Source organism: Vicia villosa, linkage group LG5, assembly GCF_029867415.1.
Source record: "Vicia villosa cultivar HV-30 ecotype Madison, WI linkage group LG5, Vvil1.0, whole genome shotgun sequence".
In the NCBI taxonomy this organism is placed as follows: Eukaryota; Viridiplantae; Streptophyta; class Magnoliopsida; order Fabales; family Fabaceae; genus Vicia; species Vicia villosa.
In genome coordinates, this window is record NC_081184.1 from 112,758,100 (window position 1) to 112,830,188 (window position 72,089).

The 72,089-nt window shown below is 35.6% G+C and overlaps 5 protein-coding genes across 7 annotated transcripts; 3 read left to right on the forward strand and 2 right to left on the reverse strand.

The window, feature by feature from the left end:
* Positions 1-61: 61 nt before the first annotated feature.
* On the reverse strand, positions 62-3,396 carry LOC131602026 (uncharacterized). The gene is made up of 4 exons (XM_058873971.1): positions 2,793-3,396; positions 1,560-1,843; positions 1,242-1,469; positions 62-1,054 (listed from the first exon to the last, which is right to left on the reverse strand). The coding sequence occupies exons 1-4, from the start codon at positions 3,214-3,216 to the stop codon at positions 569-571; spliced, it is 1,422 nt and encodes a 473-aa protein (XP_058729954.1). The 5' UTR covers positions 3,217-3,396; the 3' UTR covers positions 62-568.
* Positions 3,397-21,395: 17,999 nt separating this feature from the next.
* LOC131602029 (histone H3.2) lies at positions 21,396-22,003 on the forward strand. The gene has a single exon (XM_058873973.1). The coding sequence runs from the start codon at positions 21,488-21,490 to the stop codon at positions 21,896-21,898; it is 411 nt and encodes a 136-aa protein (XP_058729956.1). The 5' UTR covers positions 21,396-21,487; the 3' UTR covers positions 21,899-22,003.
* A 91-nt stretch (positions 22,004-22,094) lies between these two features.
* On the forward strand, positions 22,095-35,568 carry LOC131602027 (uncharacterized). Of its 2 annotated transcripts, XM_058873972.1 has the most exons (18): positions 22,095-22,290; positions 22,367-22,463; positions 22,546-22,602; positions 22,682-22,737; positions 24,207-24,240; positions 24,522-24,609; positions 25,125-25,216; positions 25,536-25,610; positions 26,108-26,196; positions 27,454-27,583; positions 28,847-28,936; positions 29,646-29,711; positions 30,087-30,178; positions 33,507-33,572; positions 33,676-33,742; positions 34,157-34,245; positions 34,394-34,520; positions 35,177-35,568. In XM_058873972.1, the coding sequence occupies exons 1-18, from the start codon at positions 22,232-22,234 to the stop codon at positions 35,231-35,233; spliced, it is 1,431 nt and encodes a 476-aa protein (XP_058729955.1). In that variant the 5' UTR covers positions 22,095-22,231; the 3' UTR covers positions 35,234-35,568. The 2 variants fall into 2 exon arrangements, 1 of the variants encoding a protein (XP_058729955.1); XR_009283905.1 differs by lacking the exon at positions 35,177-35,568 and having other exon boundaries at positions 34,157-34,305; positions 34,394-34,521.
* An 8,235-nt stretch (positions 35,569-43,803) lies between these two features.
* On the forward strand, positions 43,804-46,497 carry LOC131602030 (IRK-interacting protein-like). The gene is made up of 2 exons (XM_058873974.1): positions 43,804-44,231; positions 44,930-46,497. The coding sequence occupies exons 1-2, from the start codon at positions 44,001-44,003 to the stop codon at positions 46,424-46,426; spliced, it is 1,728 nt and encodes a 575-aa protein (XP_058729957.1). The 5' UTR covers positions 43,804-44,000; the 3' UTR covers positions 46,427-46,497.
* Positions 46,498-46,949: 452 nt separating this feature from the next.
* Positions 46,950-51,161, reverse strand: LOC131602031 (lysine-specific demethylase JMJ30-like). 2 transcript variants are annotated; one of them, XR_009283906.1, is made up of 7 exons: positions 50,622-51,161; positions 50,027-50,236; positions 48,807-48,941; positions 48,546-48,689; positions 48,153-48,258; positions 47,920-48,012; positions 47,506-47,529 (listed from the first exon to the last, which is right to left on the reverse strand). XR_009283906.1 is itself a non-coding variant. In XM_058873976.1 (6 exons), the coding sequence occupies exons 1-6, from the start codon at positions 51,087-51,089 to the stop codon at positions 47,341-47,343; spliced, it is 1,239 nt and encodes a 412-aa protein (XP_058729959.1). In that variant the 5' UTR covers positions 51,090-51,158; the 3' UTR covers positions 46,950-47,340. The 2 variants fall into 2 exon arrangements, 1 of the variants encoding a protein (XP_058729959.1); XM_058873976.1 differs by lacking the exon at positions 48,153-48,258 and having other exon boundaries at positions 46,950-47,529; positions 50,622-51,158.
* Between the last annotated feature and the right edge of the window lie 20,928 nt (positions 51,162-72,089).

The following is a 72,089-nucleotide window of genomic DNA, read 5'->3' on the forward strand; positions in this document are numbered from 1 at the left end:
ACTAAGTCGCCATCAATTCATAAAGCCATTCAACATAATTTTCAAAATAACTTCAAAACTATTGAGAAGAAGCAGCTGGTAGGCCCAAGTATGGTCATTGACTCAGTAAAGTATTCTTAGCATTCAACATCAACAAGTCTTTCTTTCAGAAACCCACTCTCCTCTATTATAGTAGTAGTATTCTCATATTGCAGGCGCCGACAGACCAGCCATTTTCAAAGTTGAATTTATTGCTTCTTTCAAACCAGTAGTCCCTACTAAGCACAAACTTCCTTGGTAGTATTCAAATAATAGTCACACTCATTCATGTAGTAGTAACACTCTCACTAATTATCCATACTCAAAAATATAATTAAGAAATTCTAAAAGCAATATAGTATATCATCTTCTATGTACAAAAAGGAACTTTTTTTTTTTTTTTTTGACAGTCAAAAAGGAACTTACTTATGTTACAACGTGTATGTTTGAATTGACAGTAAGTTTGGCATAATCAAAGTGTCCCCGTGATTTCGTCAAGCTTACCGTGTATCCAAGCATACACCGTGTTTAATGATGTGTATCATCATGTTCATACCCAGTTGGTGGAAGACAGAGAGAAGTCCTGGAATCTGAATGAGACATCTCCAGCTGTGTCTTTCTCAAGCTGCATAGGCTGAGAACTATCACGGGTACTGATATCACCTGAATCAGAACCTTTGCAGGATTGAACTTCAGATGGTAACGGTAACACGGATGGAGATAGGGGTTTCGATTTTGTACTCTCTACACTTGAAGTAGTCATTGTTCTGTCCCAAAGGAAGACGTGTAGGAGAATAGGAACTTTAGTGTGTCGATGTAAAGAGAGTTTCTGGCTCAATGAAACTGTGTCATAACATCGAATTGCTCCTGTTGATGAAACCATCCATGGGAGGACTCTTTGATTTGAAAGCCTTGAAACTACTAATAGCCTTGAAGTTTCTGTAGCTAGTTTGTATAGTTTGCTTAGACCTGAACGCGTGGCTGGTGAACTTTCTTTACCTTCATCTGTAACTGATGATGAGATGAATACGAAACCCTGTTGATCACAAAATTATCAGATCAAACATTCAATAATTAAAGACTTGTTTAGTATTGGACAATCTTAATCATGTTCAATCGTTCGATTTTCTTAAATTTTATTATCCGCGTCAGTGTTGTGTCTAGTGTTAGTGTCTGTGTATATGTTCCATAGCATGTATGCAAGATCCAAGAGAGGGAGAAACCTCTTCTGTACGACTAATTGAAAAGCCAAGCTTTGAATCATCGTCTCTTAGTTTTATCTCTATTGAGAACTCTCCTCCCATTGGAGCATACCATAGTCGAATTGCTCTAACAACACCAATGTCTACTCCGTGATAATCTTCAAAACCATAAAGGCTTGCATTTGCAATGTTGCATAAGTCGGATAAGGACCCTGTGTTTACAGTGGAAGAAGCAGTCTCTCCGGATATCTGTCATACAAGACAAACTATAGTTATCACAGACAAAGTCTATAAGGACAGTGTTCGAATTATAAAATGGTCAAGGAGTCGATGGTTTACCTTGGTAAGTAAAGACTCGGTTTGAATATTCATAAAGACAATAGGGACCCCTGAACCTTGAGCTGCGTTAAGCCATGCGTTTGCCCTGGCTAGTGTGTCCTCCACGTCATTGTAGCGAGAAGCTACCCTATCTGAAACTTTGGGAAGAAGTAATATGGAAAGAAAGTTGCTAGAATTGGGAACTGATAGCAACTCTTGCATCCTCCTCTCCCATGGATACGAGACAAATCCATCTTGTATTCGGGTTTGTGTTAGCTCATTTACCATCCTAGTGGTCCTTGTAGCTGAAAAGGACAGTTATATCATAAGTCGTAATATGTAACCATTGCTGAACAAATGAACATCTAGCAAACAATGAAACATAGGTACAGTAAATTTATGAAAATAGAAGTGAGTAAACATAATTATACATGTTAGTGTCATATCAGTATCAACATTCAACACTCATGAGCTTTTAATGAACTTTATCCCTACTAATATTAAAAGTAGGAAGATGTGTCCCTCATATTTGTGTGAGATTGAGACAAGTACAAGTACTATGTGGTAAAAAAAAAGGGGGTAACGGTATGGTTTTGGCAAAGGAGAGGGGGACCTGGGATCAATGCTACTTACTAACTAACCAGAACAAGAAAATAACGCAGTACCTTAGATGTAAGATCGCTCTCATCAAAAATCAAATTAAAATTAAAACTATTTCATACATGAATTAATCTTCAACAGCAAGAAAAAATTGTACCAGAGAAGACCAACGGTTGTAACTACCATGTGCCCATTAATTATCCAGCTAAAATCAACAAAATCCTAATAGAAATCTAGACAGTTGTGTCTTTTCTTAACCACTTCGCCCTTAAAGACTTCATGTTTAGGGGATTGTTGACTGTTATTTTGTGACTCAAGCCGGCATACTATCAACAACCTCGTCCCATTTACCTTCACCATGTCTTGCAAAGTTGTTGACAACGCCTCACCCAGAACAGTCTTGAGCATGTGCTAAGTTCTCATAATATCTTTGTCACAGTTAAAACGTGGTGGTTAAATAGAGCTTTTAATTAATATTGTGGTTGTTAAACCATGGTTAACCTACACATGGTCTACAAAAACTTAAGACGGCTACCCTGTGTGGTAGCCCGTCATCCACCACGCTACCTAGTGGAGCAGAATCAGTCGTTCAATCTAAACATGCATCAAGTTTCAAACCAGCAAGAAAGTGAAATTAACTAGTAACAACAGTACCTTGGAGTTGGAAGCACTCAGCTTCAGTTCGATCCAAAAACCCAACAAGATAATCAGGATCCGTAATAGACCTAAGAACATAACACTTCTTACTCCCAGACAAATCATTAGGAACAATACAAGCCTGCAACTCAGCGAACTCATCAATTCCACGCCGAACTCGAACAAGAATAGAACTCTCTTTTTTCTTATACGCTTCCTGAAGGATCTTATTAACACCACTCTTACCGTTCTTAAAAGGCGACTTAAACCGAATCAGTGAGTTCGCTGAGCCTCCCAGTCGAAGCTCTTCAACTATATCGCCGGTCTGTAGCACGTCGCCGGATTTGGAACTTCCTCTGAAACATTCGATGGATAGTACTTTTGAGGATCGTGATGGTGAGTCCGGTGAACTTCCCTGTGACGATGTTCGGTCCATGGTCATGTTTTTGTTTTTGTTGTTGTTGTTTGTTTACCTTTGAAGTCGGTGAATTCGGTGGTGTTATTAAATGTTAGTTATGGTTGGTTGAGGGTGTTTTAGAGAGAGAAAGAGAAAAGAAATTTACACAAACGGTTGAATGGTGTTTTTGTTTTCTTTAATTAATTGTGTTAATGTTGAAATGAGTGAGGTTTAGTTGGCCTGAGGGATGTGACTGTTTTTGTATGGAGTTGTAGAAAATGTAAAAATAATGCTGGTGTATAATTTAAGATAAGAAGTCAAAAAGTCAACGGGATTAGATGAGGTCAGTAGTGTGAATCCAAAAGAAAATATGTGGTTTACTGGTTTTTAACGAAGGGGTAATCCATGTAATTTGACGGATTTGGATCCTCTCCAATTTTTTAACACCTTCTGCCCATTCTGCTTTGATTTCAGCCATTCAATTAATCTAGTGAAGGAAAGGTAAGAAAATGTATTGAATAATTGAGAAGATCAAACCTTTAATTTTTAAATCAATGGATAGAAACTGCACAGAAGAGAGAGCAGCAGGGAAACAACATGAGGGGATCTGTTTCCGTAATTTGACAGGTTGTGATTTTGATTCCAATATGTAGAAGTGTTCATATTTGGTGTTCACATTTTCCAAACAATTTTTGAATGAAATGGTCTAGGATATATCAACAATGATTCCTAAAAAATATATATAATACTTTTTGAGTTGTTTATTAAAAGACAATTTATTTTCTTATTTATTGAATAAATAATATATTTAATTTAAATATTTTAGTTATTCAATGAATTTGAAAAATATATATAATAAAGAAAAAATAATAATTAATAAGAATTCAATTCATATTCGAAATGATGAATTTTAATCCTTATACTAATATGATAACATATTCGGAGTGGGTTTGAAGACGATGGATGAAATAGATGAAACACAATAGAGAACAATGATTGTTCACCGAAGACATTGTATACACGTGATTACTTTAACGCTTAAATCAATTAAAAAATTAGGAGTCTAGAGGTTAAACTGAATGGAAAAATGTATCTTTCACCATAAGTTTACCTTTTTATATATATGGTGTGAATATGACTCTCGATCCTAAAAACGGTTATCTTGTTACAAGGTATCTAGTGAAAATCCTAAGATGTCACATGATTGTTATTAGAGTCGTGATTTGGCCACGAGAGTGCTTCCCTGAATCATGGGTTGCATTGTGATTGCATAGTTGTTGTGTAATTTTTCTGAATTGAATCATGTTTGCCAATTAGATTAGGCATTAGATCAGTCCAAAACAATCCCCCCCCCCCTCGCCCCCAAGTCACTGACTCTAGAATTAGGTGGTGATTTGTACAACAAAAGAGATATGTATATCAAGGCAGGTCAAATAAGTGAGACAATGTTCAAAATTGTGTTTGCCTTTTTCAATGATTTCTTGTATAGTGCGGTTGCTTATCCGAATGTAAAAATGAGGCGTGAGAGGTCTCATTAAAGGCCACATGGAGCACTTGAAAGGATACGAGGTTTCTGAAAATGTGTGAATAATAATTTGTGTCGTTAGTGAATATTTTTTTACATTTTTCTTTATATTGTGTGGGATCCATGTCATTACACGTCTAATTTAGGCAATACATTTGAATTAGTACCTTGAGTATGTTGAATTGAAAAGGGATGTTACTGGCACCTCTTTGACTTCAAGTTATCTTAACAATAATGCAGAGGGCTCAAAGGTTTACACATTTCCGCTTCTACGTTATTTCTCCAAAATTTGAGTTTTTTTAAAGTGGTTATCTCTTATCAGTATAATTTTTGTCAAGTGTTTTGCTAGTGGACGACATCCTTAAGCCTGTCTCCGGCAAAAGTCCCTGTTTCAGCCAGGGCAAATTCCTGGGTATTCTAGTGTTCAATCCTCTTCTACCTTCAGATTCTGACTGGTATACCAACCACTCTACATCTTCAGGTTTAAGAAAATTGAACAGGGGCAGCTGTCATACCCTAAAATTTGCCCATACTATTTCTCTTATTCAAATTCAAATCAAGGCACAAATGTTCAAAGACATCCCTCATAAACAAAAGTCTCAAGAAACTAGGGTTTTGTTGTTCTAAGAAAAATCGAGGGATCTAAAGGCTCCAAGGTATTTCATGTGGTCTATGATATTCCAAACTACCTCCATGACAAAATTCAGGGCCCAAGTCAAAAGATTGATCACTCAATTGCTCAGAGAGTCAACAGTCGACTAGTTTGACCTAAAAGTCAACTGTGGTCAAAGTACAGTCAAAACTCCTGATTTTTTGTCAAACATCCTTATATTGAAGTATCATTCACCATTTGATTAAGAATTGATCATGGTTCATCAAGGAAAGATCAGAAATCGACAATTCCAAAAGTTTCTAAATTAGGATTTTCATAGGAGAAAGTCAACTGAACTTTGACCGACCATAACTTTCACATGGAACATCATAAATTTTCCATCCAAAGCTCAATTTGAAGGAAATTGAATTCTCTACAAATTTGTCTCTCACATACCAAGTCTAAAAATGCTTCATTTGAGAGATATGGATCAAAAGATTATAGGTCCTTTTTGAAAGTCAACCAAAAGCAGTTTTTTGTCAAAACCCATATCATCAAGATAAAATCTTCAAATGAAAAAAAGCTTCCAAAGTGGATTTTAAAGGACCTCTTTAGGTTTCCAAAAAGTCCTATAACTCTTCCATATCTTAAAAAATGAGAAAGATATGCCTTGTTGAAGTTGGTCGATTTTAAGAAGAAAATATGAAGAAAAGGCTTCAAAACGAATCTTTTTGCAAAGGGACCCAACCTTTCTTGGCCCAATATTCATCCTTATGATATCCAATACCACAAATATTATTGCCATGAATTTATTTGGGTTATTTGATTTATTATGATTTTTTATTCAATTAAAAAAAGGATTAAAATCAAATAAATCAAGAGAAATTCAAATATTTAACTCAAAGGCATAAGAGGATCATATCTAATCTACATTCATGACATATTATCAATCCAAATTCGTACTCATGATAATTGGTATAGGTTGAGGCCAATTGGATCAAAATTAGAAAGATTTGAACATCATATCTTCCAAAATATTCAATCAAAGATACATTGAGATTTTATCCAAAATAAGTGACCTAATTCGCTCCAATATAAGAGCATAACCCTTGCAGACCTAAAGGGGGGGATTCACAGGTTTTCTGCAGACAAGAGAACCCTTGTCAAACTCAAAAAATCCGCAGCCTTCAAGAGACTTGAAGGTCAAGAATTCGATCGATCCAGACCCTTCTGAAGTTACCAAACGATTTCCCAAGGCCTTCTGAAGCTAATTGCACCACCTCCGTTGATCAATGCACTCCGAATCAATACATTAAGGACCACGGTTTGCCTCTTTCTTTTTTCTTTCGATTTCGATTATATGCATATTATAAACATGTTTAAATGATGCATTCATGATCGTGAGAACACAGGTGAGGTTTCTGGATGATCTAATTGAATTTTAGATGCAGAATGAAGTAGATGCCATTGTTAGGTTTTTTTTAACCTTGATTTGGGGTTTCGTTAAATAGGTAAAATTAGGTGTAGAAATTGATGCCATTGAATTCTGAGGATGAATTACCATCCATACATGGTTTCACATTTGATTTCTATTGTGTATTGTGAGTTTTGTGAGTTGCATGACCTATTGCTACAGTATGTGTCCGTGGGTAAAAGATGGTGCCTAAAGCGACAGGCTGATGGGGAAGACGATGCAGTGTCAACATTTCATTGGTTCAATTTAAAATTGCCGAGCCTGCGCGCGCGTTCCCATGAGTGCTTTTTTCGTTTTATTTTATCATGTTTTGTTGGTATTAGTTTGACAAGTAGCATCAATGGCACAGATGATCATTCGTCTCCTTGGCAATAGGAAGGGCGCCTGTTTGAACCTTCCGTATCACAGATAATTTTGTGGATTTAGTTCTTTTCAGATCCAATATGCGCTGCGTGATGAAGATTATGGTGTGACATCAGATCTCCACCACAGGATTAATCCAAGGATACAAGAAGCACAGGCCTATGATACACCCTCAAAAGCTCGCAACACCAGATCCAAGCTAAGTTTCTTTCAATTTGTTTTTATTTTTAATTATACAAAATGTTTTATTTTATTTATATATATATATATATATATATATATATATATATATATATATATATATATATATTTACATTCTAATAAAACCATTTTATTCAAAATTATATTTTTGTTTTACAAATAACAAAAATTATTTATATTATTTACACTATTTATTTTATATTAATTATATTTATTTATTTTTCTTAAAAGTAGTTTATTTATTTAAGTACCTTCATAAAATCATATTTGTCTTATTTTAAGTCATAAAAATTAGAAAAATACTTTTTGTCTGATTAACTTTCTTTTCCTCGATTTAATTAATTAGGTTGCGAAACCAATAATTAATTAAATCGATCTTGTTATTTAATTCAATTTTCACTCGATTTAATATTTACAAGAATTTGCCATACACTAAAAATGTTATTTTTCCGTGTCCTTTTCAGGGTTAGCAACGAGGCTACCTCCGACTACGTGCCACGCCCATTACGAAGCTAAATCCCGATCTAATCTTTATCTTAATATTTTTATTTGTTTATTTATTTTAGGGTTTGCCTTTAATACAATGAACTCTGCCTACATTCACGTCTTGTTCTGTCTGCCTTTGTTCTGCCCATTTTTCAGGGTTAACCCCAAGGCTACCTCCGACTGCCAACCATATCAGATCAAATCAAAAGCTAAGTGTTATTTTTATCTTAAGTATTTGTTTTATTTTATTTTATTTTATTTTATTTGTATAATTAGGGGTAACCCTAATTGTCGTTTGAATTGATAATGCACTCACTGCCCTTTGGTTTCTATTTTTCCCACATTTTCAGGGTTTTCCTACCGCCAAAGCTCAAATAGTCGGTAACCATAAACTCTAATCTCTTTTAATCTTTCTGTTTTTAATTATTACTTATGTCAAACCCGCTGGCTTCATTTTCCCTTTCCCCCGCTGGTTTCTTTTTCCCCTTCCCCATATTGCTTTAATTATATTGTTTATACTATTGCATGGTTAGTAACCCTAGGGAGTGATAACCCTGAAATTGAATTTAGAATCATTTAATTTTACAAGATAAATATCCGAATTGATCACGTGATTGTTGCACCCACACACACTTTTTGGTAACCCCCTTGTTGCCTGTTGCCTTGTGTTTTTGCAGAATAGCCATGTCCCTCGAATACGAGGATACCTCGGCCATGTTGCCTCGATTATGCAAATGTCATAAGACCCTAATGATGCTGCCTTCGATACACCAATATGACCTCGACCCTCGGAAGTTGCCTACGAAAAGGCTGAGGTATCCTCTGGCTGCCTACGAAAGGCTATTCTGATCCTTCCCTTAGACTACCTGCCTCTCTATGGCATGGGACAGTCTTATGGCGAATGATATTGCAACGACCCTTCAACCTCTAAATGAAAGGCTTCCTGCCCTCTTATGGCATGGATAGACCCTTTCACCCTGAAAGGCTAAAAGAACTGATTTTCTACATTATTAAGGTAATTGCCCCTAATTGCCTTGCTCTGGCTAAAACTTTTTCATATTCTTTCTCATAAACCTTCAAAATGGCTACGCTCATTTACGAGCTAAAGTCCGTATTCACTTCTTCTACATTTCTGAACGAAAAAGAGCAAAGCAATTAAGAGCCCATGGAAAACCATGAATGCAAAGGGTGCCTTACACCTTCCCTTTGCATAATTACCCCCCGAACTCAGTTTCTTTTAAAAAGGTTTTTCCTGTTCTTTTAGCCTTTCTGATTTAATTTGGATAAAATAAAAGTCGGTGGCGACTCTTGCTATCCGCAACATTTCTTTAAAAGTCAGTTCACCGTATTACAGTGTATCTGTAAGAAGAGGTTCTTACAGATATGCATGTTACTGATGATAAAAACCTTGTCGGGAGCTGGGTGTTTATCAAATGTGGATGCAAGACTACTTTCTGAACTCTTTATTTTAGAAAATATGTAAGGATGTGTTTTCTCCATGGTGTCCAGGTTTGTGTGTTGACTTGAATGGGTTGTAGAAAATACTATCAAGCATAATGAGTTCCTCGGTAACTATTGATGACCGAGTAATGGTGTCTCTAAAACCATGGGAGACTGATGTCTGAATTGATGTTGGAACATCAATCCAGTTGTGGAGCATGAAGACAAGTCACTAGCCTAATATGACACAAGTGGTGTGAATACTGGTCATGATGAAGAATTCCCTGGTACGAATGGTGTACTGAAGAAGGTTGTCATAACCTATGGACCACCATGTATGCATGTGTCTGATTGTAAATACTTTAACGGGAGCTGAGTATTTGTCTGAGCTGTGTGTGTGTGTGTGTGCAATCCTACGGTTTAGAAATTGTATGAGAACTTATTTCTCTCCATGGTTCCCTGTTGTGTGGTAGCTACTATAGGAATGATCTCTTTAGACCCTCCTATGTAAGCAAGAATTTAAACTCACGACAAGTCCAAATGATGTTATAACATCATGGTTGAAGATGCTTGGGACTATGAGTGGGGGAATCTGATGCTCACTAGTAAGAAGAGGCTCGTATACATATGTATATTAGAATGAGTAGCTTCTACAGAAGTGTAATTGAAGCACTGTCTTGTTGAATACTCTAGTAGTATCAACAACTACTAATGGATGTAAGGGCAAGAGAGTGTCGTCAGTCAAAGTAATTTGATTAACATGTATTTGGGATGGTAGAGTCAAACCAAGGGTGCATGACATCTTATCCTCCCAAAGAGCTCTCTTATGACAACATATGTAAAATTGTCAAGACCTTCATCAGAGGAATTTGAAGGTTGCATTTGGTCTCAAGGGTTATGCAAAAATATTATTCTTCTCTACGAGAAATGAAATAATTTCACACGAGCTCGTCTGATGGTCAAGTGGTGATTGACATAGGCAATGATTATCCATGACAGGGGGAGTAAAGTACTAGTTCATGTTTAACTAGTGTAATGGTAAAAACTGCTCAGAGCTTGCTAAGTTGCTTATGAGGAATGTTTGAGACATTAAAGCAGTTATATCTAGTCTTATGTCTTGAGGAGGGATATGATTTTTTCTAAGAGTATATGATCCTCTGTAGAACTGTATCTCTAATGAAGATAAAATGCAGTTTATAAGAGTATGGAAGACTATGGGAAGAAAGCCAATAATGTCTGATCAAATATCAAAACGTTATGAAAGACATGTTTTAATTGTGCACAATATGGACCGCGCATTCAAGTACGCGTTAGAAGGACATGTAGAACATGTTTCGCATACACATTTTTTTTTGGAATTTGCGCTCTGAAATGTTAGTCAAATGGCATTCAAGACATTCAAAACAAATCTGGATGGTGCATATTGAATTGTGTAACTATCTTCCTCAAATAACGCTCTATTGATCAAGACCGTTATTTCCTAAAAGTTAGACAAGGCTATTTAAATAGGGTATTTCTCCACCTTATGCATCTTATTGTAGCTATGTCATTATTTGATTTGTGTAATGTGATGTTTATTGTTAATATGATGAATTTTTTGTTATTGTTGTTAATATGATAAATTTGTTGTTGTTGTTAATATGATGAATTCGTTGTTGTTGTTGTTAATATGATGAATTGTTGTTGTTGTTAGTATGATGAATTTGTTTTTGTTGCCGTAGACCCTATGGTCAATATTGATAAGTTGTATTGTGTTGATAAGAATGAAGTTGAATAAATGTTGTATGTTTATATGATGTAATGACGTGACCGAGAAGTGATGAATTACTATAATAATAGTAATGGATTTGTTGTTGCCATTGAATATTGACATTGAGTTGAAGATGTTTATCCGATGTTGTGACGTGTTGTGAATGTGGTGTTTTGTGGATGTTGCATCATTGAGTCGCATCCATTGCATAGTTTGAGACGACCTGAAAATGACAAATGTTTGAGACGACCTGAAAATGGCAACCACGACGATGGCCTGAAAATGGAAAAGTGACGATGGCCCAAGTGACAAATGTTTGAGATGAGAGTTTTACTCCAAATGATACCATATGCATATGATTGTATTTGAGTCGCATATTGAGTTGCATTTTGAATTGTTGTGATTGTGAAGTGAATGTTATTATGTGTTGATGACATAGTTGTGAATATGAATATGTTGTTATGTTTGATTGATAACCTTGTTGTGACGAAAGTTGCATAAAATTGAGTCGCATATTAAGTCGTATTTTTTAGTGGTTGTGATGATGAAAAGTTGGTATAATGTGTTGATGTTATCGTTGTGAAGTTGAAATTGTTGTTATGCTTTGTTGATGGTTGTGTTGTGATATAAGTTGTAGTAATTATGGTATGAAGTGGTGAAATTATGTATGATATATATCTCCTATATTACTTATCACGCATTCCTCTATATTGTAAGATATCTCACCCATTTTGCTGATATTTCCCCTACCATGGGAAATGGGCAGGTACTAAAAAATAGCTGTAGAAGTTTGAAGTAATTTAATGAAGTATATATGTTACTCTAAGATAAGTCAAGAGGGTCCGGCTCTGATACGTAGCACTCGGAGGATAGTTGTTATTATGTTATAACTGTTGTATTCTAAGTTGACATTTATTTTAGTTGAAGAAAGTATTATCTGGAATTTTGTTAAGTACTTCGTTGTTTAAAAGTTGTTTCAGTTGTATAAAAGGTGTTTCTAAATTGATTTTTAATTTATAAGTTGAAGTTAGATTCGATTGAATAGAGTTATGTTTTCGAATACTATGTATCATCGTTAAATGAATTAGAAGTTGTTTGTTGTTTTAAGTTGAAATGTGACATCCCATTGTATGTTGAAAGTTTTTAAAATACTCTGATTTTCGTTTATAATTTACTGGATAAATTTGGGGTGTTACAAAAATAACTTATGACATTGTTCATACTTATAAATAACTAAGTTTTATTGTTGTATTTTAATTGAAAATACAAATAAAATAAAATAATAAAAATGAAGAAGTTATTCATATTTATTTAAATATGTCGTTCTGATCGTTTTTTTTATAGTGTGTGGCATAACTTTTTTTTGGGTCATGCTAACATGTGTCATAAAGGCACATGTTAATATTCTATAATTAGAAAAAATTAAATGTGAAAAAGTCATATTTAAAATTTTAAAAAATTAAATACACGTATTGTAAGAGAATATTTCTAATTAAAATATCATTAACATATGCCATTAAAGTATATGTTAGCATTTTTCATATTTTAAAACTAAATATACTTATAAAAACACATAAACCTTTTCAATTTAAAAAAAAAAATCTGAGTTGACCTAGACTGGTGTAAACTAGGTCATAAACATCTGTTAATTGGTTTACTTATTCTCATTCCTACTACTTACCGATCAATATGTATTTTTAAATTATTTTTTAGAAAATAACTTCAATGGTTTCCTTTGTAATGTATTTAAATATGAGTCTTGCTAACCAGTGCCCTCAAGATAATGGTTAAGCATTCCTAAAAAAAAAGAAAATTTCTTTGCCAACCTCCCTACCTTCTAGTCCACCTCTGGTGAAAACTCCATACTACCCCTGACTTCGGAAATGAACTTCCGAAATGCAAGGAAAAAGGTGGTTTCGGAGATGCATCTCCGAAAACGCCTTTTTTTTTGAAAAAATTGTCTTATTTCGGAAGTTCATTTCCGAAAACAGCATTTCGAAAATGAACTTCCGAAATACTGCGCGTTTTGCAGATTTATCAAAACACTCCCCCTCCCCAAACATTTTACCCTAATTCAAATCAAAACACAACCCCTCTTCAAATTTTCTGCAAAAAGCAAGTGTAAGATCAAAGAGATTGCCCAAGTCTTCTTCCAATCTCAACCAAACTCATCATCAAACACTAATTGGTAAGTTTATCATTGTTTTTTCAAGTTTTAGATCTATTTGAATAAACTCTATTAAAGTGTTTAGAAACTGAAAAAATCACATTAAGATATGTTAGTACTGATATTAGGATGTTTAGTAGGCATAAAAATAGTTTTGGTGTAGGTTTTTTGGGTCTGCCATTGGAGGTTGCAGAGAAGCTCTGCGCAGGGGTGTTTCGGAAGTTCATTTCCGAAAACACCTCCATCCTAGTTTTCGGAAATGAACTTCCGAACTGTATCAGAAGTGCATTTTTTTTTGTTTTTTATTTTGTCTCGCATATTAATCGATTTTGATTGTTTACAAGAACATGTCAGGCAACCAACCAGCACGCATCAGACAGGGTAGGGAGACCCTGACTGCATCGGCTAGACGCGAGCGGGCGGCGGCGCAGCTGGCGTCGACACAGGGACGTGGGCGTGGCCGGGGACGCCGTGTGCGAGTACCCGAGGACGTGGGAGAGGGTACCTTGATCAGTGCATTTTGATGCACATTCCTCTACGTTTGTACTTATACATTTCCATGGTTTGCTTGTCTTATTTTTGTATTTTATAATGTTTTTATATTTTAAATTATTTTTATTATTATTTGATTTTCGTATTTATTTTTCAGCTTTAGCAGTCTGCAGGGAAACGATCATAACTGGAGTTCCGGGAGTCCGATTGAGGCGTTCTAATAATCGCCGGAAAGCTAAGAGAAAGAGCTACAACTTTTATGTTGGAGTCAAAGTCAGATTTGGAGCACATTTTTCCAGAATTTCGTTTGAAGCTGCAGGCACTAGTTTTATAAGTTTTGGGTCGTTAGTTTTGGGTCTGGGTGATGTTTGTTTGACCCATTTGGGTTATGACCCGAATTTCTTTTTGTCTTCTCTTTAGTCTAGGTCTGGCCGGACAGCTACTTTTTCACTTGACACTATTCACGAATTTGGAGTTTGCTTTGTATGATCATGAGGAACTAATTCATCAAGGATCAATCTGCTGTGACTCGGATTCCACTTTGAGGTTTTTATAATTCCAATTATTTGTTTCCTTTGAATTCTTCCTATAATTCCAATTATTTGCTTAATTTGATTGTTGCTATAGGATAGATTTCTTAAATTCGATTGTTGATTGATGATCCTGAATCAATTTCGTGTTAACATAACTTTTATATTATCACGAACGATCAAAGTTGCGTTTGCTTAATTCGTAACAGTTTTAATCCGTTTGCTTAATCCGGAATTCAGGAACATCTGCCGTATAATTTCTATTGCGCTTGTCAGTAGTTGTTATAATCGAATAGGAACGAACGAACCCGTTAGGGAATTGGGATTTTATAAATCGATGATAAGTTGGGAGTCGAAACAGTAGGTTGATTCGTTTTAGCTTAATTATTAATCAGTTATTTTCATAAACAGCTTATTTCCAGAATCACTTATTTTAAGAACTTTTTATAATTCGACCACCAAACCAACCCCCCCCAATTCGATTTCAGTTAGTAATAACCAAGAGTCCTTGAGAGACGATATTCGAGTTACCGTTACCGTCGTACTACAGTTTTATAAATTAACTCGTTTTTGACCCGCGCGCGACAGCGGATCAAATTGGCGCCGTTGCCGGGGACTCTTGTTGTTATTAACTGATATTAGAGTCATAGGTTTAGTGTTCTCGCGTTTAGGCCGTAGTTTCCCCACGGTTTTGGCCAATTTGCGTTTTGAGTCGAAAAAAATCGGTTTTTGGAAAAATTGTGTTCGATTGTAAAAAGTTTTTGCCTACTGGAAGCAGAAAAATCGTGTGATCAATACTCCCTTATTCTAGAAGAGTAAGGGAAATCGACCCAAAATTGCCAAATTCCTCTTTTTTCTATTTTTAATTAATTATTTACTGTTTTGTCAGTTTTGAAAAAATCCAAAAAAATTCCCAAAATTCTTATTTGTCCTAATTAGTTTAAATTTTGTGTTTTTATATTTTTCTAAATTTATTTTAATCGTTTTCCTTTCTATTTCTTTCTGCATGTATGGGACATAATCGGTATTTCGGTGTTTGTTGAACCCATGGCTGAACAAAGAACACTAACGCAGTTGGCTGTCCCTAATGTGAACTATAATGGTTTATGTATTGACTATCCTGCGGGTGATGCACCTTTTGAATTGGAATATGGTTTAACATATTTGTTGCCTAGGTTTAATGGTTTTGCAGGTGAGGATCCGCATATGCATCAGAATGAATTTCAGGTTGTGTGCTCTGCACCTTCCGAACCTTCACTAGAGGATATTGTCAAACAAATGGCTGCAAATAATCTTCAGTATCAACAACACATAGATTCTACTCTTCAGACTTTGCAAACACAGATTGGACAACTTGCCACTTTGATGAATGCCATGCAGCAAGCTCAAGGATCAAACCAACAACCCTTGGATGAGCAATCTATTTTTCAAATAGAGTCGCTTTCTGAAAATGTTGATGATATTTGTACTGATTCGTTTGCAGATGGTTTTCCATCATTGTCTGGTTTTGATGATGTTTACTCTTGTGATGTTTGTACTGACACTAATATTTGCTCTGTTTGTGCTGAAATTGAGCTTGCCTTGCAAAATGATATTCTTACTGCAGATGAGGTTGCAAATGAAGTTGTTCATGTAGATGAAGCTCTCGACACCCCGGCTGCCTGGAACAAACCATCCATTGAACAACCACCTTCCCGAGAGCTGAAACCAATTCCTGAAAATCTTAAATATGCTTATTTAGAGATGAATGAAAAACTTCTGGTTATAATTTCTTCTAAACTTTATTTTGATCAAGAAAGTAAGTTTTTGCAGGTTTTGAAGAAGCATAAGAAAGGAATTGGATGGACCTTGGACGACATTCCCGATATTAGCCCGTCCATGATTTTGCATAGGGTCTCAATTGAAGTGGAAGGTGAAACAAAAGTAGTGAGGCAGCCCCTTAATCTTTTGATCTCCGAGGTTGTGGAAAAGAAGATCACATGCCCATTCGAAACTTTTACTTATCGAAGATTCTTCTTTGATCCTGGAATAAAAGGCGAAGACACTAATATAAATTCCAAGTTCAATGGGAATTACCCAAAGCTACTCCATGAGATCCCCGCTCTGGAAGAAGAGAATGTAGAAGATATCTCTTTGGGAAAGGCTGATTATGTGATCACTTATCCTCCATAACTCCTCGGGTGTGTTCTTTCCTTTCTCTCACTCTTATTTTATATTTATGTTCTTTCATTGAGGACAATGTATGTCTTAAGTGTGGGGGAGAGAATCATTTATTTGTTTTGTTTTCTTTCAATTTTCTTTTTTTTTTTGTTTTCTTGTTTTGTTTTCAGTTTAAAAAAATATAAAAAAAATATGCATCGTTTTGAAAGTTTTAGGCTATAGACTAATTTGAGTCGAGTTTGCGGAGACTTGGGAAAAATTCACAAGATCGGTATCGTTTTAACACTGTAAGTCTCCTGCATATGCAAATTGATTTGAATTTTTTTATTATGTTTTAGCCTTAAATTCTCATTCTCTGACAGCTCTTGAGTAGTTTATTTCAGCAGTCGGCACCATCTCTCACACACTTTACGCAGAGAAGCCGATGAATATAAGTGAGTGTTCCAAAAGAAAAAAAGAAAAAAAGAAAAAAAGAAAAAGGGAATGCACCTTCTAAGTTTGGTGACCCTCACCCGGTCACTTAACCCAACGGTTGTGGAACCTTCAAAAGAAAAAGTTTTTCAAAACTCTTTTTTAGTTGGTTCAGCGGTTTCTGGTGCTGAACTTGGTAGGGAGGATTACGGTCCGATCCCCCGCAACTACAACTGAGTAAACAAAGGGTTATGCCACGTAAGTACCAGAATCCCGTGCAGAAAAGGATCAGAGTCACTAACCGGTCGTCTTGCTATAAGTGTGTGGAGATAACGGGCTTAATGTGATTGCGCCTGAATGAAAAAGAGCCAAAAGGATGAGTAAGTTAGGCTATGGTATAATAATATGATTTGAATTGATTTGTGTATTTAGGAGGCTTATATCTGCATAACTGTGGTTAGTGTTCTTACGATATCCTTAGTGTGCAAGATTAGTACCTGTCGATGCAAACTTACCCGAAGAAGACTTGTAGCCTAGGATGAGTAACTGTTGATGTATTTCTGCTTTCTTTGTTTTGTTTTTCATTTTGCTCGGAGTGCAAAAGTTCAAGTGTGGGGGAATTTGATCAGTGCATTTTGATGCACATTCCTCTACGTTTGTACTTATACATTTCCATGGTTTGCTTGTCTTATTTTTGTATTTTATAATGTTTTTATATTTTAAATTATTTTTATTGTTATTTGATTTTCGTATTTATTTTTCAGCTTTAGCAGTCTGCACGGAAACGATCATAACTGGAGTTCCGGGAGTCCGATTGAGGCGTTCTAATAATCGCCGGAAAGCTAAGAGAAAGAGCTACAACTTTTATGTTGGAGTCAAAGTCAGATTTGGAGCACATTTTTCCAGAATTTCGTTTGAAGCTGCAGGCACTAGTTTTATAAGTTTTGGGTCGTTAGTTTTGGGTCTGGGTGATGTTTGTTTGACCCATTTGGGTTATGACCCGAATTTCTTTTTGTCTTCTCTTTAGTCTAGGTCTGGCCGGACAGCTACTTTTTCACTTGACACTATTCACGAATTTGGAGTTTGCTTTGTATGATCATGAGGAACTAATTCATCAAGGATCAATCTGCTGTGACTCGGATTCCACTTTGAGGTTTTTATAATTCCAATTATTTGTTTCCTTTGAATTCTTCCTATAATTCCAATTATTTGCTTAATTTGATTGTTGCTATAGGATATATTTCTTAAATTCGATTGTTGATTGATGATCCTGAATCAATTTCGTGTTAACATAGCTTTTATATTATCACGAACGATCAAAGTTGCGTTTGCTTAATTCGTAACAGTTTTAATCCGTTTGCTTAATCCGGAATTCAGGAACATCTGCCGTATAATTTCTATTGCGCTTGTCAGTAGTTGTTATAATCGAATAGGAACGAACGAACCCGTTAGGGAATTGGGATTTTATAAATCGATGATAAGTTGGGAGTCGAAACAGTAGGTTGATTCGTTTTAGCTTAATTATTAATCAGTTATTTTCATAAACAGCTTATTTCCAGAATCACTTATTTTAAGAACTTTTTATAATTCGACCACCAAACCAACCCCCCCAATTCGATTTTAGTTAGTAATAATCAAGAGTCCTTGAGAGACGATATTCGAGTTACCGTTACCGTCGTACTACAATTTTATAAATTAACTCGTTTTTGACCCGCGCGCGACAGCGGATCATACCTCTTCATCTGGATCTAGGAGTCGGCTGGCTCGGGTATCTTCTTCCCGCCAGCGAGAGGAGGAGGAGGAGCAGCAGGAGGAGGAGGTGCCAGTGCCATACCACGAGCCGGAGGGTGTATCGGATGTTGACCCTCCAGCCGGGGAGGAGGATGAGCAGGAGGTCGGCTATCCGGGAGGGCCCTTTGACACTTCCGTGCTGATTCACTACCACGATCACGTCGCTCGGCATATCTGGGAGGGAGAGGTATTTTTTTTAATTTAACCGTTTATTTGTCACCATTTTTTATAATTTAACCGTTTATTTGTCGCTTATTTAATATATGTCGCTTATTTAATATATGTCGCTTATTTGTTTTTTTTTTGTAACAGGAGAGAGAGCCGCTGAAAATGGTCAACCACGCCCGCAAGATTTTCAGTCTGTTTAAACCAACGGCTGAGTGGTTTAACGACCATGTGCGAGGTTCAGGGCTCAGCGGGCTCTGCATGACGGGGTACACCACCATCAGCACCAGCATGCAGGGGGCATTTGTGGAGCGCTGGCACAAGGAGACATCCTCTTTCCACTTGCCGGTTGGGGAGATGACGATCACCTTGCATGACGTGCAGTGTCTTCTCCACCTGCCGATTAGGGGGGCGCTGTTGCACCACTCCAAGATCCAGAGGGTCGAGGCCATTGAGTGGATGACGCTCTATTTGGGCATGGAGCACGAGGTTGCTCACTTTGAGTGCGCCACGACTTCTGGGCCTCATATCCGGTTCACCACACTGAGCGCCTATTTCGAGCACCACTTGGTGTCGGCGGCCGAATTCGAGGATGCGGGTGACGAGCTGTTCACACACTATCACCGCGTCTGCGCTCTCCGGTGTTGGTACATGCATGTGGTAGGCGCTGCATGCTTTGTGGACAAGAGTGCCAGGTACGTCGACGTGACCTACCTCCGCTACTTCATGGACCTGGATACCGTTCACCAGTGGAACTGGGGGGCAGCTACTCTGGCATACCTCTACCAGAAGCTGAATGAGGCCTCCAACTGGAGGACGAGGCAGTTGGTCGGATCCTGCACACTACTTACGGTACGTTTTATTTTAACACATTATCGTATTTATTTATTTATTTATGTTTCGTATTTTTTTTAATACATTATCGTGTTTGTGTTTCAAAGCTGGATCATCTCCTACTTCTCCCGCATCCACGACTTCCACATCGATCCTGCGTACGTTGACGCCATGCCCAGGGCCGCCAGATACGCTCTCCAGAGGGGGAACGATGCGGTGGGACCATACCGTTTGTACTTGGACCGCACGATGCACGACGACGTCACCTGGAGGCCGTTCGCCGATTACGCTCAGATTGTCCCCTTTGACGACATTGCTTTATATTCAGGCTGGTTGGCATGCGGGACCGACATCATGGTCCGGTATCTCCCTGAGCGGTGCATGCGTCAGTTCGAATTCGTGCAGCGGATACCCAGGTCATCCTTTGAGGCTGCTCCCGACAGAGTGACCCGAGTGCAGCTCACTGCCATATGAGCGGAATGGCAGCAGCATGTGGTACCGCAGGAGTACCGTCTCACTCGGGTCACACAGGACTGGCACAATGAGGAGGGGTACGTCACATGGTTCTACCGGGTGTCCCATCCTCTGCTGAGACCCGACGTTCCCGGCGCTCCTAGGCCAGCACATGAGGAGATCCTGGAGAACCAGCAGGCCGAGGATGACCACGCCATTGATCTCATGCCGATTTGCCAGCGGATAGAGATGCTTGGGCGGGACGCGTTGGATCGAGGTGTCGTTCATCAGGGCGGTCCAGAGGCAGTCGCCGTGATGGAGATGATCGTCACTGATGCGGGCCGTGCGGCGGGGTACAGGCGGCAGAGGAGGGCCCAGGGTGAGAGGGTTAGGCACACCCAGTAGTGGTCGGGTTTATTTATTTTTTGATATTCGGATTGTATCTTTCGCACAGTATTATTATTACTTTCGGTTTGTATATATTATTTGGATTGGATTTATCATATTAGTATTTTCAGTTTATCTGTTGCTTATTTTATTTGGCGTTTGCGTTTAATTAAAATGCGAAACTGTTTAAGAAAAAACATAAAAAAAACACAGTTTCTGCATAATTCGGAAGTTCATTTCCGAATTCACCCCCATGAGGTGTTTTCGGAAGTTCATCTCCGAAGACACCCCCATGAGGTGTTTTCGGAGATGCACTTCCGAATTGTGGAATTTTTTTTAAAAAAAAAGCGCTTCGGAAGTTCATTTCCGAAGCAGGGGTATTTTGGGATTTTCGCTGGGGGTGACCCCCATAGGGAGGTGGCTAAAAAAATTTTCAAAAAAAATTCTATAAAAATTTTAATATTTTAATTTTTAATGCATTAAATTCAGATTACCGAAATAAAATTACTATTTTAAAGTTTTAACCATTGCCCTTAGGGCACTGGTTAGCATTTTTCTTTAAATATTGAGAGACAGCTAAATAATAAATTAATATTAAATTATATAATAAAATTTTCATGTCATAGAAAATTTTGTTATACATCTTTAATAATTTTAATATTTATATAATAATATGACTCAAGTAAGTGTGGTCACGATTAAATTTTATATTTTCTCTTTCACTTTCTCCATTCAAAAAACACCTTATATATTTTTTCATTTTATTTTATTCTTTTTACGTAAAAAACTACTACTGGTAGCTATGTTTGTTCTTTTACAATGTCACACGGATCACGATCCGTGCCTTCAGTTAAGTAAACACCACATCCGTTGATTAAGTTTCTCATCTACGGCCATAATAGCACTTTAACAAATTTCAACCAAACACACAATTTCAAAAAAACATTTCAAACCTCCCGCCCCACCTTTTCACAATTTTCTCCAGTTATAAATACACCTCACCTTACATTCCTTCTCATCAAGCAAAACAACGTCATTTCTCATTACCTCTTTAAACTCAAAACTTTTTTCATTAAATTTTCAGATCCAACCTCAATGGCTCGTACCAAGCAAACCGCCAGAAAATCCACCGGAGGAAAAGCCCCAAGGAAGCAACTCGCCACCAAAGCCGCTCGCAAGTCCGCCCCCGCCACCGGCGGAGTGAAGAAGCCCCACCGTTTCAGGCCCGGAACCGTCGCTCTCAGAGAAATCCGCAAGTACCAGAAGAGTACCGAACTCCTCATCAGGAAGCTCCCATTCCAGAGACTTGTTCGTGAAATCGCTCAGGACTTCAAGACTGATCTCCGCTTCCAGAGCAGCGCTGTCTCAGCCCTTCAAGAAGCCGCTGAAGCCTACTTGGTTGGTTTGTTCGAGGACACTAACCTCTGCGCCATTCACGCCAAGAGAGTTACCATTATGCCCAAGGACATTCAGCTTGCTCGCAGGATCAGAGGCGAGAGAGCTTAGGGTTATTTATGTAATTTAGTTCGAATCTCGTGTTTAGGGTTTCGTCTTCTATATGTAATCGCATATTATTTTAAATCAAATGAAATTCCTTGTTTCATCTTAAAACACTGCTTTGTTTATTTAATTTGACTATTATACAACTATATATTATACTTAATTAAAATATTAATTATAATTTTTTTGAAATAATTAATTATATGGACTGGGCTTGTTATTGGGCCCAATTATAACTCGTTTTTTCGGCCCAAATAGTTGGCGGGAAAATTATTACGCTCTTCTTCTAGACAGTGTTGTTTTGTTGCAATTTTTTCTTGGATTTGAGAGCGCGCAAAAATGGAGAAATATTTGGTATCGAAAAAGCCTTGTAGAGAACGAGTTAAGCATCCTCTTAGGTAAAATTGATTTTTTGTTTGTAGTTTAATTATGTAAATTGCAATGTTGAGATTTTTGTGTATGTTGCAACTGGAGGTTTCGATGGAAGAGCAGTTTAGTTGAATTGAATGGGAAATTTGAGGCGAATTATTGTCATGAAATGATGGACTTGCTTATGCGTTCGTATTCTGAGGTTTGTGTGGGTTTTGTTTTTATGGAAGTTAGGGTTTGATTGATTTACTTTAATTTTGGTGATGTTATTGAATTATGTGCAGGTTGGATGTTTTCAGCATTTGTATACAAGGGAAAATGGGACAATTTGCTACTCTAATGTATGATTAATGATTATTTAGTGTATAGTTTGGTTAAGATGATTTAGTTTAATGTGTTATTTTGGGGCTTGTGATACAGATTAATCGAATACTCACCGATGCACATACTCAGGCTAATCTTTTATATAGAAGAAGGTAAATGTTTTGATTGACTTTTCCTTTTTATGTAATATGAATGAAAGAGGAGTGAATAGTTTGTTTGATAGAATTTATATTTTTGCATAGAAGTTAAATTTTTGAAGCACTTCTGAGGTGTTTTTGAAATATTGAAGTTGACCTGTGGTTTTCCATGGGGTTAAGATTTCATATATTCTATGTAGCTCAGTAGCTCTGACATTAACATTGTGCAGAACTCTTAAATGTAGACACTTCAATGGATTAGATTTAAAGTGACACAGAATTAGCTTAGCTTAAGTTAAGCCAGTTATTTATCCTTACAAAAAACTGAAATGACTTGAACAGGGCCATTGTCTACCCAAGTTCTACAGCCTGCACTCTTAGACAAACCAAAGAGGCTATCAGGAACAACGTTTCACTATCTTAAAATACTCTAGCTCCACCCCTGCTATCAACTATGGCATTATCCATTCTAGATAGTATGTTGAAGCAGTTCAAAATTAAATGTTCTAGTAGCCTTTGTGGAACCATGCAAACAATATACCATAGCTTCAGCATCAGTTTTGATGATCACACTGTTGAAATGTTGCTCTTCAGCCCAATTGAGACACCATCTGTTCACTATCAATTCTGCCAATACGGGAGGGATTGAAATAACTTCAAACTCTGTTGCAGTAAACTTGGATGCACCGGTATGGTCCCTAGCTAGCATTCCTCAACCTGGTTTCCCTTCTACTAAGGAACCTGCAACAACATTTATTTTACCAATGCCACAATTAGGATGAGATCTCTTAGCTATGACTATGACAGAAATTGATGGCATTTTTCCTTTTGCCCTGTTGAAATCCTCAACATTCGCAAATGCCAAATTTGCTACCACAAAATGATCAAAATTAATGTTTTTAAAGTTTTTAATAAGACTTTGTTTCTGACGTTCTGTTGCTGCCAAGTCTTCCACACTGTATTAAAAGAAACTGCCGGACCAGAATATCAGATGCAGAAAGCAACAGAAGCAGCCAAGCTCTCTTATCTGTGCACGATGACACATGAATCAAAGAGGGGGGGGACAGCTCCTTTTTATTTCCCAAATTTCACCTTGTTGAGAGAATATTCCGGGCAAGTCTCAAAAAGATGTTTTGAGCTTTGTATTTTGTAATAATAAAATGTGGTTCCAACATTTGCTGTTTTAGACTTTTAGCTATAGAGCAACATATAATCAATAAAACCTAATCAGCTACATGAAGATTGGTATTTTAACCAACTTGAAATTGGTATAAGGATGTTTACTCCATACTTCCTAGTTTATGATAATATTGTAAAACAGAAGTGTGTGTAATTGATTTGTTTATTCTTCCTAGGAAAAAAATCAAGGTAGTAGTTAGCAATGACACGAGCTCTTGGGCATCTAATGTTCCATTAATATTGTATTATTTGACATGTTTCTAGTGAACTCTCTTTACAAACGTCTCACATTTGTTTGTTAACAGGAACGGTGTAACTTCTGTAGACTTTGACAAGAAGGTAATTCAATTGGTAGATGATAATAGAAGAAGTTTGTAGTGTGTTTGGGTTAACTTATGAGTGTGATACTAATTTCACATGTTTGAGGCATGTCCATCCTCTAATTATTTTCATTAGCGACACTTTTTTAACAATGCATTATATTTCTTGGATGCATGTCTTTTTTAAGTCACCAAAATGCTTTTGCGTGAGTATCTTTTTTCTCACCATGGAATACACTAATTTGATAAAACTGATTAGTTTCACCGTTTTTTTTCCACCCTATTTTTAAATTTCTCTAGGGAATATACTTGGCGTCTGTCACGAGATCAGGTTGCTTAACAGTTCATGACTTTGAAGCTCTTTATTGCCGGACAAACAAATTAACTTGTAAGTTTGGCTTTAGTAGTTACACTTTGTTTTGTAAACTATCACTGTGAAAGTCATTGTTAGAGTGGCACACAATGGTGTTAATTTCAATCTTTATCTTTTGATTTTTGACCAAACTATTGACTCAGATTTATTGGGGAGTTAGTCTAGAATTAAGTGTTCCATGAGCAATATTCCTATTTCATGCATGCGCTTTCTATTGTGTATTAAGCAGCGAACGATATGTAATTGTAAACTTTAACCAATTGGTTTGTTTGTGTTTCAAAAATGAGAATTTAATTTTCTTTCAAAATTGTGAACATATTCCTGAATTGAATTTTTCCTACTTTTTTTACATGCCTACGGGAGAGTAAGAAAAAAGCACCAGGGAGCTCCCATTTTGGTTCTTATTCTTAACATTATATTTCTTAGGTAGCCTTTTTCTTTGTTTTTTCATTGGACGGGGAGGAATTTTAAATGCAGTAGTGGTGATTGCTTTATGTTTAAACTTGCCTTTATGTTTATTGTGATGGTAGGCTTGCAAGAAGACGAGAGCAAACTTTTACTGCATCTCTCACCTGATCACCAACTTGATGTCGTCAAATGGAATCCTCTTGACCAGAATGAGGTTTAAAGTTAATTAAATTACCTTCTTACTTGCATTGTATTGTGAAATTGTACTATCAATTATTATATCTAAATACTATCAACCACATATACTATGTGATATACTTCTAGTTTTACATTGTTATTTTGTGGAGGATGCTATTTTGATATTTTTCTCATTATTTTTATGAAACCACGGCATCTACAAGTGCTTGTGCATTTTGTGCACGACCTAGACATGCGAATTGTCAAATTCATGATTCATGAAAATTATTTTGTTGTTCCAAACATATTAACATTTCATTTTCTCTTCAATTTAAACTTTACCCTTTTCTTTTCAGGTTCTTTGTGCCTCTATGAAACGTAATGTACTACTCATATTTGATGTTGCATATATGATGTCAGAACCAATTGATGTAAGTTTCCATTATAATATTTTTATTGCACTTCCTGTAGAATCTAGCTTCTGTTCAAATTATTATGCCACCGCTATTTTCTATTGAAAACATTTTGTTTCTACTGTTGATGCTTGTTGCTCCCTCACATTCAGGTTGATATCATTTCCTTAGTGCATTATGCCATTACTATTTAGTAGTGCTCTGTCTTCTAAATTTTTTGTTTTTTTGTAAAAATAACATGTAACACCTAATAAGGTGCACCGGCCTAAAACTGTGCAACACATTTCTCTTATCGTAGGTGCTTATCCAAACAAATGAACCTAGAAACACAGTACAAACTAAATATCCGTCAATATTATAGGACATTTATCTTTTCACATGATCACATTTTCCTCATCTTTCTGATTTTGAGGGATAATGCTAATTGCTAAGTACAAGTGTTTTTAAAATATATGCTAGTCCAGTAAAAAATGCTAGTCCAAGTAATGTTTTCATACAAAAATGTCATGATATAGGAGTTACGTACAAGAAATACCGCCACCGTTAGTGGATCCAACATACCCAAAGGTCTATCTGATGTTGCTTTTGCATCAAATGATTCAAGGTTAGTGAACCTAAATTCAGAGGAGCTGTTTCTTTTACCTATCAGGAATGATGAATTTCTAATACAATGCAACTTGTTCTTATATTTAAGATGTCTAACGATTTAATATATTTAAGATGTCTAAAGATTTAATATAAAAGCTTCTATTGATCTATACTTGTCCAATGTTTTTGTTGTGACTGATTGTCACACGACGGACACATGCTACTCAACATGATTAACCTGACAAAATAAGCAACCGGAAATTAGGCTGATCTTCGAATGTTGTCTAGCTTTCAAACATCAATCACTGTGACTAACCAAAAATTCATTAACTATAGCCTGTAACACTTATGTATGTTATATCTAGTTTTCAAAGTGTACACAAGATATGCATGTTATGTCTAGTGCGGCTACTCATTCGATCCAAAAGAAGAGGAATATCTCATCCTTACAATTGCATTATACTGACGCCAATAAAGCATTTGCTACCACTCAATTGGGGCTACCATAATAAAGGAACTCGCAGGTATATCTGTGAATCCAAAGACAAACTACTCTGCAACCCGTAAGTTTGGAGAAAAAGATAAAGGAAATAGGATGAGTCTGAATTGTGAATTCTAATTTGTTTCAATTTAGTGAGAGCATAATAAAAAAAGTGGATAGGAAGGAGAAAGTGAGAAATAAGGATTTGCACCAGTGTTTGACTAAAATCAAACTTTGAACTTAAAGTTGCATCCTTTGGAAACTTATTCATGGTTTTGGAAGTATTAGAAAATCAGGATAACATTTTTCGATATATCTCATAAATGAATCCTTAATGAGTTACACATGCAGAACTATATCTTTCCAGATCTTATGCTCTTGAAAGACTATTCACCTGTGGGTGCAAAAAAAAAGTCCTTTTAAAAAAATTGTTTTCATATCTATATTTATAAAAAAATCACCAAGGTTAGGTTGATTAATACTTACATTACATGCCCAAATCTTAACGGTGAGTAAGTAAAGGCTCACTCAAATGTTTTTAAGGTGTACTTTACTTGTGACGTCATAGTCCTCGTGGGATCCAGGGGATCTCCTCAAAGATAGCAAATGAAAGGCCCACGGCGCTTTCTTTTTCAAGATATTGTTGTGTATTTTCACTAAACTATTAACATGCTGGATGGCATCAGATAGCTGAGTCTAAGTATGATTTTACTCTTGATAATGATTTTATTCCGTGAGTTTATCATTATTTCTGTCACTGTGCTGTTCTCAATCTGCTAGCAAATTTAACAGGATCTTTGCTTCTGATACGCATGGCACAGTTAATGTTTGGGATAGAAGAGCGAAGGGTCTACCCTGCCTCGAACTTACTTCTGCTTCATTTGGTACCCTTAACAGCATCCAATTAGATGCAGAAAATCAGGTCCGGAATTATTTATGTAGTCTATCAAGTAATCTTTGAATTCTCTTAGAACACTAATATGAATTTATTCATTTTTTTCTTGGATTGAGCCAATGAAAGCTTTTCTAGTTTCTTGTTTTGACATTTGCATATGAGGGGTTCTTAACATAGTTAAGCATAGAGACAATGCCTAATTAGGGAACTGGTGTTGACTTGGCAGTATTTAATACGGGTCATGCTAACTTTGTGCCTTAAAGGACATGTTAAGCAATCCAAAAGTAGAAATTTTATATTGAAAAAAACTTTCTTAAACTTTGAAGTAATTGAATGCAAAACTTTTAAGACAACATTTCTATATTAAGTTCCTTAACATGCACCCTAAAGGCACAAGTTAGTATCTCCCTTTAATTTTGTATGAGGGCCCAATCAGATATCCTAGGCAGTTGAAGTCTTAAATAATCTAACTGAGCAGTATACAAATCCAATGCAGTTGCATGGTAGTCGTTTTGCCAAATTTTATGGGATGCAAGTTAGTAATATGTAAACGAAATATGCAACTGACCAATATTTTTGTAATTTTAATTTTTAATTCTAGCCAAACAGCTCGCAGTTCCTGGTCCACCTCAATAGAACTGCACTAACTTAATCAGCGTGGTCAAGATCGAGTGCTAGATTGTAAGAGCGTAAAATCTTACGTGCCATGACTGCCAAAGCGTGCTATGATCATATCCAGATTGTTTTCGTTTCCGGCATGCTCAAGATCGAGATCTTTGAAGCAAGATCATTGAAAAAAACGTGCTGGATTTTGTTTGTTGGGTTGGACCTGTCTAACCGGGTCGGTTTTTTATTAAAAACCTAGTTTACTTTAAGTGGAAAACCAGAGTTTCATCTACCCTAAACCACACTTTTCTCATACACAAAAGCTGCCTTTTTGATTTTAGTCTTTTGAAGACGACAGTTAAGTCTTTTGAATACTTAAGATGATATCTTTTGAACTTATTAAGTTATGTAATGATGGTTATGAATTATTAATTAAATTGGTAGAATGTTGTGATTTATAGGTTATTTGTCTATGTATTATAATTTTCCCTTCGGTAGAATCTTACGAGCCGTGCTACGGTCCTAGTTTTACGATCTCGTGCTTGACTACATTGAACATAAGTACATAACCATTGCAATTGCATCATTTTGGTTTTAATGAGTTTAAAACTGCATATGTTTATTATGTTCGGTCAACAGTATATATGGTGAAATTATGAACAACGGTTATTCTACCTTTTCCAGATTGTTTTTGGTGCTGGGAGGCATGGGATTGTGTATGTGTGGGATATACGTGGTGGAAGAGCATCTACTTCATTCCTAACTCACAAAGAGGTTATTTCTGTATTGAGTGTTTTTTCTTGCTAATATATTGTGAAAAAAACAATCTAAAGATAAGTAAGGAGTGAGGCTATTTGGACAAAAATTACCTACGTAATGCATCTGCTCCTCTTGCCATGGTGCCTAAGGGCCAAACCTTTGCGTGTTTTTCATTTTAAAATGTTATCAGTATGTTAATGAAAAGTAACAATGTCCTAGATTGAGATTTTGTTGAAACATATAGTCTACACACTATTTGATTAAAGGTTACCTTGTTAGGTATAAATTTGTTGTAATGTTGTAAATTTGCAATATAATTGCCCTGTTGCAGTTTTCAATTGATCTAGGATATTAAAACTTGCCTGGTACTATAGAGGTGCATGCACCTTCTTAGGCGAGGGCGATAGATTAGCCTCACAGAAGTTTGATATTTGATATTAGCATAGCTAACATGGGTCAATGCTCTGCCAATGTAGTTAAAATTACATTCCGAAATTGCAATTCACAAAGTAAAAATATTATCATATAATCACATGTCTGCATTAATATCTATTATATGAATTTATGAATCGTAATCTATTAATATAGATGCTGAATGTCGTGACGTGACCTCTTGATGCTTGCAGCATACTTTTGTTGAACAAAACACGACTTGGACAAATGTTATTATAAGATATATCTTCCAATATTTATTGATCTTATGGTGATTTATTTGGCTTTTTAGATATGCCATCCACCATTAACATCAGTGAAGTTGGCAACATTACTAGAGAAGATTGGATCCTTGAAGGTATGGTTGATATCTATTGCTTTTACAGATTAAATTGGACAAAAATACTTCCTTTCTTGTGTGATGCCTATATATTTTTCATCGTAGATTAATTTTTAATAATTTCTGTGCCTATTAAGCATGTGTGTCAGCTGAAATTGATGTTATTACTTATGGAAATGCTTTTGATGCATTTAAAAATCTCATATTTCTATGTATATCATAAATTTTCCATATTTGCTGTGTTTGGTTGACAACCATAGGGTGAATAAAAGTATTAATTTGAACAGCAATAAGCTTTTGTTTGCAATACAATGTCTGGATTTCATCACGTGGCGATATTTTTTTGCATACAAAAATTTATAGGCTAAGTCATTCATTCCTATTATTATGTAGGCACAAGCAGAAATTGTTCCCAAGGAGATTCACTCTATTGGTCTTAATCCGTCCTTCCCAAATCAGTTAGCATTCCATATAGCAGACGGCTGGTAGGTTGGCAAATGTATTTGGTTTTCTTTTCCCTTTATCATGCAAGACATCATTTTAAGGTCATGCTTGGTATGTTTCTTGCATGCCTGATTTCTTTCTTCAGCTAGGAGAATTTCTATCATTTGACTATGCACTAAGAATTTGTTTGGTTGGTGAGCGGATTTGGTTGAGGGAAAAGAGAGGAGGAAGGAGAAGGATACTCCCTCACCTTGCTTGGGGGTTCTATATTTCTCTGTAAAAGAATAAAACTCCTTAATTTGAGGGTTCTATATTCTCTGTAAAAGAATAAAACCCCTTTATTTGGGGGCATACTTAAAAAATGAATTGGATGAGGACTTCAGAGGGTTTTGTCTATGAAGCACGGACACCTCTAGGCACAGGCGTGTCGCGGTGTCCGACACGTGTCGGTGTCCGACACTTGTATGACACCCGTACGACACGTGTCGAAAAAGTCAGACAGGTGTCGGAAAAGTCAGACAAGTGTCGCAAAAAAAAACCTTTTTTATATGCTTCGACACTTGTGGAATCAGTGTCCGACACCGGTATGACACTCGTTACAACACGTGTCACACAATTCAGACAAGTTTTTCAAAAAGAAATTGTTTTTCTTTTTGTTTCAACACACCTTATACATTTTTTAGACAAATCTCATACACATCTAAAAGGGTTAAACATGTTTTGAAATAATGATATTAAGGAAGAATTAAAAATATTAATTTTGATTAGAATATTTTTAATTTTTTTAATGAAAGAGCGATAAATAAAACTCAAATAGTATCATATACATAGCGGTGTCGGTGTCCTATATTTTTACATTATCGGTGTCGGAGTGTCCGTGTCCGTGTCACGGTGTCCGTGTCAGAATCTGTGCTTCTTAGGTTTTGATTTAACGTTTGTTCAACTCCTTTCCCTCTATCTATATCTATAATTTCCACTGAAGAAGGAGAATATTAGTCGGTAGCCTTCCCCTCCTCTCTAAATACACTTTCCCCATCAATGTTATTAAACTTATGAGAAACCAAGAATGAAAGCTATATGTTCTACATGAAGCTGAGAAGTATCTAATCTCTTGAAGAACCCTCCCTTAAAAGCACCTAAATATTTCACTGAGCTGAGAAGTATCTAATCTCATGAAGAACCCTCCCTTAAAAGCACCTAAATATTTCACTGAGCTGAGAAGTATCTAATCTCATGAAGAACCCTCCCTTAAAAGCACCTAAATATTTCACTGAGCTGAGAAGTATCTAATCTCATGAAGAACCCTCCCTTAAAAGCACCTAAATATTTCAGAGTATCCTATATTACCCAATTTGGGACTTGTTGATCACCCCCATAACACCCAATTCCATATCACAACAGCACCTTTGGGAATTGTCAAGCCACTGACGACCGACGACCAACTCCGTAACCAATTGATAAGTATTTAAGTATTTGGATAATCCTCCCATCTGAGCTAGCTATCAAGGTGGAAGAGCCAAGCCACTTAAATACTCCACTGAGCATTCCAAGCTACTTGATGTGGGACTTGCACCCCATAATACCCAAGTCCCTTTAAGACTGGCAGAAAGATATCAAGAAAATCTAATTATGATTTTCATCAATTTATAGAAGACTTGTGATAGAGTAACTAGAAACGTTTTTGAAGGTTTCTAGCGAAAAAGAATTTGGTTGCTTATATTCTTGTTTCAAGCTATAGGCTTGCACCCCTGCTCAACTTTGAGACTTATATTTCTATATATGTTTTTGATGTTCTTGCATAAACATATCTTTGAGACTTTGTCCATGGTATATGCTTATTCTGGAATTGGACGAGATAGTGTTAGCTGGAGAGTTCATGGAAAAAAATAAGTGGAAGTGAGATATATAGAGAAAACCTTGGAAGCACATGGTTTTCATCAAAGTAGTAACAAATAAGACTACATAGAATTCGAGTTTAGTTAGAGACAAATTATAGCTTTGAGATACAAACTGGGAGACATAAACTACCATAGTTCTAACATTTCTTGTGCCATAAGTCCATCATCCAAAATGGCAAGGACATATAGGGAGGTGTCTAACATAGTATTCGATCATGATGGATGAAATAGATAAATGTTGTGTGATAAAAAAGTACCATTCTAGCTTGAAAAAGTAAATTTTTTTCAAACCATTATGTCCTGTCTCTAAATCAGGGCCGGTCCAACCCGTTTAGAGGCCTAAGGCTATGTTTGGATACAATAAAAAAGAACGGAGTGGATGGAGCGGAGCGGGATGGAATATAGCGGAACGGAATAGAATGGAGTAAATACGTCATTCCATTGTTTGGATACATTATGATGGAATAGAGTAATTTTTTTCATTCCTTCTAAATCGGAGGGTACAAAAAATGGTGGAAAGTGATGGAATGGAATGGAATGCATTCCATCCGTTACCACTCCATTCCATCCGTTTTTAATAGATCCAAACGATGAAACAGAAACTTATTCCATTCCATTCCGCTCATTTCCATCCTATTTCATCAATCCAAACATACCCTAAAGCAAATTTTAAAGTGACGTCTTTAAAATTTATTTCAAAATATTAATTTTGTGGTTGTTAAGAGTTGAGCTAAATACCAATAGAAAAAGAGGCCTATATATTAACAATTCAACTACAATAATATATGTATTTTTAAATCTAAATAAATAAAAAATTTGAGGCATTTTTTAACCTCAAACTTTTGAGGCTTAAAGCCCTAGCTTTAGCAGCTTGGCCCTTGGGCCGGCCCTGCTCTAAATGTTGGATGGTAAAGAAATAATACAAAAATATTTTTAGTGTTGCAGGGATGCAATTGTTATGATGGACAAGTTATATAAGACAAAATAGAATTAAGAATACTATTATTAGAGAATATTTGTATAACTTCTATGGTAGAAAAGACAAGAGTCTCATCTTTAGCTAGTTTAGGTATTTGTAGAGTATACTTGTTGAATAGGTAAGATGACAGTCCAATGCATAGAAAATAAGTAAAACTATAGGCCAGCCATTGAGAGAGATTTAGAGGTAGTTGATTTATCTTTTTTTTCGAAGCACTTTTTCTTTGAATTTAATTCATCATACGGTATTTGGCATGGCATCATTTAATCTGTGCTGCCGATCTCATCTAGTGAGAAGATACTTGTATATTGTTTTTGTTGTTAACGATGACTAGTGACTACCATTAAAATGCTCTTTTGATGTCAATACTTAATAGTGGCTGAGTACATCGAAAACATTTATTTGCTTTTTATTGATTTTTACGTGTCAAATAAATGATTCCTTATCTATGTTAATCCAGCATGTTAAATTGTTGCTTTAATATCATTGTAGGTCGGGCATTTTGGATATTCATAATTTTAAAGTTACACATATTCATTGCCCTCCCCCAGCTTGGTTGTAAGTTTGTTAGTTGTCACATCTAGATTTGCTTAGTTGATATCTGCGGAAAGGCTTTGCGGAATACATCTAACTATTGTTTGTACTGTTCATTCTGTGTTAGAAATGATTCCTATGCTTCCCTTGATCAAACAGATTTAAGAAAACCTTCATGGTTATCGACATGTTCGGTAAGAGACCTTTATTAATGGAATTTACCTTCTTTATCTTTAAGTTCTCTGCAAAACAACATTTAGTCATGTTGGCAAGTTATTCAGTTTCTACTTATACAGTGCTTGTGACTGTTAATTTCAATTATTTGGTTTAATAAGAATTTGGTTCTCATTACTCATGTCCTTATTCTAAAACATACAAGTTGCCACTACTTGTACCATCCCACATAAGTGATCAATATATATTACAACAGTGAAGTGATGGAACTAAATAGTGGTTTTTGGTTTTTTGCATTGGGTGAGTAAAATCGGCCGACACTAATGTCCCACATCCTTCAAATCCAAACCTTATTTTAACCTTATTTTTTAAACTACTACGTACATCTCTAGTTAGAAAACATCTTTGACATTACTCTTATTTCTATTTTTCAGATCTATTTGGCAGGGTCACCAGTTAATTGCGGCCTTCATATGTTAGATTTCTACCCGAGTATCAGCTCACCGTGTCACGTGGATTACAAGTAAGTCATTCCAACTGTTATAGATGGTGAAATCTATAGAACAACACACAAGTTAACCAGGTGTACATTTATATATGTCTGCATTTTATTCTCAAAACGTATTGCAAATTTTTCTTTCTACCTAATTTGCAAGTTTTCTTCTTTACAGGGAGGATATACCAGAATTTTCCAGTTCGACAAAACAAAAGAATCAAAATAGATTCATTCCTTTAACTGAAGAAGTTTTGTCATGTGCTGCTCATCCTTTGTACAATGCCATCGTAGCCGGAACAAAGGTTTGTGCTGGAATTTTAATTATTTTTATATTGATTATAAACTACTCCATCCATAATTAAGCATGTCATTTTTGAAGCCTGACTTAGGGCCCGTTTGTTTTGGCTTTTTTTAAAAATGATTTTTATAGTGTTATCAAATTTTGTGAAAAATTTTTTTACAAAGAAACTTTTCATAAAAGCTTCAAATGAAAATTTTGTTTGAATAATTATTCTTAAAATGTGATTTTAGGTATTTCATCTATTTATGGGGAAAAAATTTGGATATCAAAATTTTAAAAAATCACTTAATTTTGAAGCTATTTCAAATAGATTTTCATAAAAATCATTTTTGAAATACGACTTTTTGAAAAAATTATGATTTTGATAAAATTTTGGTCTTCAATTATGTATGTTTATGTTATAAGATGTCAAAATTAGTGTTTCATTTTAGAAAAAACGAATATAAAAAAATTTGTAATATTTTGAAAAACGATTTTAAAAAATCTATTTTCAAAAATACAAAGAAAAAATTCATTTTTTTAAAGCTGAAACAAACTGGCCCTTAGTCTTGGATTTCTTCTGACTTTTGACTGTTTGGCCGTTCACACCGCTCCAACTTCATCTTGGCATTAATTTGCTGTCTTGTGCCTAAGGTTGATTGATATTGTTGGTTTCAGGGAACATCTTTGCTTGTGGTTTCGCAAAAACGCAAGTCATGCAAAGGAGAAGATTAGTATCAAGCATTTGGCAGAATAAATTGTAGAGTAGGGGTAATTGGAATGTCGTCTTCACAACCAAATTCACTCGTTCTATTATATGACTCTCCAACACACCCTTTCTGGGATTATTTTCTTGTACAATAGTTATGAGTTTGGTTCAAATTAAAATTGTTTTTGTATCTATCTCACTCAAAATACTTACAAAAGTCAAATCATTGAAGCTAACGTTAACAAAACTAAACAAATCCCACGATCCACTAGCGGGAGTCTCGTTTAAAACCAGAGCAGAGCTTTGTATAGACTTATCCAACACAAGGATTGTTAGTACTAGTAGAATTCAAACTCAGAAACTTAAGAGAAGTTCACCAGAATCAGAATGAGTTATTATTCATGTAGCAAATATAAGTTCAACATTTCAAAGATGTGCATATGTATTTTATTCATCACTCAAACCAAAAAGCTAAGTGAAGTGGTTTTGTCATTTCACAGATATCTTTTGGAAGAAAAATAATGTTCACAAATATCTTTTGTACCAAGAAATAAAATTTGAAAAAAATTAGATATAATATTACAATTTCTCTATTCTTATATTTTAAGGAATTTTCTAAGATAACTTGATGTGCCGTAAATAGAGAGAATCACACTTGTTCTTATTACAAAAAAAATTGTTTTTTAAATTCATTAAATAAATTATGTATTAAGTTTATATTTAGTCAATATATATTAACTATTCAATGAAAACAAAAAGTAAACTTTAGAAAGTTTAGAGTTTGTTTTATACTTGATCTGTATGTTTTCTTACAAATTTCCTCTTTTATTACTCTGACAAAATAACATCACTAGTTTCTTTCAGGCTAGCTGTGATTGTGAGTGAAAACGAAAGAGAAGTGATTCTCACCATTTTTGTGTGGATGTAAAGACTGGAAACAAATTATTTTACAATATCTTTATCGAATATGTTCTACTGAATGGCCATTTCCTAGTTCGATGTGACATTTGTCTAACGGTCCCATTATTTTTTGTCTGAGATTTTCCAAAGTGTTGTTTTCCTTTTATAACCCCCCAAATGCGCAATAACTATGATTGCAAACCAAAGTTGTCTCCATGATTTGAATTAAATCATGAAAAGTTGAAGGATAGTAGTATTTGAATTTTGATTAGTATGGATCATAGAGGTTCCCTCATTCAAATCATTGTTAAGAGAATTTTTGCCAAGGAAGTCAATTATTGAAAAGATCAAATAGAAATATACTTAACTTTTCATGAGCTTACACTTTACGCCACGAGTATTCCATCCTTAAATAATTTGATACATTTTATGAGAATAGTTGTTATTTACGGTCAGTGTAAAATATTTTATATGGGATAGTGTATTACAACCATTCACAAATAATATTTTATATGTGATCTAAAATAAAATCAAATTTTTACACAAATTTAACAGTTATTTCAATTAAATTCGCGTTTTATTAGTTTGGTCCCATTTGATAGAGATAAATATGATTTCTCAAAAATATTTGCATTTTACTCTCATGACTTTATTTTTTATTATAAATAAATTTTAGTTTTTTAAATTTATTAAATAATAATTGTATTTAGTTTATATGTAAATTAAATATATTAATTATTTAATAAATTTAAAAATTTAAAAATTATTTATATTAAGAAATAGAGGAATTATATTATCATGGACAATACATTTAAAACTCATGCAAGATTAGTCTAAGTAAGTTTATTAAGGGTATGTTTACGAGTTTGTTTTTGAAAGGTTTTCGAGAAAAATACTTTGAATGATTGATTGCATCTATATTTTAAAATGTGTTTGATATTTTTAAAAAGTTTAAAAAATATATGTTTTTATATGCTAATGTAGTATATTGACCCAAACTTCCAAAAGTTTTACATTCAAAAACCACTCCCAAATAAACTCTTAAACCCTAGAGGTTTAGGTTAACAGTTTATTTTTTCATAAACAAAAAGAGATCATAATGTATATAAAATAGTCACATCTTTCAAAAACAAATTTAATCGGGTTACTTTCACTCCTACAACATTTATTTTGATCTTACTATTTTGCCATCATATATACTAAAACCTTTTCAATTTCTTCATTTTTCACAAAATTTAAAAAAAAAATGAGTTTTTGAATTTTAAATAAAAAAATTATGATTCATTTATTTTTTCTAAAACCTTAGAAAAAAATTTCTCGTTCAAAATTTCTTCAACAAAAAATAATAACAACACCAACCAAGCCTTAACCCACTAAGTGAGATGAGCTATATTCTGTTCTGAAACAAAAAATAAAGTGAGATGCAGAAGCTGCGGCGGATTAAAGCTTTTGATGCGGCGGAGCGGGGTGTACCTGCAAGGTTAGCACTCTGGCGCTCAAGTCAGTATGTGAAAGAGTTAAGAGTATTCAAATTGTGTTTGAAACTTGTTACCTGAAATGGTTTCATTCCCTATATATACGAGAGATGAATAACAATCTCGCTATCTTTCAGACGTGGAATACAGAGGATCGTTAAATGTGTTTGAGGCGTGAATCTCATGTAGTGAGGTACATGAAAGTCCAGTGATCAAGAAAAGATTCTAGAAACTTGTCAGTGTAGTCGGTTAGTAAGTTTTAATCTGGGTTAATCTTCCTCGTGATGGCCTGCTCGAGAGAGAGATGGTCGGCCCAAAACAATTGCTCCCAAAACTTTTCGGTGCTCTCGAATACCGGGAAATCTTAAGTGGGAGTAACCGGTTTTATCAAAGACTTATCCCAATCATTGAAACATTTGGAGCATATCGCATAAGCAAATAGGGACAAACATATTTAATGATTTCTTGTCACTGGCCCGTTGTCACCTTTAATAGCTAACACATCATCCAAGGCATGCGAGTTAGAAATCGAGTACCATGCCTAGGGTACTCAAGTGTTTTCTACTTTGTGTGGATTGATGGGACAAGGTGTTGGTTATCCTCATATTTTCTCCTTGTTATTCGATCTAAACCGTTGATCTATTTTTTGCCCCCTTTCTTACAAGACCTTCGGTGTTATTATTCAATTTCTTCTTTCATGTTGTTAAACTTACTTATCTATTCTCTTTGCACCGTTCTGTTCTGTTTAGTGAACCTAGGTTTTCACCTAACCCATTAGTTTGATGAAGGCGGTGGAAGATTATTCTTAGGTCAAACTAGAGTATTTAGTCCATAAACATGCTTTTGTAAAAGGGGAAGAAATGTCGTCTGGTCCTTCCATCGGACAAATTAAGTGCACAGATTAGCGACGATGGTTTTGGTCTTCAAATCGTTTCTCTAAAGGCTCCAAATGTTATTGGGTTCATTTTGAAGCTCTTAATAAGGTTGATAAGGATATGAAAACAATTATGCTCTTGTTTTTTGAGAATTTTATACACCGGAAGGAAGTGGTAAAAGCTATTTTTGCAGAGGGACGAAAAAAGGTGTTTTCTAAGTTATTTTATTTCTTTCTCTGTGGGTATATGGATTTGTTCAATTTTCACCCTTTTATTTTCCTTTCTTTTCTAGATAAGTACAAGAAAGTCTCAGTTGCAAAAATATATTCCTGATCCGTCTCATGTGATTCAAGTGGATGATGTGCAAGTTAGAGAGAACTTAACTGTTGAGCCATCTTTCTTGAGGGTAGAGGATCGAGAGGTGAAGCACTTGAGAGGAAAGAAAATTGTGTTGGTAAAGGTGGCGTGGGTAGGACCTGATGCTGGAAGCATGACATGGGAACTGGAAAGTCAGATGAGAGAATAGTATTCGACTCTGTTTCCTTCTGGTAATTTTTTTGGGAAAAAATTCTTTAAGTGGGGGAGAATTGTAACAACCCATTTTTTCGTAATTATTTTAATCGAGTCTATAATTATTTTATTTAGTTACTTGATGATTTATTTATTTATATTGGTGATATTATTTTATTTAGTTACTTGATGATTTATTTTATTTAGTTCATTTTGATGATTACTTGCTCTATTGTTATAATCATGATGTTTTATGTGTTTTGATGTTGAAATTATGCTAAATGTCATTGTTGGTAATTGATTTTTCGTTTCTGTCAATTGCTGAGATTTACATGATGATTGTTTGGTTGAATGTTGATATTAATGTTGAATGTGATATGTTTTGGTGTTAAAGGTGAATTCATGATGAATTGATGGATTAAAGTGTGTGATCAATGATCAAATGATGAAGAAGACATATGATCATGTATATATGATGTTTCTAGTAGGGAGACGTCTTTCCACTCCAATAGGTTTTATTGCTCTATTGTTGTAATCATGATATTTTATGTGTTTTGATGTTGAAATTATGCTAAATGTCATTGTTGGTAATTGATTTTTCGTTTCTCTCAATTTTTGAGATTTACATGATGATTGTTTGGACGAATGTTGATGTTAATGTTGAATGTGATATCTTTTGGTGTTTTGATGTTAAAGGTGAATTTATGATGAATTGATGGATTAAAGTGTGTGATCAATGATCAAATGATGAAGAAGACATATGATCATGTATATATATGATGTTTTTGGTAGAATTGGATGTTTAGAGGCCAAAACCAGAACTTCCATAGAACTCTCATGGTCGAAAACATGATTCTGCCCCCGGAATCATGGTGACGGTCGTCACCCTTCTGAGGACCAGTTCGTCATGTTCTCGAAGGCGCTGATAGACTACTTGAGAGAGAGACTGTTAAGCTCCCCAAGCTTGGTTTCTTAAGCCGGTCATTAGGGTGGGGATGGGTTGAGTGTAAAGTGGGTGACATGTATCACTCATGTGACGACCAGGACGTCATCGTGTCAGTGGCTCGTTTTGAGTTTCCGATTCGACTTTTATGGTCTGGTTTTGCTTGAAGGTGGTGTTGAATTACTGTTTGGTGATAAATGGTGAGAAAATACTAATTATTGGTGATGATGAATCAATTATTACACGCTTAAATGAATGAATTGTATTGATATGTGTATTATGTGCAAATTAAGATTGTTGTTGAATTTTGGTGATGTTGCACTGATTAATATGTGCATATTAAATTGTGGTGGTGATATTGTTGATGATGTGCATGGTCAGAAGAGGGGCTAATAATGCATGTGTATAATTGTATATTGTTGTTGAAATTCATGCATTCTAGTGTACGAACTTCGGTTCAGTTTGGAGTGCCTTGGACGATGGTGTGGATCGGAAGCGAGTAGCTAATTCCAGCGAGGAATTAGTGAAATGTTACTATAACGTGATTAGTAGAAATTTTGGTGTGCTCTTGTTCTAAGAGGGAATGAGGAGCAAATATGGACACGTGTCGTCCATAAATGATACCACATGCATTAGAGTCGGTTGTGTAGTAAATTTGCATACATGTTTGCATATGTAATCATTGTTTCATGATGTTGTTAATTAATTGAGAATACCCGACATGAGATGGTGATTAGTTGTGAATAGCGTGGGTATATGATGGTTATGTGATTATCCCACCCTTCCTCTGTTTTACACTACTAACATATTTTAAATGTATTTTTACCCTTTTTGTTTATTGTAGTGTTTGTGTTCATGTGGAATACAGACAAGCAGGTTAAGGAGTAGCTGCTAGAGATAGATGATGACCTTGATGCTTCCTTAGTTACTTTCCATTCGGGTCTTGGGGAAGTCGCTCTCATATGTAACATTGGGGAAACAAGTTGTCCTTTGTTTATCATTTCCCGTTTTATGTTATTTTGAAGTTGTTAAGCCATTTGTGGCATTTCTGCGATCGATGAAATTGTGATGTCAAACATAATTGTTTTTCGCTGCGTTTTTTTAAAAAAGACAATTGGTTTTGTGTTTGTTTTGATCAGTGGATCATGAGTAACTTTCTAATTGCTTGAATTTATTCGTTGTATTATTATATTTATGTTTAATCGAGAATTAGTGTGTTACATCTCTCCCACAATAAAACCTCTAGTCCTCAGTCTCACCAGTGGAAAAACCCCAATCAAGTCTACACATGCATATTTCCCTGTTACCCACCCTGACCCATACACCAGAACATCTGCTGATCTAAGTGTCGATCTCCCCTCCTGTGGATCAGTCAAGAAATTCGCAGACGCTCTCTTTCTTCATAGATATTTCCGACACACCTAAATATATTAAATAGGACATCCCGAACATAGCCATGTTGGTATTTGAATCCTGAAAGCTCCTTACAATGATAATATGTTCCCCAAATATATTCAAACACGCCGTGCAACAAATAGGACAATAAGGAAATCATAAGCCGATATTTACGAATAGTATCATACTCCATCGAGGACATATCCTGGCCTAGACTATCAATAGTGATAACAAAGAGACAATTTTGAGCATGTGCTACATACGAACAGAAAAAACTGTTAACAGAAAAAACTGTTTTGTCTTATGGTCATGTCAAACATTACATTCATGTCCTGAACACTTTTACTAAAAGGAGCACTCGCCAAAACATGCTTATTTTAAGGACAGATAGTGTCATTTCTAATAAAATTGCTAAGGTCAAAATCTGGACTCAATAACCTTAAGACAATTATAACTCCGTCGAAATCAAAATCCATACCATATATCTCATTAGCCTCATGATCATGTAGTATATTTGTTTATTGATTAATGACTAATTTATTTTAAGACAACCTTGTTAAAAACATTATATATTAAACCACTAACTTATTTTTAAAAAGTTCAAACGACAACCTTGTTAAAAACATTGTATATTAAACCACTAGCTTATTTTTTAAAAGTTCAAAAGACAACCTTGTTAAAAACATTTTAACAAATATTTGGCCTATTTGATATACATGTATATCTTTCGTAAAGATCCCTTCACTTTTGAAAAGTATTATTCAAAAATATGGCATATGAGAACCATTATGTAATTAAATTTAAAATTGTGTCCCATGCCCTCTTTCATCACTTGACACCCACAATGACACCCTGTCTCTTATATATGATTCAATGTTTGCAGTGTTTAGTTATTTTTCTTTCTCCTTTTTGCCAACATAACTGCACCTTTACGCCTCACCAGCATTCATATTCAATTCTATTTTTAATTTGAAAAATACTGACCTCACCCAACATAATTGCACTGTTATGAATCTGCAAAAGCAAATAATAAAGGTACTTTTTTCAATTGACCAAGTTAAAAGCTTTTGAAGTGGTCCAATTTCAGCTCAATTCCATGAATTAAGCATGAAGTTTTCACTAGTTGTTAAGCTTCCACATACCCTTTAGGTTTAAGCAATTGGTTCAACTATTCAAGTGAAGAAACATTATAAATTATTAAATGGTTTATAAACAGCAAGATATGAATATGATATCTAATATTGTATTATCACTTGTTAAATAAGGCCCTTTTTTTTTCATTATGTATATTTAAGTTAAACTGATTTTAAGAATGAAATATATATTCATAAGTGATTTGATTGACGCTAGATAGAATTGATTTTGATATAATTGAGTTTAGTAAATTGATTTTGACATAATTGAGTTTAAGAGAATTGATTTTTGTTTGGATATATATATATATATATATATATATATATATATATATATATATATATATATATATATATATATATATAAAAGTGAGTTGAATAATAAACTTCAATGTAAAAATCACGTTTAAACTCAAACTATAAATTCTAGTTTCAAGTAGAATCAATTCTGAAGACGAAATGAATTCTACTTTTGAAGAATCAGACACTTCAAAAGCACCTCAAAATCAATTTTACACATCTAGAATTGCTTTTGTCTCTTCCAAAACAAATTCAAACGAGCGAGTAGTAAGATAAGGTAAAGATGGGCCGAAAGCAAGTTTGGCCACTTCCACTATGTCATGAACGGAAGTCGATTTTCCCCATTTCGCATGTATTGTAATAGATGGGCCGAAAGCATGTTTGACCTCTTCCTCTGGCATGAATGAAAGTCAATTTTCACCATCTCACATGTATGACAATGGGTGCGCCAACGGATTCAGCTTCTTCCTCTCTATCATAAACAAAAGTTGATTTTTACCATCTCACACCTATTATGTTATTCGTTTGATATTTTAATTTATTAGGATTCACATTCTAACCAACCTCTGCTATATAAACTTATATCTAGAAATTCTAATTTTTGACACTACAATTGATTTTTATCTCTAACTTATTGTTGTTGTGAAAAAAAAATCACACTACATTTAATTCATCTCGTTTTAAGCAAGAATCACTTTTTTCACAATCAATACATTTAAAGATTTACTTGGCCACACCACATATATAGTGATGGAACATAGTGGCATGGCATGGAATTGGAACCTAAGTTCGTACTAAAGTGACAATTATATGATATAAAACAGTGGTACCACACTATCACCACCTATTATGGTCAATTTTGGAACATACAAATACATGGGCATATTGGTAAATTAACAACAAACTATGCATTAATGCAAACATAAAAAAAAAAACTAAGAAAGAGTCAAAACTTGATTCTCTCATTTTCACTTTTCTCTTCTGTTTTCACATCATCACATTCACATACCATTAATTTTTCCATGAGAATAAAAACAAAAATAGTTAGACTTAGGTGATTCTCTCTATCTCTCATTCTTTATATATAACTTCCAAACCAAATCCAACCGTTGAATTCAACACCACTTAACCACTTTGTTATTATCATCACCTATAACCAATAGTCTTTATCTATAGTGAATATATTTATTATTGTTATTATTATCTTCTAGAAAATTTTACATGTTCTGTTCTGTTTTGTTTTTTTTTCTCTGTTCTGTTTCATGGCTGCAACTAGTACTTCATCACAGGTTTTCAAAGACAGCAACAATGGAAACACAGAAACTACAAGACAGGAAATTAAGGCTGCCATAGCCAAAGCTGTTGAGTTAAGAGCTCTTCATGCTGCTTTAATACGAGGAAATAGCTCTACCAATGCTAAATTTCCATCTCCTTCCTCTGTTTCACGCTCTGTTTCTCAGTTCTCTGCTCATGATTACCCTGTTTTCACACCGGTGAGAATTTCTTTTTTTGCTTCAGTTTCGATTTTCTTGTTTAATAGGGTAGTCTAATTTATGTTATATTGATTTCAAAAAGCTTTTTTTGTCAAAAAAAAGTTACTTTTGATTTTTTAGATTATGCATGAAATATGATTATTATGGTTTATCATGATAGGGACAGAACCCAAATCACCTGAAGTTATGGAACATGCAATAATTTATAATTCTCATCTGTCACAGTTGCAAAATTATAAAAATTTATTCTTTTTTATAAAAATTTATTTTTCATGTCATGTAATGTAACCAAATGTGTTATTGTTGTTTCAGTTGCATCTTTAATCCTGGCTCTCATTTCCCTATCTTATGTATTCTCTAAATTTTTAACTTTATTTTTCATGTCATGTAATGTAACCAAATGTGTTATTGTTGTTTCAGTTGCATCTTTAATCCTGGCTCTCATTTCCCTATCTTATGTATTCTCTAAATTTTTAACTTTATTTTTCATGTCATGTAATGTAACCAAATGTGTCACTGTCGTTTGGTTCTGAGTTCTGACATGTATTAGACATCGTACACGTCTTCGGTCTGAAGCGTGTTAGACATCATACACGTCTTCATTCTGAAGTGTCGATGCTACATAGTTTGTAGTTCCCTAATTTTTTTTCTTCAATTTTGAAGGATACTAAATTTCTAAATGTGATAATTATTGACAGAGTTATGAAGATGATCCAATTGTATTGTACAATCAAAACCACATGAAAGGCCTAGCAATATCAGAAAGTTGGGATGGAGAATCAGGAAACAGCATAGAAACTATTGAGAAACCAAGTTCAAGAAAAGGGATGCTACTACCTTGTGGTTATACCAGTTTAGAATCTCACATATGTCCTGCTGATGACACCAAATCTGTAACTGGTTCTTGTGCAAATCACATCACTGTTCTTCAACCATCGCCTACAAGGAGAAACAGTTTGGAGGATTATAAATCGGTGTCCTCCTGCAATAAATGTAACCCTGCAGTCATAACGAGTGAGTTAGAGAGTGTAAGGAACAACAAGAGCTCCAATGTTGTTGTTTCGGTTGCAGAATCCCACTCGTCGTTTCAGTCCGAAGCCAAAAGCAAAGGTGTGATTTCGTGGCTATTTCCTCGGCTAAAGAGGAAGCATAAGAATGAGAATTCTCCGAGTAGAGCAGAATCTGAGGATGTTTCTCAGGTTTTAAAGGACATAGGAATAACGTCAATTGAGGCATTGAAGAAAGAGCTGATAGAAGCGAACGGGAATAGAGACGTGGCTTTAATGGAAGTTTCTGAAATGAGAACTTCGTTGGGGGAGCTGAGACAGAAGATGGAGTACTTGGAGAGTTACTGTGAAGAACTGAAGAAAGCTTTGAAACAGTCCATGCAGATGCAGGCAAGGGATTCTGAACATTGTGAACAGGTTAAGCTTAGTAATCTTCATCAGAGAGGAAGATCAATTGATGGAAATGTTGAAAATTCAATGCCTGTGAATGAGGAAGTAATGATAGAGGGATTTTTGCAGATAGTATCAGAATCAAGGTTATCAGTGAAACAGTTCTGTAAGACACTTATAAACAACATCGAAGAAAATGATAATTCTATGACAGAAACCTTGAACTCGCTTCTTCAGCCATATAAGCTGTCACTAAATTCCAAGTACTCAAAAGCAGTTCTATACCATTTTGAAGCTTTCATAAATCAGTCTCTCTACCAAGACTTTGAGAATTGTGCTTTTCAACAGAACGGTTGTCCGAAATTCATAGACCAACATGAAGATCGCCAAGCAAAATTCACGTCTTTCGTTGCTCTCAGAAATTTGAGCTGGAATGAGGTACTGAGAAAGGGAACAAAGTATTACTGTGAAGAATTTAGCAAATTTTGTGATCAGAAAATGAGTTGTATTACCAGTACTCTAAATTGTACCAGGCCTTGGCCTGAGCAACTCCTTCAAGCTTTCTTTGTGACTGCAAAATGCATGTGGCTGCTACATTTGCTTGCCTTTTCTTTCAACCCGCCATTGAGAGTTGTAAGAGTTGAAGAGAATAGAAACTTCGATCCTCGCTACATGGAAGATATGTCTTCGAGGTCACAGGGTCCAAGCAAAGTTAAGATCATGGTTATGCCAGGGTTTTATGTTAAAGATAGGGTCTTGAGGTGTAAGGTTCTTTGCAGGTACAAATCCACAGCCTAAATAAAACTAGGAAATGTTTCATTGTAAGAAACCAAACATGTCATAATTAATATTAGTTCAAATTCGTTTAATCTATTGCAACCCAATTTATGAATTTTTTATGGTTGGCACTGAGTAGGTGAAGATTCAGAAGTGCAACAGATAATTAGCAAAAGAAAATTATTCTTACATACTCTCGTTCTTAAAGTTTGGAAAATTTAAGAGAAAGCATATTCAGAGACAGATAAATGAAGAATTTTCAAATTTTAGGCCTACCTCGTAAAGCTTATTTCATGTAGCTACTGTCATAATTGTGTTTTTCATACAATCCGCAAAAGATCAAGAAAAATAAATCATACCCTCCTGTTTATAATACTGTAGGAGACCAAAGCAACGAATGAGTGGAACATACCACCAATTATATTTGTGCGGTGTTGTCTATCCATTTTTTATATCACAAGTGATAAGAAGGAAGAACCAAAATAGACAAAAGCACGAAAAAATAAACAGATAAATAATCTAGTACCAAATTGAAACACATTAGTCAAATGAAACGTTCATGCATAAACGAGAACTTAATATTTTAGCTAGATGTACCGTTTTCAAATTCAATACAAACAGACAAGAGTATCACATTGATACATTGATTCATTCTGAGACTGCAGATTCACAACCTTTATAATCAGTTACTGAAATGAAGGGCATGGATCCCAGTCAAATATCAAAATGTTTGTTTCAGTAGCTCTCTATAATACATTTCCTTACATAAATATAATATGGCGATGGCATCAGGTGCTGAAAATGATGTTCATGCACGAGGATACTAGTGTAATTGGGATGTAAAAGGATCAATCACAGAGATATCAGCAACGCAACTTAGGATATTCGTGTCTTCTCCATTAATAATGACACGTAGACATCAAAGTGATACGACATTAGGATGGAGAAGAACATTCACCCTCACTCCACCAAAAGCTAACTGATAAACTGGTAGTTAAAGACCGCACATAGTGCCACCACTTTGGCGGGATGTATAACATTTCACCTTCCTCTAAAATACAGTCTACAAATTCCAAGTCTTGCACCTTAGGAAACTTCATTTCATCTACGTTATCTAAATCAACCTTCAAACAATAAAAAATGACCAGTGTTAACATGGAGACATACTTTCAAAAATATCCAAAGCAATAATACAAACACCTAATTAAATGAACACATAGGGAAAGGATCCACTTTGCGAAATTGCAATAAGCAGAATTATGGGCTTCAACCTATTCCATAAACCATATACTGTACATGTAAACTGGAAAAGTATTTTGGTATCAAAGCAGGTATATAAGATGGCAACTTGTAGGGTTGTGATAAAGTTATAAGCCTGTACATACAGTGGAGAGTGATAAGAGATAAAACAGAGGAAATATCTTGAATTAATGAAATACATCTGGAGAGTGAGAAGGCATAAGTTGACTGCACAGGAAAATATTCAATTATATACAGAACAAGAAACTAAATACCTGGCTGGAATTGCTAAGCATGGTTTCTGAGTAAGGGAAAAGCTCCTCAGATAAAGATGCTGGATAAAGCCTAATGTATTTTTTCCCAACAACCTGGACGTGTGAAACAAGACAATAACATCTGTCAAAGAGATTATTCCATGGTGCAAAGAAATACTTTGCATATCTGCATCAATAATGTAAGCAGCATCTTGCAAACAATTTAAATAACTGGAATATTAGCTAAACCACACCGTCATCCTCATGTATCACAGGTTTCTTTTAAAATAAGGCCTAGAATCTGAACTTCGTATTTTGCTTTGCTGGAAGTACATCAACAATGCCATGCCAGGTTGCGAGCTATAAAGTATACATTTAGAACCATAATAACACAGTTTTATCAAGTAAGATGCATAAATAGAGATGGCTCGATAATAGTATTGATCGATGTTGGACTTAAGGATCTCTATTTCAGTAATAAATGCTTACAAGTGCTCAAAACAAACAAAAGCGGTATCTAACATGACTTTATTTTGGGCAGGGCCTGGGGAAGGTGAGGGTTTAACAAGCAGCTATAAATTGCAAATGTTCAATACAAGTATACAGTTTTTTAAAAGAGAAACTATACAAGTATACAACGGAAATACCTGTGCAAGTATGTTATGATGTGGATCATGGTGTAATGGTGTTACTGTTCCAGCTGGACCAAACCAAGCATTGAGAGATCTTAGCTCCCCTCCACCAGCAAAACAATAGTCAGGAATAAAGATATCTTTCCGAAGCTCATTTATCTGCCAATTCAATAGTGTCAGAAACTGAAACAAGCAGTACAAGTCCTGAACTTGCATGTCAGATTTGCAAGAGTTGGATTAGAATTGTAGGCAAAAATAAATTTAAACTTTGAACACCTGATCAAATAATGGATGCTGAGCAAGATATGTAGGACCACTGGGAGAACAGCTATGGGACCTTATCCGCTCAAGAAACTCTGAAAATGTAACTAGTTCTTGCTTCCAATCTGAGCATAAATAGTTTTTCCCAACCTGCAAAGAATGCTGCACACTTACCCTTTTCTTTCGATATTTTGTTTAAAAAAATTATAATACATCAAAATATCCACTCCACCCCATTCTTGTGGATTTCCAGTATACTACTATACTGTTAAACAAATTCAACAACCTTGCCATAAAAAAATTACAAGAGGTATCGCCGTATCGGGATAAATACAAACAATACAAGGGGGAACACACAAATAACAGTGTAAAGATGTAAGGTGCTGCAATTACAAATAACATTCACAATCATATGAAGCAAGTCTTTCAACTTTTATCTCATGCAATTCCAGTTCAACAACTTGGTGGCTAAAACAGAATCTGCTAGGAATTGTCACAGAAGAGGGGTGAGTGGGTGTGAGGTCTTCACTCACCAACTGTTGCAACCAAAATAAATTGTTTACTCACTTGTTAGAAATATGACAAGGTAAAAGTTATAGGATTTCTATATAGAGCATTTTTAAGACTACACAAGCAGAGATATTTGAAGGGATAACCACACAATGCAAGAAATTAATTGCATTTGTTCCAAGTGAATGAATAAATTGTGCATGAGTTCATGACCAATTTTGGCTGCCTGTAGAAATAAATTTAGCTATTTACAAAGGGAAGACAATAAATAAGTTATGATTAGAAGATAATAATTACATTGTCTATATAATCAAAGTGTATTAAATTTGGGCTTGTCAATGAAGTGTCCAGTGTAGACTTTTCACTTAATTAATTTTCACTCGCAATACTTTTCTCTTCAGTCAATGTGACCTTTACTTTTCCAAAAATACTAGCAGTAGTAAGAAAAATTACCAAAAAAGAACTTAAATTTCAAAATATAACTTCGAATCTACCAGCTAACGAACATATATGACCAAGAATTAATTACGGTTTAGTCGTTGCTAGTGAATCAGCCATGTGTTTGATACAAGTAGAAAATTGTCAATCAGCAAATGTGTTTTTCCCTGTGAATTCAAGAAACTTAACCAATGCACCCAGCTTTAAAAAACATTCTATCTATACATTAGTTCTTCAAAGAGAGTACCGTGCATATAAATAACAAATATATCGACTAGAGTAATTACCTCAACTGGAACAGTGCGGTCACCAGCAACTCTTAGCAAGTAATCTTTATTATTCCAGTTTTTCTTGGCTGGCCAGTGCGCCATGCAATCACTAATGATAACCGGGGAGCCAGACAGGAAATGATCTTTCAAGAACTTCTCCAGCGACAGGGCAGACCTCTTCACCACAAGCTTTGACGCAAGGGACTTAACAGGTAAAAGCTGGAGCACCTAGAGTGTAAAAGCTATAAAGTAAACGTCAGAAGGGACAAAAAGCAAATGCAGCCATAAGATAATCATCATACTCATTTCTTAACTTCATTATCCCTGTAGCACCGATACCTCTTAAAAAATTCCGTGTCAGAACACTAACAAATATGACATTGACAGCGGTGATCATGTTCAATTTATTTATTTTTTCAAATTATTACCGGTGTATCCATTATATCATTTTCTCATCAATCCATACATACATACATAGCCTAAGAAAAAAAAACCTTCCAATTTTAATACTAATTATTAGCATTTAATGTTGTATCATATTGTTGGAAAAATACATAACTTTTTTTCATCAAAATGTTTTCAAAAAGAAAAGAAAAAGAGGAACGAACCTCACCTTAGACACGTCAAAATCTAGATCAACGAGTAGATGATCGTCGCTACCAAAATCCTGGTGGCTTCCATCAGAAACCCTAAGGTTCCTAGCCTTTTCAGAAACCTTACCAATGGCAGAGTCCAAATCCTTTCTAAGCAGACTCCCTCCCATGATGATCCCCATATCCAAAGCCCTAAGCGCCTCCTTAAACTCACCGTTTCCATAGTGATGCTTCGCCACGTGAAGACACGCCATCGAGTACGCGTCACGCCACACCGGCAACACCGAGTGCCACGGTCCAGAATGAAGTTGCTCCCACGCCATCTCCCTAACCGCCTCCGCCGCGCGAACGTCGCCGGCGGCGGCTAGTGACGCCATCCTCACGTAGGAGTATCCGCCGTGTTCGGAAATGGAGTGGAGCAGAGTGGGAGACTCCGTGTCTAGTGTCGGCGTCTCGAAGTCGTCGGCGGATGCGGTGGTTTTCGACATTTTTGGGTGGCGGTGCGGAGTTGGGCGAGTTAATTGAAAAGTGAAGTGAGAGTGAATGTTTCAAAGAGTGTTAGATATTTTAAGCACACAGACTGACAGAAGATATTTTGAAGTATCTTTGGGGTGGGTCCCAATGAAAATCATAAAGTTCGAAAAAGCAAGTTAGATATTTGGATTCAATTTTGAGCTAGAAAAAAATTGTCAAACTTAAAAAGTGCTCGCATAATTTAACACGACTTCAAAGATTGGCATTCATTAATGCTTTAGCACAAGATATTTGAACATGATAGAATGTTAAATAATCCCTTAATATTGTCAACTGAAACATCAATATATTTTCTTATCTTTATCTTTTAGGGTGGAGAGTGCTTAGCATCAAATTTAATTTGATTAAAATTGTCATTTCCATTATTTAAAATAAAATATTTATAATTGAAAATACAAAAATATTAAATATAAATTTTTTTAGTTTAGAGTAATTTGTAAAGTCTACTTTAAAATTGGTCGAATGATCTTATTATATAACACATTTGTTATTAATTGTATCTGTCAAAAAATAATTAGACAAACTCATTTGCTTATTATTATTCGAGTCCACTATTTTAAAACACAGTTTTTAAATTTAAGAGACGAATACCAAAAAAAAAATATATTAAATTGTTTTTTTTTAAGATACAAGAAATACTAAAAAATCACTATTTTAATATTTTAATGCGATGTAACTATTTAAACCAAATATTATAAATTATTATATATATATATATATATATATATATATATATATATATATATAAACATAACTATTGTTAAAAAAAATTAAAATTATTTAAATTTTATTTAAGAATTGTTGTAAAATAGATTTAATGAATTAATTGTATTATTTATTGAAAGTGAAACATAAAAAATAATTGATTTTAAAATGTATAAATAATTTTGTATTTTGAAAGTTACAAAACTATTTTTCTTAAATTTTAAAGTTTTTTAAGTGTCTATAGACACTATTCTCAAGTTATGATATGTATATAAGTTATTTTTTGACTTATTATCCTAAGCTTTTCAATGATTTATAAAACAACTTATCAGGTATGCGAAAAAAGAATTTAATTCATTTGATTGTCTTTTGGCAATAACTTATAATATTTACATAGTTGTTATCATACCTTTTACATAGTCGTGTATTGATTATATTCTCATATAGTTTTATTTATAAGAAAGAAATTATTTTTTAAATTTATTATATAAATATATATAAGAAAGAAATTATTTTTTAAATTTATTATATAATTAATATATTTGATCTATATATTATTTAGGTATATTAATTATTTTTATTTAAAAGATAATTCTTTTATAAATAAAGTCGAAGATAATATTATTTTAATTAAAGTTAAAATAAACATTAAATATTATTTAAAATACACTTGTAAAGTTATACTATCAGTTTATATAAATTAATTTTTAATTTTTTTCGTGACAAATACTTATAAATTCATACTGACTTTGCTTTTAGAGTACAAATTAAAAATATTTATAAATAGTAATTAATTTTAAAGATACTAGTCATTTAAAATTTTAAAAAATAAAATAAACAATTTATATTATTAGTATATTAACGAGTGCCTAGTGACATATCTTGCATTTTTTTTTACTCTTATAATAATATAATAATTTGCACAATATGTACTGTAGCACCTAGATATTTTTCTCTTCACTTTATAGCACAGGGAGATAAAGATATTTTTCCCTTCGCTTTTTGATCACATGGGTTCCACTTTTTGTGATATTTTTGTCACTTTGTTGTGACGTTTTTAGAGTTTATTTGTCTCTCACATTTTGATGTACATCAATGATCGACACGTATGCTTTAGGAGCCATTGAGATGTGAAACTTATTTGATTATGCACATAGGCACACATGAAGCCACGTTATATACCCAAAAGTCACCCAAAATCTAATCTAAGTGAATTATGTATATACATGGAGATTCTTTTATCCGTAACAAATAGACTCTATATACTATTTATTTTTTGTATGTTTTATTTTCTCTTTATAATTAAGTAGAAACGAACTAAAAAGTTGTCTATGTATTTGGTCTAAATTTAAATTAAATACATTAATTTTTATTAATTTTGTTTGCTTATAATTAAGAAATGTTTGTTTCATCAATATGATAAACAGATATGCGCAACACAAACTAGATTGTAATCCGTGTATCAGTGATCCGCGTGATACACGGATACAAATTAATTTTAATTTTAAGTATTTTAAGTTTTTATAACAACTATAATCAATACGTTTTAGATTATAATAATTTTTTTTTTATAAATGCAAAATTTTCTTTTTAACAAAGATAAAATTAATCACAAATAAAAATAATGTATATGCTTCTAATAGAGAATATGATACATCTCCACCTCTCTGCCATCTACAGTCTCCAACACAATTGTTCTCAATTCCCCTACCTTAGTTACCACGCCTCAACTATACTCACCTGTTCCATCTCACTAGAACCCTATTCACCTCACTAGTAGTCACAACTCCACCTATCTACCATCTATAACCTCCAACATAATTGATCCCAATTCTCCTACCCGAGTCTCACCACCGACTCCCATTAATCACCATCCTATGATGACCTGTTCCAAAATTGAAAATCCTAGACCATGTCAATTTCCTATTTTGCTTTTAACCACCACATAACCTACCATTGTCAAACAAGCTCTTACCTCACCTCAATGGATTTAGACAAAGTGGTGCTTGGTGGATGATGATGAATGAGCATGTATGTTTGTGAGTTATGTTGTTACTTTCCTTGAATATGAATGATAATATAATTAAAATCTTATGATGAGGAGTGAGGAAAAACCTGGAGCACAACTAGGTGAATGAATTAGCAAAGAAAAATTAGGTAGTGATAAATGACTTAGATGGCGATATTTGAACACTAAGGTACCTCGGTGTGTACAATGGACGGATAATCGCTATAATCGAATAATAGCCGTGAATTAATATGCTTTGTATGGAACATGATTTATTGTTATGAAATTGGTGGATGTGATCGCATAGTGATTTAAGAGTACAATCATGTTGCATTTGATGAACTAGTCATGTACTTGAAAACAATTTCATTGTTGTTCCCATCCCGAATTGCGATGCTTATGAAAAGTAAGAATTGGGATACGTGCACTATTGATTAGCATCAATTAAATGGGTTGGAGTCCCATATGTTTAACCAAATGGGTTAGAGTCCCATATGTTCAACAAAACGGGTTAGAGTCCCATATTGCAACCAAATGGGTTAGAGTCCCATAGAAGACGTGGATCTTAAAGTGGGTTGGAGTCCCATACGAGGAAAAGGCTTGAAATGAGTTTGAGTCCCATATGGAGCTACGATTCTTTAAGTGAATTTGAGTCCCATTGAGATTTCGAAATCCATAAGAAATTCGAAGCATGATATAAGGATTCGTAACCCGTGTCGATAATCCTAGACGTAGGGTTGGCCGAGGAAAGATTCCTTGGTATGGTTTCAGAACAGTGATTGATTTGAGTTGGTGAACTCAAGTGTACATGTTCACATGCAATGCGAGAGTCCCCTATTTTAGATGCTTAAGTATTTATTCTATTTGTATTACTTAAGCTAGGAATCGATTAGAAATCTTGTAGAGTTGAGTGGACCCATAAGATAGGGAATCCACTGAGATTTTTATCCCACCCCATTATTGTTGTTGTTTTTCAGGAAGTTCTTTGCAGGTGAAAGGCAAGGGCAAGCTTGCTTGATCACTCTTGGGGGCTTGATGTTTTGGATGGCGTTTCTTTCGTTCTGTACATATATATTTTGTGATTATCTAGATGATGATCTAGATCTTAGCTTTTGATTTAGGCACCTTTATATATATATTGTGCCAAAGTTGTACATTATTCTTATGAACATGTATACATATAGTGTTACTAATAGGCTCTTATGTAATTTCATTATCAATTACACTATGGATAATATATATTCTAGACATGTATTATATGTGGGTGTTACACACTACTTATCAATACCCATCATTACCTCTTAAATCATTCCACCATTACAACATAAACAATTATAAAACAATAATGTAAAACCTTAACCCAATCAAAACTACTTCAGCAATAATGCATCGTACACTATTGATCAGTGGTTTTTAACACATGTTTTTATTGTTATTTTTAGTTGTCTTTGAAGTATTTTATTTTATGTTTTATTTCTTTATTCCGCATTTTACGTTTTAGTTGTGTGTTTAAGTGTTTGCAGACTCAGATGAATGAAGTGGAGAAAATCAGTGAAAAAAGTGAAGAAACTGAAGAAAAGCACACATGCTGGTCACACGCGTCCCAAGACGCGTTTCCTAGGTCCACACGCGTGCCCACACGCGTCCAGCAAGAGAAAAATGCACCTCCTGCCCACACGCGTCCCTGGACGCGTTTCCTGAGCCCACACGCGTGTCCAGACGCGTCCCAGACTACCAGACGCGTGCCCACACGCGTCCCAGCTGCCAGAATTGCAAAGAAAACTTCCCCCTGCCAGGACGCGTCCCAGGACGCGTGTCACAGCACCAGACGCGTGCCCACACGCGTGTGCACGTGATTTTTGGGCCTGTTTTGCTGAAAAGCCAAGAATGACAGTAATAAAAGAACCAGATTGCGTTTGGACAAGGGTTGGAGAGTTTTGGGTGCGAAAATACATTGGAGAAGCTGGAGAATTCAGATTCTAAGCAAGGAATGAAGATTTCCATGAGCATTCGCGATTGAAGATCTGATTCCCTTTGTTTATCTGTAATGTCTACAATTCAAACTATGATTTTTATTATTGTTATGAGTAGCTAAACCCCCCATTGCTAGGGGGGTGATCTTGATTCTGAATGTGATAACTTTATTTCCTTGATGCAATAACAATTTGGTTTTCATATAATTGGTTTGTTTTACATCTGTTCTTTATGCCTTAACCGTCGGACAAACGGATAATGAAATTGTATGAATGAATTTAGCTGGACAGCAATTGTTCATTGACATGAGTAAGAACATAGGATAATAATTATCACCTAGGACTAGGGATATTTTATCTTAACCGGAAATTCTTGGTATTGGAATGCTTGATCATAATTATAATTATCTATGGACATAGTAATTAGGTTGTGACGTTTCACTAAGGCCTTAGGATTAGATATTCTTGAGAACCGGTAACCAATTGTGAAACTATGTTATTGTATTGAGAAGGATAGTTGTTACAGGAAGAATCATTCACCGGCCCCTAGCAACCTACTCATCTCTGTTCATCGTTTTAATATTCTGCTTATTTACATTATTTGCAAAACCAACCAAAACGACCTTTTGAACTTTTGTTTAATTGAAATACTGATAAAACTCTATATCGTCAAGCAGTCCTTGAGATTCGATACTTGGGATTTTCCCATTACTACTACATAGGCAAAATAGTACACTTGCTATTTTACCGATCAACTATCATATCTTAAGCTACTCGGTGGTTCAATTCTTGCTTTCGTATTACGATTGGGTTTAACTCTAATGTATTTGTTTCTAATATAGTTGTTTTGATGTATGGTAAATGCAATGCGCTTAAATACGCACATTAGGTGTTTGATGAATTGTGTCATAGAGGGATTTATGATTTAGTGTCGTGGAATTTGATTGTGTCAGCTTATTTGCTTTGTTTTGTTCCAAATTTTGCACTGTGTTATGGGTTGTTGCTTGATGTTGTTGGTGTTGTTAATATACTTCTTGTTTGTGTTTTTATTGGTTTGGGGTTACATGGGAAACATTTTTATTGCTTTAATTTGGTGTTAAAACTGGATTGGTTGATGATGTCTTTGTTGGGAATGCTTTGGTTGATATGTATGTGAAATGTGGAGTTCTTATGGAACGGACTACCGAAAAGAAGATGCATCTTGTTAGTATAGGTAGTACCCATCAATCCTTATAAGCTTTCCTTCAACCATGCAGTCTCATACCTGCACGGCCTAAGGATCCCTCTCATTCTTATGTGGTAACCATTCCTTTCCATATTCGACCTCGAGTGTTACATGTGGTGCAACCACCCCTCGCCTTCTTCGGCCTCGGGTGTTACATGCCCACCAGCTTCCGCATGGTTCATCCTCGAACCACATCGTACAGGGAGAGGTCTGGCTCTAATACCATTTGTAACGCTCCAGACTGCTTTCAGGATGATCGACGGATCCCACAAACTAACACGAGTCTTCTCAGCATGATTTGTCCTCGCTCGCACGTTTTCCGAGAAACTTCCCATAAGATCACCATCCCAGAATTGCTCCAAGTCAAACACGTTTAGCTATGGAGTTCTTATGGAACGGTCTACCAAAAAGAAGATGCATCTTGTTGGTATAGGTAATACCTATCAATTCTTATAAGCTTTCCTTCAACCAAGCAGTCACATACCTGCACGGTCTAAGGATCCCTCTCATTCCGATGTGGTGAACACTCCTTGCCATATTCGGCCTCAAGTGTTACATATGGTGCAACCACCCCTCGCCTTCTTCGGGCCCGGGTGTTACAAATGAAGATAATGAAAGTCTGTTATAAATTTATTTTGAGATATTATCTTTCAAACAAAAATAGCTAGCCTGGTGGATAGGGGTTTGTAGTTGATAGGAAAAAGTCTTAGGTTCAAACCCTTTTCAGACCAAAATTCGTATTTTTTATGCTTAAATATCCAAAGTTAAAAATAAAATAAAAAATCCATCATAGATTAAAAATGATTTTTTTAGGAAAAAAAGTCAACTAGGCCATCCGTGTCACTAAAAAATTAAAAAAATAGTGTCACGTTAAAGATTTTGGTGATTGGGTTTTAAGAGGATCAAAACAAGGGAATCTTGAAATTTTAAGGATGAATATAGGGGGAAATATGTATTAACCTTTTATTTAATGATGATGGATATGAAATCTTACTAGATTATAACTTGCAAGTCATTATAGAAGATGATGTAAACTATAACTACTATCATCGAATGAGTAATAGCAAAGCGATTGGGCCAAAAAACATATATATCAAAGTGTGTGTTTTTTGGAAATAGAGGCATTGATTGACTAATCAATTTTTTTAACAAATTTAGAAGGTTAAAGAAAATGTTAGATGAATGAAGAAGAAACACATTAATTTTGATATATAAGAACAACGAGATACACAAAATTGTACAAATTATAGGGAGTTGAACTTATGAATCATACCATGAAGTATGTCCGATCCTGACATTTTAGAGGTCCAGGGCAAGTAATAAAAATAGACCTCTAATAAAAAATAATTTTTTAAAAAAAACATCATCTATTTAAATTATAAATAATATCAAGATCAAAATCAGTCCTTTATCCGTGTAACTAACATAAAAAATATCATATTCTAATTAAAAATTATTGTAATTGTAATCGTATGTCAATTTATACTGATAAAGAAATATGTATTTAAAATTTATATTTTATATATATCCTTAAAGTTATGAGACTTTTAATATTTTGAGACAATGCGGTAAATACATTAAGATGTTATTAGAGCTAATATAGTAGTATGAAGAAAGTCGAACTAATTAGAACAATTACAAAATCTTAAAAATACTCCGATAGACTAGACTAACTCTTTTTCAAAAATCTTTTAAATCTATTATATATATATATATATATATATATATATATATATATATATATATATATATATATATATATATATATATATATATATATATATATATATATATATATATATATATATATATATATATATATATATATATATATATATATATATATATATATATATATATATATATATATATATATATATATATATATATATATATATATATATATATATAATTTAATTAAAATCAATACTAATATTATTGTAACTTTTATATGATTATAAACTAACACAAAACAATATATCTTTCCATATAGAAAATAATAATAAATTAAATATTTATAATAGTGTGTTATATTTTATCATAAAAGTTTAATAATAAATGAGATAGTTTAATAATAAGTCTTAAAATATTTATTTGTAAAATATCAATATCAATATTAATTAAAATTTATTTTTAAAAAAATGAAATAAAACTAACAAAATAATTAATAAAGAATAGAATTATACATATAATAGTGTATTATATTTTATCATAAAAGTTTAATAATAAATCTTAAAATATTTATTTGTAAAATATCAATATTATTTAAAAATTATGTTTATAAAAATGAAATAAACTAAAGAAATAGTTAACAAAATATAGAATTACACTTATTGATTTAGAATATGGCCCTTTTGTACCTCTTTTTATTAGTAGTTTTTGTCTTTGCTGTACCTCTTTTTATTAGTAGTTTTTGTCTTTGCTGTACCTCTTTTTATTAGCAGTTTTTGAAATAATTTGAGAAAAAATAATTGGATTTGCTTTACCCAAGGGTCAAACCCACGCCCTGATGTTGATAGCAAAAGCATAGAATCGTTGCACTACAATGGACTTCTGCTGGTGAATATAACTCGCCATATGTATAATTACTGTATTTATAATTTCTAAAGCCGGATTCAAAAAATTATGAGGCCCCTCATTTTTGGAGGCCCTAGACGGTGGGCCTGGTTGCCCTGTCCCAGGGCTGGCCCTGCCATGAAGTTATGTGAAATAGTGATTGAACGGAGACTAAAAAACGAGACACAAGTTACAAACGATCAATTTGGTTTTATGCATGGGAGAGTCAGTATCAGACGGATCGATAAGACTAACAGTTAATTTTCATAGAAAATCCTAGAGAAGAAAGGGGTTATATTGTCTATATTTGAGTTATCTAGAATATGTATAAGAGAATCTCGACTAGTGTGAGGACACAAAGTGGAGAGACAATTAGTTTTCTATAACAATATGATTCCACTAAGGTTTAACCTTGAGACTTTACCTTTTTACTTTAATTTTGGATGTACATACAAAACACATCCAAAAGCTAACACCGAATTGTATGTTTTCTTACATATGATATAGTACTACTTAGAAAGTTAGGGGAGAAATTAAATTAAAGGTTCGAGACTTGAAGACGAGACTTAGAAGCGTGTGACTTTTGCCTAAGTAGAAAGTGTAGCAACCTGCCTAAAAATTATACTTAGAGAGTCGCCACCTATTCTGAAGGGCGAATAGGAAACCCTACACAGATAAGAGATTGAGGGTAAGTTATTATAATCAGGCTGAGGGAAGGTATGAGGCACCCTCAGCCCTTTCCTAAAGGCTAACAATCAAAGATTAGGGTTGCATGGCAGAAAATTAGGGAGAAATGTGGCAAACAGAATTATAAGGACATGATTGAGATTTTGAAGAGGGGGACTCGCCTTGTTGCCAAGTGCCTACGTACCTCCTTAGGGAGGATCAGAGTCTACGTAGTTCGGGAAAGGTTGTACGCCATTTAGAGTTGGAATTTGATTTGATACGGTTTTTTAGAGGCTTTTTGGTTAGCCTATCGCAGTTTGTTTGGTCTTTGTAATTTGAATGGATTTTAGAATGATTTTTTAGGGTTTGGGCGTACAACCTTGATTTGGCACTATTAACCGCAATGATCAATAGGTTTGATCACCATGGTTAAAAAGATTTGAAATTTGCATCACTACCAATTTTAATCGATTGATTCGATCATCACTAATAATGAATTAAGGTATTTTTAATTATAATTTTATGGGATTTTTATATGCATTGTTACCCCTCGCAATCGATTGATTCGATTAAAAAGAGTAACAAATTAAATCGAAGGGAAGACGGTTAATCATCGCAACTAATACAATAGTTGCAACCATTTAACCAAATAATAGAACCAAATTTTATTTAATTAAATAACATTTTAATTAAAATATTGTTAACCATAGCGATTAATCGATTTAATCGGCACGAATAACAAATTATAATTTTTAATAATAACATCATATATATTTTTTTTATTTACCAAATATAATTATTATGATCAAATATAAAAAAAGAATTAATTAAAAAATCAATTATATTAATTAAATAAATTTGGTTCTATTATTTGGTTAAATGGTTGCAACTATTGTATTAGTTGCGATGATTAACCGTCTTCCCTTCGATTTAATTTGTTACTCTTTTTAATCGAATCAATCGATTGCGAGGGGTAACAATGCATATAAAAATCCCATAAAATTATAATTAAAAATACCTTAATTCATTATTAGTGATGATCGAATCAATCGATTAAAATTGGTAGTGATGCAAATTTCAAATCTTTTTAACCATGGTGATCAAACCTATTGATCATTGCGGTTAATAGTGCCAAATCAAGGTTGTACGCCCAAACCCTAAAAAATCATTCTAAAATCCATTCAAATTACAAAGACCAAACAAACTGCGATAGGCTAACCAAAAAGCCTCTAAAAAACCGTATCAAATCAAATTCCAACTCTAAATGGCGTACAACCTTTCCCGAACTACGTAGACTCTGATCCTCCCTAAGGAGGTACGTAGGCACTTGGCAACAAGGCGAGTCCCCCTCTTCAAAATCTCAATCATGTCCTTATAATTCTGTTTGCCACATTTCTCCCTAATTTTCTGCCATGCAACCCTAATCTTTGATTGTTAGCCTTTAGGAAAGGGCTGAGGGTGCCTCATACCTTCCCTCAGCCTGATTATAATAACTTACCCTCAATCTCTTATCTGTGTAGGGTTTCCTATTCGCCCTTCAGAATAGGTGGCGACTCTCTAAGTATAATTTTTAGGCAGGTTGCTACAGCTGGCGACTCTGCTGGGGACAACACTTTTAGTGAATTATTATGCTCCTAAGGCTTGAGTGGGTTTAGGTTTATGGTTCGTGGTTTGTGGTTTAGGGTTTGTGGCGCATTTTAGGGTTGGCAAGTTGCCACATTTAGGGTTTGGGGGAGGTTCATCTTTTAATGTACGTTAAATTATTTATTTGTTTTATGTTTGTTTATCTGCCTGAAAATATCTGCTTTAGTATTGTATATTTTGCTCTATTTTATGTCAGTTAAACCTTAAATGTGGGAGTTAACCTTGAGGTCACTAGGGGAGTACGAATCTCCTACGAATCTCACTGATAACTCCACTCGGAGTGGGTTGAGTGTTCGGAAAGGTCCAAAACGAGGCTTGACTTTGTTGAGGGCTGGACTGGATACTTAGCTGATCTCTCCGAGAACCTACCCCAAAAATTCGAACCTCATGGATAAAATGAGTCGTTTTAAAATCCGAAAAGACAAAGAGTCTCGGAGGCTACGAATGACCCCATGAGATCTTTTAGAACCCCCCATAAAAGGTTGGCTCCCTAGAGCCCCCTACGTCGAACCTATGAACCTGGGTTTCTTAAAATATTGTGTTATATATGTTTGATTTGTTTTATATATATATATATATATATTTGTTTTGTTACTATGATTTCCTTTTTTGTGTGTTTGCATGCATCATCTCTCATTTGCATCCTCATCATGTTTTATCCACAAAAAAAAAATAGTAAATAAAAAATATGATGTAAATGTAAAAAAATATATTCTATTTGGTGAATGTGTAGGAAGGATGAGCACCAAGAAGACCATTGTTCACCTTTCCGTTTCCACTCCGGATATCAAGAAGCTGAAAATAATCAAGGAGAAATTACCATCAAGTGCCTTGGATAGGTTTGTAATCCGCTATGGGAATATTTTGGACTTGCTAAGGGTGAGAGTACAAGAAGAAGCAATTACTGCTTTGGTTCAATTTTATGACCCTCCGCTTAGGTGCTTCACTTTTCAAGACTTTCAGTTGGCTCCAACTTTGGAAGAAATGGATGCTACTTTGGGGTTCTCAAAAATTAAAAAAGAATTCTATACTGGTGCGGGTAAAGAAGTTGACTTTTCAGATTTGGCAAAAGCTTTGGGGTTATCTGCTACGGAATTGAAGACTAATTATAAAACTGACGGGGATGTGCATGGGATCAAAAGATCTTACTTAGAAAATCAAGCTTTAATGTATGCTCAAAAGAAACAATGGGACATTTGTGGACATTTATTAGCTCTTTTGATTTTTGGAGTTGTCTTATTGCCAAAAAATGTTGATTATGTTGATCCCACCGCTATTCATGCTTTCACTTCCTTTAAGGTTCACGGAAAAGATCCTACTCCGACTATCCTCGCTAATATTTACTATGCTATCCATACAAAGTACGAAAAGAAGAGAGGAATGCTATTTTGTTGTGTCCACTGGCTATATTCTTGGTTGACTTCTCATCTCTACAAATCTAGTTGCTTTATCAAAGAGCTTGCTAGGAACGAGTGGTCTCAAAAGCTAAGGACTCTTAAAGCTGATTCTATCCTATGGTATGCAAAGAAATTAAAATCTGATAGGATCATTTACAAATGTGGAGATTTCGACAATGTGCCATTAATGGGGACTCTTGGTTGTATTAATTATAACCCCGTTTTAGCATTGCGTCAATTAGGACATTCTATGGATAGTGAACCTTCGGAGCAACAAATAGAAGAATTGATCTTGCATGATAATGGGAAGGGTGCACCAAGAACATTGAAAAGAGTGATTCAAGCTTGGAGTCAGGTTCAAAGAAAATATTTTGGGCCAAAGAATGCAATTGCAAAAGCACCTTACACCACATGGGTTCAAGAAAGAGTTGGAAAGATTTTGCTACCTTTTGTTGTGGATCCCGCATACAAGCCTGATTCTCCCGATCCTGTTCCTCTATCCATCGAAGAGATAGAAGGGATCAAGGCTGCCCTAGAGGCATCCCAAAAGGAAAAAGAGAAACTAGAACTTGATTTGCATCAACTTACCAACGAAAAAAGTCAACTACGCTTTGACCTCAAAGAGAAAAATCAAGAACTTCAAGCAATGAAGGAAGAGAATGATAGACAAAGGAGTAAAAGGAAGCGTGCAACTGAAGGGTATTTAAGTGCTAATTTTAATTTGGAAGCACATAATGAGAGGTTGGAACAAGCGGATAGGGAAATTGCAAGGTGGAGAAGGCGTTACGAAAAGGCTTCCCATGACAAAACAGAATCGGAGAAGAATCTGGAAGCTGTGATCTTTGAATTAACTGATAGGACTAAAGATCAGGAGGATGAAATAAGAGGTCTCAAATATGATCTTCAAGAAGCCCTCAATGCTGGACAACAAGAACATGCAAAAAGATTAACCACGGAGGAAGAGCTTTTACAGCGCACTGGTGAGTACGAAAGAGCATTTCAAGCTATGGTGTCACTTCGGGAAGTGTTCATGAGAGAAAAAGAGATACACGAGGCAGCCTTGAACGAGAGAGACTATTGGAAAAGACAATACACAATCGTTTCTACAGCTTACGAGCATGTGAGCATGGTTCCTAAGATGCTTGAAGATTATGAGAAATGTCGCGATGATTATGATAAGCTAGTCTTCTTGTGTAATGATCTAATCCTGGATATTCCAAAAAGTTTGGAAAGAGCAGAATCCTCTCCCATCATCCTTCCTAAAGTCGTCAAAGAGTTTATGGAGCTTTGTAGGAGCATGGTGGACAAGTTCAAAGAAGACATCCAAAGGCGCTCTTAGTTTTATGTTATTTCCTTGTTGCTTTTACTCCAAGTACTTTTGATTCAAGTTATTTTAAGTATTTTTAATTTTCAGTTTCCTTTCCTTTTTGTAAACCAACAATGAAGTGGTGTTTCCTTTCAATTAATAAAGTGTGTTTATTTTCGCATTTACTTGTTGTTCCTATAATATTCACCAAATAAATATATGCAAAGAAAAAAAAGAGAAAAAAAAAGGAAGAAAAAAAATAAAAAAAAGAAAGAATGTATATTTACTGTAATAATGTGGATAAAACATGAACATAGCATAAGCATAACATTCATATCATGCATGCCATATTTCATTACCAAAGCATTAAAGAAAAACTATCTTCATCTCCAGTCACACCATTGCAACTCAACCGCTAATTCAGACAAGATCTCAAAAGAAAAGGGCAATGGAACAATTGGAACAGAACCAGGCCGCCCTTCGTGAGGAAATGACCCAACTAAAGGGTACTGTTGAAGACCTCCAGGGAGGAATGGCCCAAGTGCTGAGCTTCATGAAAGAACTCAAAGATAAGCAAGATAAAGCTAAGGAAGTTCATGATCAGTATGAAGAGATACCTAAAGATGGCAACCCATTGCTAGGATATGTTAAGGGTCATGACCCTCACAAGGCAAAAGCCCACTCCTCAAAAAGGACTATCACAACTCATGAAGAGGGAGAGGCTTCTCAAGAAGGATTTATCCCTACTATTCAGAAAGAAGGGGCGTCTCGCACCGTTCGCATTCCAGTCAACAATCCGCTTAGGGATGAGGACTACTTGGATTTACAGTATGGGGACACTAATGACACAGATCAAGTCCCTCAACCAAAGCTGACCTCCGTTGATTCTGGGGAGAATTCCAAGGAGAGTGGACAAATCAAGGCGCTGGAAGAAAGGATGAAAGCAATGGAAGGATATGATGTCTTCGATGTGGATACCTATGAAATGAGCTTAGTGCCGGATTTGACTATTCCTCACAAATTCAAGATACCCGACTTCGAAAAGTACAAGGGACTCTCTTGTCCGAGGAATCACTTGCGCATGTATGTGCGAAAAATGGCTGCTTATGCTCATGACCAAAAGCTGATGATGCATTTTTTCCAAGATAGCCTGAGTGGAGCATCGGTTGACTGGTATATGCAATTAGAGAAGTCTCACATCCGAAGCTGGACCGACCTTGCTAATACGTTCCTGAAACAATATAAATACAATTTGGACATGGCACCCGATCGGATGCAACTCCAAAATTTGTCACAAAAGAAAGAAGAATCATTCAAGGAGTATGCACAAAGATGGAGGGAAATGGCCTCCCGAGTCCAACCTCCCCTGTTGGAAAAAGAGCTCGTAAAAATGTTTATGGCTACATTACAAGGGCCATACTACGATAAAATGGTAGGGAGTGTGTCTTCAGGGTTTTCAGATTTAGTGGTTATTGGTGAAAGGATAGAAGACGGAATTAAGAGCGGGAAAATACAAGGAGCATCATCTAACTCTTATCACTCAAAAAGGCCCACCTCAACCTTCGCTAAAAAGAAGGAAGGGGAGACCAACGCAGTAGTGCATCAAGAGCCTAGACCTCCTGTGTCCTACCCACCTCAACAAAGCAGGTTCCAAGGTCCTCCGAGGAAATTCGATCCTCTACCCACTTCCAAGAGTGAAATACTAAAATATTTGCTGAGTGAATCATTGGTAGAGCTTAGACCTATGCCACCCCTAATTCCAGGAAAGATTCCACCCAGATTCAACCCGAATGAGAGGTGTGAATTTCACGATAATTCTCCTGGACATACGTTGGAAAAATGTTGGGCCTTTAGGCACAAGGTTCAGGACTTGATAGAGTCAGGAGCAATTGCTTTTGACAAACCCAATGTGAAAACAAATCCAATGCCACACCATGAAGGCGCAGTCAATGCAATAGAAGTTGTCAATGAGCAAGAGTTGGTTCAACAACGGAACTCCCCCACAGATGCACTTAAGAGGTATCTTCTTATAAAGGGGTTTATCCTAGAACATAACGAAGCTTTCGAAGACACTTTGCAAAGACTCATGGATCAAGGATTGATCCAATTGGAGGAACACCCTGAAGAGGAATATGTGGCGATGGTGGAAAGAAACGAGCCTTTAATGATACCTGCACAAGGGGCAAGGAAACCATTGATTATCCCATGCTCTAGACCGCCAGTGATGATACCTGCGCAAGAACGTACCAAGATCATCCCAATCAGAGGACCATATCCTTTGGACAAGATGAAAGCGGTACCATGGGAATACGAGACCGATACTAATACTGCAGTATCAAGCATCGTTGGACCTGGAGGTATGACCCGTAGTGGGCGCATATTCAAAACTGCGCAAGTACAACCAATGTCTAGTAGAAACTTGACACAATCTGGAGAACAAGTTGTCACGAGACCAATTGACGAGGCTGAACCTAAGGATAAAGAAACTTCTAATAAAGATGCTGAGGAGTTTCTCGCTCTGATTAAGAAGAGTGATTATAGAGTGGTAGATCAGTTGCAACAGACACCGTCTAAAATATCGCTCTTATCATTATTGATACACTCCGAGAAGCATCGAGATGCCTTGATGAAGATCCTAAACGCTGCCCATGTAACTAAGGACATCACAGTCAATCAATTTGATGGGATGGTGGCCAATCTAACTGCTGGGGCATGCCTGGGTTTCAGTGACAATGAGTTACCCTTACAAGGAAAGTCACACAACAAAGCCTTGCATATCTCCATGCAATGTGGGAAGGCTCATCTGGCTAGAGTTTTGATCGACACAGGGTCATCTTTAAACGTGATGCCAAAAGCCACACTTGATAAGATAGCCTTAGAGGGACTCGTGGTTAGACCTAGTCGTCTGGTGGTTAAAGCTTTCGATGGATCACAGAGTCCGGTATTTGGAGAAGTAGACCTTCCTGTCATAATTGGTCCCCACACCTTCTGCATCAACTTCCAAGTGATGGAAATCGAGCCAGCTTATACCTGCCTACTAGGGCGTCCTTGGATCCATGCAGCTGGGGCAGTCACCTCCACCCTCCATCAGAAACTAAAGTTTGTGAATGGGAACTCCATAGTAACTATCAATGGAGAAGAGGATATATTTGTCAGCAATCTAAACTCATACAGATATATTGAGGCTGGAGACGAAGCATTGGGTACCGCATTTCAAGCTCTAGAAATTGCAACTGCTATCACACTACCAGTGGAGAAGATAAGAAGGGCGGTAACCTCATGGAAAGACCTACAAGACGCAGATACTAAAGGCTGGGGCAAGCTGCCAGAAGTTTTGGAGAAGAAGGATCGCCTGGGGTTAGGATACCAACCCACCAAGGTCACAAGCATTAAGAAAGAAGAACGACCATTTCCCCCAATAATGCAAACTTTTGTGACTGGCGGTTATGAGCATGTGGCTATGGTGTCCAATCAGGACTCTCAAGAAGGGACATCCAATTTCATTCGAGAGATCAGGCCAGGAGAACAGCTTCAGAATTGGACAAGCCTGGAGATACCGGAGATAGTTTTCATTTCAAAGTAATTTGCTTTTGTGTGTTTTATTTCCCCTTTTTGATAAAGAAAAACAATAACGCTCATGCCTCGCCCGAAGCATAGAGCTAGTTTGTAAGGGCCCCATTTACTTTCTAGTTCGAAGTTTATTAATAAAATTGTCTTTGCATTTTGGTATTGAAAATATTGTCTTTTCTCGCATTTATTCCTTTCCCATTTCTGAAAATGACAAATAAATTTCTTGCACAAACAAAGCACGTTCACATCTGCATACTAAAAGAAAACAAACATAAAACATGTGCAGATCACTTCCTAACACCACCGATAATAATACTGCTGAGACTCTATACAAACTCGAGGCTCTCGCTAATCAGGCTGAAGGAGGGGATGAGGAAGACGATGAACTTCCGGAAGAGTTGTCAAGGTTAGTGGATAAGGAATCCAAGAGCATGCTCCCTCCACAAGAGGCCATTGAAACCATAAACTTGGGAACAGATGAAGAACCCAAAAACATTAAGATTGGGGCAACGCTAGGTAAGGACGTAAAAGCAACGTTAATCAAGCTCCTCCACGAGTATGCAGAGATTTTTGCTTGGTCATACCGTGATATGCCGGGGTTGGATACAGACATCGTGGTACACAGGTTACCTCTCAAAGAAGGATGTGCGCCGGTCAGGCAAAAGCGTAGAAGGGTTCGACCAGATATGGATAGTAAGATTAGGGAAGAGGTGCTCAAACAGTTCGATGCCGGGTTTCTTGCTGTGGTTGACTACCCACCTTGGATTGCAAACATAGTGCCGGTTCCTAAAAAAGACGGGAAAGTGCGCATGTGTGTAGATTACAGAGATCTAAATAAAGCAAGTCCAAAAGATGATTTCCCACTTCCACATATAGATATCTTGGTGGATAATACAGCACAAGCTTCAGTGTTCTCTTTTATGGATGGTTTCTCCGGGTATAATCAGATAAAGATGGCTCCCGAGGATATGGAAAAGACCACCTTCATGACCTCTTGGGGCACCTTTTGCTACAAAGTAATGCCATTCGGGTTGAGAAATGCAGGGGCAACATATCAAAGAGCCATGGTCACATTATTCCATGATATGATCCATAAAGAGGTCGAAGTATATGTAGATGATATGATTGCCAAGTCTCCCACGGAAGAAGAACATATTACAAATCTACATAAGCTGTTTGAACGTCTAAAGAAGTACAAGCTAAGGTTAAACCCGAACAAGTGTACGTTTGGTGTAAGATCGGGAAAGCTGTTGGGATTCATTGTAAGCCAACGAGGTATAGAGGTTGATCCCGATAAAGTAAAAGCCATACAAGCGATGCCCGTTCCAAAAACAGAAAAAGAGGTACGAGGTTTCCTGGGTCGGTTGAATTACATCTCAAGGTTCATTTCACATCTAACAGCTACATGCGAGCCTATATTCAAACTACTCAGGAAAGATCAACCTATCAAGTGGAATGATGATTGTCAAGTAGCCTTCGAAACCATAAAGAACTACTTACAAGAACCACCTATACTCTTACCTCCTGTACCCGGAAGGCCACTAATCATGTACCTCACAGTACTCGAAAGGTCTATGGGGTGTGTACTGGGGCAACAAGATGAAACAGGCAGGAAAGAACACGCTATTTACTACCTCAGTAAGAAATTCACGGATTGCGAGTCTCGGTATTCACCATTGGAAAAGACATGTTGCGCCCTAGCATGGGCCTCCAAACGTCTAAGGCAATATATGCTGAACCACTCCACATGGCTGATATCGAGAATGGATCCTTTGAAATACGTGTTCGAAAAACAGGCTCTCACGGGTAGAATTGCAAGATGGCAAATGTTGTTGTCCGAATACGACATACAGTATGTAACTCAAAAAGCAATAAAAGGGAGTGTCTTGGCAGAACATCTTGCCCACCAACCACTCGAGGAATACCAATCTATGAAGTTCGACTTCCCAGACGAGGATATTATGCTAGTAAGAGACTATGAAATACCGGGACCCGATGAGGGACCCGAACCGGGTTTGGTATGGAAACTCATGTTCGACGGTGCTTCAAATGCACTAGGACATGGCATAGGGGCAGTATTGACATCTCCCGATGACCGACACTTACCCTTCACTGCAAGACTATGTTTCGACTGTACCAACAACATTGCAGAATACGAAGCATGCATATTGGGGTTAGAAGCTGCAATCGACCTAAGAATCAAACTCCTTGATGTATACGGAGACTCAGCATTGGTAATCCATCAGGTCAACAAAGAGTGGGACACTCGAGATGCAAAGCTAATCCCATACCGAGACCTTATACTGGAGTTGACAGCTGAATTTGATACTATCACCTTTACTCATATCCCGAGGGAAGAAAATCAAATAGCCGATGCACTAGCAACGCTTTCCTCTATGTTCAAAGTGACCTGGCCAAACCATGAACCACGAATAACCGTTAGGCACTTCGACGAACCTGCCTATTGTCTCACGATCGAGGAGCAGTCTGACAACAAACCATGGTACCACGACATTAAAGAGTACCTGGAAAAACAAGAATACCCGGAGAATGCCTCAACAATTGATAAAAAGACACTGAGGAGACTTGCATCCAAGTTCTTCTTAAGCGGAAGCATCCTATACAAAAGGAACTATGATTCAGTGTTATTGAGGTGTGTAGATAAAAACGAGGCCAAGGAAATTATCAGGGAGGTACATGAAGGAACCTTCGGAACTCATGCAAACGGACATTCAATGGCTAGAAAGATACCGCGGGCAGGGTATTACTGGTTAACGATGGAGGCCGACTGTTTCCAATATGCAAGGACCTGTCACAAGTGCCAAATCTACGCTGACAAGGTGCACGTACCACCAAACCCGTTGAACGTTCTGAGTTCACCATGGCCATTTGCAATGTGGGGAATCGACATGATAGGGATGATAGAACCTAAAGCTTCGAACGGACATCGATTTATATTAGTCGCCATAGACTACTTTACCAAATGGGTCGAAGCTGCCTCTTACACCAACGTAACAAGACAAGTAGTCACTCGGTTCATCAAGCATAATATCATATGTCGGTATGGGGTTCCAAGCAGGATTATCACCGATAATGGGTCGAATCTAAACAATAACATGATGAGGGAGCTGTGCGAGGAGTTCAAGATTGAACACCACAATTCTTCACCATACAGGCCTAAAATGAACGGCGCTGTCGAAGCTGCAAATAAAAATATCAAAAAGATAATACAAAAGATGGTGAAAACATACAAGGATTGGCACGAGATGCTTCCCTTCGCCCTACACGGTTACAGAACCTCGGTGCGTACATCTACAGGGGCAACTCCCTTCTCCCTAGTCTACGGTATGGAAGCTGTCCTCCCAATCGAAGTGGAGATCCCGTCATTAAGAGTCATAGCTGACACAAAGTTAGAAGAATCGGAATGGGTAAAAACTCGTTTCGATCAGCTTAATCTCATTGAAGAAAAGCGACTGACAGCTTTGTGTCATGGACAACTCTATCAGAAGAGGATGAAAAAAGCGTTCGATAAGAAGGTCCGACCTCGAACCTACAAAGAAGGTGACATTGTCCTCAAGAAGATACTGTTACCTCGACTCGACGCCCGTGGAAAATGGACACCTAACTACGAAGGTCCATACATTGTAAAAACGGTGTTCTCGGGAGGGGCATTAGTCCTCACTACAATGGATGGGGATGAGCTACCGCACCCAATCAATTCAGATGCAGTCAAGAGGTACTATGCCTAGCAGGGATAAGGCTTCAAGCTACGAGCCCAAGACAATTCGTAAAGGATAGGAAATCGAGCAATCATCAACTTCCGAAGTCAAAAGGATTACTGGGGCCCTCGATAGCAAAAAAGAGCAATAGCAGTATTAATGTCATTTCTATTTGTCATTTTTCT

Excerpts from the sequence above, each read along its gene's own strand:
- LOC131602026 (XM_058873971.1), bottom strand. The coding sequence starts at position 3,216 with ATGACCATGGACCGAACATCGTCACAGGGAAGTTCACCGGACTCACCA. Across the intron at positions 1,470-1,559 it reads CCGAGTCTTTACTTACCAAG|ATATCCGGAGAGACTGCTTC; the intron begins GTAAACCATCGA and ends CTTGTATGACAG. Across the intron at positions 1,055-1,241 it reads CAATTAGTCGTACAGAAGAG|GGTTTCGTATTCATCTCATC; the intron begins GTTTCTCCCTCT and ends TGTGATCAACAG.
- LOC131602029 (XM_058873973.1), top strand. The coding sequence starts at position 21,488 with ATGGCTCGTACCAAGCAAACCGCCAGAAAATCCACCGGAGGAAAAGCC.
- LOC131602027 (XM_058873972.1), top strand. The coding sequence starts at position 22,232 with ATGGAGAAATATTTGGTATCGAAAAAGCCTTGTAGAGAACGAGTTAAG. Across the intron at positions 28,937-29,645 it reads CATTCCTAACTCACAAAGAG|ATATGCCATCCACCATTAAC; the intron begins GTTATTTCTGTA and ends TTGGCTTTTTAG. Across the intron at positions 33,743-34,156 it reads CATGGTTATCGACATGTTCG|ATCTATTTGGCAGGGTCACC; the intron begins GTAAGAGACCTT and ends TCTATTTTTCAG.
- LOC131602030 (XM_058873974.1), top strand. The coding sequence starts at position 44,001 with ATGGCTGCAACTAGTACTTCATCACAGGTTTTCAAAGACAGCAACAAT. Across the intron at positions 44,232-44,929 it reads ATTACCCTGTTTTCACACCG|AGTTATGAAGATGATCCAAT; the intron begins GTGAGAATTTCT and ends AATTATTGACAG.
- LOC131602031 (XM_058873976.1), bottom strand. The coding sequence starts at position 51,089 with ATGTCGAAAACCACCGCATCCGCCGACGACTTCGAGACGCCGACACTA. Across the intron at positions 48,942-50,026 it reads ACCGCACTGTTCCAGTTGAG|GTTGGGAAAAACTATTTATG; the intron begins GTAATTACTCTA and ends CATTCTTTGCAG. Across the intron at positions 47,530-47,919 it reads TGCTTAGCAATTCCAGCCAG|GTTGATTTAGATAACGTAGA; the intron begins GTATTTAGTTTC and ends TATTGTTTGAAG.